General features: G+C 41.4%; 2 protein-coding genes across 6 annotated transcripts; one reads left to right on the forward strand and one right to left on the reverse strand.

Annotated features, from left to right (window-relative positions):
• The first annotated feature begins 6579 nt into the window (after nt 1–6579).
• Nucleotides 6580–35281, forward strand: LOC140122287 (cysteinyl leukotriene receptor 2-like). 5 transcript variants are annotated; one of them, XM_072142982.1, is made up of 3 exons: nt 6580–6659; nt 23886–23955; nt 34137–35281. In XM_072142982.1, the coding sequence occupies exon 3, from the start codon at nt 34137–34139 to the stop codon at nt 35145–35147; it is 1011 nt and encodes a 336-aa protein (XP_071999083.1). In that variant the 5' UTR covers nt 6580–6659; nt 23886–23955; the 3' UTR covers nt 35148–35281. The 5 variants fall into 5 exon arrangements, with proteins under 5 accessions (XP_071999083.1, XP_071999086.1, XP_071999085.1 ...); XM_072142981.1 differs by lacking the exon at nt 6580–6659 and adding an exon at nt 6686–6841; XM_072142985.1 differs by lacking the exon at nt 23886–23955 and having other exon boundaries at nt 6605–6659.
• Nucleotides 35282–38684: 3403 nt separating this feature from the next.
• Nucleotides 38685–59031, reverse strand: LOC140122288 (arylacetamide deacetylase-like). The gene is made up of 5 exons (XM_072142986.1): nt 58732–59031; nt 48077–48299; nt 45557–45626; nt 42959–43130; nt 38685–40748 (listed from the first exon to the last, which is right to left on the reverse strand). Exons 1-5 carry the CDS (start codon nt 58867–58869, stop codon nt 40143–40145), a joined length of 1209 nt encoding a protein of 402 aa, XP_071999087.1. The 5' UTR covers nt 58870–59031; the 3' UTR covers nt 38685–40142.
• Between the last annotated feature and the right edge of the window lie 13058 nt (nt 59032–72089).

Consider the following 72089-nt stretch of genomic DNA (forward strand, 5'->3'; position numbering starts at 1 on the left):
GTTAACAATTGGATTTATAGTTAGCTAAGTCATTAATTTAAACTCTAAGTTAGAAGTTGATAAATTTTAATTGACACAGAAGGTTGATTTAAATATTATAATGATATGAAGTATGTTTTGAATATTGTAATCTCAGCTTCTTCGTCACTATCAATTTTTTTCGCAGGAGCCCCATTGATGATCATGACTTGAGATACCCAAAGATTTATATGGTAACATTCCTTTAAATTGGAATAAATGGAACCTGATAATTGAACAGTAATAATAAATAAGTGACATTGTAACTGTTCTTTCTTGCTTAGTTATTAGATTTCTCACCCCTATGTTTCCTTCCTTCCTTATTAACAACAGACACGCTTTGTGTCTCAACACTTCCCCCACAGATGTTTCAACATAGTGGATTTTAGATTTTTTTCCTACTTCAAGGTCAGTTTAACAGGGTAGTTTACTGCTCAGTATTTTACAGAATTTGCCATCTAAAATCAGGAGTGGACTATGGAGAAGGAAAAAGTATAAAAGCAAAATCTTTTACAAAAAGTTTTTATACTTAGTTTGATGCATTACTGCATTTTATTTACGTTGAACCCCTATAATATATAAGAATAATTATTGGACTGGTGCTGGTCTCGGTTTATAGTATGCCCTGTAGTACAGCCCACAACTGGGAAAAATCACATTTTTTTCAATATAACTGAGATCACTTTCATATCTTCCCCGTTTACAGTGCAATATGAGGGGGGGGGTTTATCAGCAGAATAAATAGTCAGTAATTAATGTTCCTTGCCATAAACTGGAAAGGTGGAAAAAAATTCAGTATGTGAAGAATATAACAAAGGGAGGGGGGGGGGGTTTGTCAAATGTAAAATTATACAAGCTGTTTAACTAAGGGTGTTTGACTTGAAAGGCTGATTTCCGCACATTGGACAGATGACCTAGAGCCAGGTTCCCTAAGAAACACATGGCCAAAGCTTCCAAGGAAATCTTTGGGACATAATCGACAAGGGAGTTGTGAGGTTATAGTGCATTCTAGCTGGATCATAAGTGCATTTCTGGAATCTAGTCCCTTCTAGATCCCTGTATGAAGAGATACATTAAACTCTCAATGGTAGCATAGTAGAAGGGGCTTGTATGGTCTCCAAATTTACTGAAGGTCCATATGGATCTCATGGCACCCATACATTTCCTCTCTAATCCTCCACTTAAAGGTTATGATTTATCCAAGGTTTTGGATCTCCAGTGATTTAACCCAGGTGGGAGGAGCTCTAGTACCTCCCTGGAGCTGACTGGGCAAGTCTAACTTAGACATTAAAACACCTGGAGCAATTTATGGTAATTAACTATCTAAATTTAACCGGGGTTGTTTTTGATCTCAGTCTATAAATCTACTCGTTTATGTTTTAGTCTAATATGTACGCTACTTGTACTGGCTTCTGGTCCGATATAATCCCATTACGGACCAGGCTTATACGTAACAGGAGCTGGTGGCAGTCTACCCGCTCACTGAGCTTTGTTTCACTGAGGCAAGTGAAAATGATCTCTCAGCTTTTCAGGATTGTGACCAATTGTTGCGCCCAGCCAGGTCACATAGGCCACACTCACTTCCTGTGCCTCCATGAGCCTGTGTGTCCAGGCAGTGTCTGTAAAAACAATAGTTAACTGACCTTGTGTACCCTTGGGGAGTGTGGAGCATCACACAGTACAATTGACAAAAAAACACAGTTGTGCCAATTTTTTGCAGTCTTAGCTTTTATGGCTTTAACTTTGAGTTCTTATCTTTGGGTAAGTACGAACATAGAGATGCCAAATTTGAATAAACTTTCATTTTCGCCTTATTCTAACACCCAGAACTGTGTATGTGTGACTTATTGTGGGACCAGCTGATGTTTTAATTGATACCATTTCAATGATTTTACAAGCTTTTGAATAATTCTCAGTTTGTGGGGAAATGCCTTAAAAGTGGTGATTTGGACATTTGGGGTTTGTTTTCTTTACATGGATGATTATCAACAAAGTTCCTACCATTACACTTTATTTCTATTTCTGCAGATACTTATTTCCAAAATATATATAAAAATGTTCCTCAATGCTTCCCATAGCACATCCCTACCCCTTTTACAGGATATCAAGTGGGAAAAAAAAACATTAAATAATGTTTCCCTTTTTTTCTCCATTCACTCTCTTAACTTCTCAGTTCTGTCCTTGAGTCTCCCCAGCAATAGTAATTTACATAATTACCCTTCGGTTGTAGACAATTACAGTCCCATAATGGATCCATAACTCGCAGAGACATATCAAAAGGGAAGTTCAATCCAAGCTTCAGCTCAATTATTTCAAATAACTCCTGTCAAAATTCTACTACCATATATACTCGAGTATAAGCCAATCCAGGTTTAAGCCGAGGCCCCTAATTTTACCACCAAAACCTAGGAAAACCTATTAACTTGAGTATGGTAAATGCATTGGTCACAGCCTCCCAGTATATAGCCAGCCCCAGTAGTTTATAGCCAGCCAGTCCCCTGTAGTATACAGCCAGCTCCCTTTAGTATATAGCCAGCCAACTCCCTTTAGTATACAGCCATCCCCCTGTAGTATACATCCAGCCCCCAGTAGTATAGAGCAAGCCCCCTTAAGTATACAGCCATCCTACTGTAGTATACAGCCAACCAGCACCCTTTAGTAGCCAGCCAGCCACCTTTATTAGCCAGCCAGCACCCTTTAGTATACAGACATCCCCCTGTAGTATACAACCAGCCAGCACCCTTTAGAAGCCAGGAGCCCCCTTTAGTATCCAGCCAGCCAGCCACATTTATTAGCCAGCCACCCCCCTTTAGTATAAAGCCAGTGCTCTTTAGTATACTGCCAGCCCCCAGTTTAAAAAAAATAACATACTCACCTTTGGGTGGTTCCGATGCTTGTCGCAACTCCGGTCACCGTGACTCCTCTCCTGTCTTCTGTAACAGCCGGCAGGCTGGCGCACACCGTGATGCGGCTGATGATGATGTCATAGTATGTACCGGCCGGGGACCGGAGCATCGTGGAGAAGACAGAAGAGGAGCTGCACCAAGCATCGGGGAACCATGCCAAGTACTGGGGGATCCAGAAGGTGAGTATGTAACTTTATTTTTTTTAATTGACTCGTGTATAAGCCTAGGTGAAGTTTTTTAGCACATTTTTTGTGCTGGAAAACTCGGCCTATACACGAGTATATATGTGTATGTGTGAGCAAAACCATATCAATTATGCAATACTTACTGCATCCTATTGACAATGTCCATCCTTGAATAACAGATCAGGTGAATAATAGGTTCTATACAGAATATTTAATTGTATTAACCTAAATTATTATTTTCAGATACAAGCCTAACACAACTGTAAATGTTGTCCAAGTATTTCTCATCTTAGCCCTCTATACAGTGGGTACGGAAAGTATTCAGACCCCTTTAAATTTTTCACTCTTTGTTTTATGACAACCAATTAGTAAAATCAAAAAAGGTATTGTTTGCTCATTAATGTACACTCTGCATCCCATCTTGACAGAAAAAAACAGAAATATAGATATTTTTGCTAATTAATTAAAAAAGAGAAACTGAAATATCACATGGCCATAAGTATTCAGACTCCCTGCTCAGAAAGTAGAAGCACCTACTGAGCTTGTACAGTCATGAGTCTTCCTGGTAATGATGCAACAAGTTTTTCACACCTGGATTTGGGGATTCTCTGCCATTCTTCCTTGAAGATCTGCTCCAGCTTCTTCAGGTTGGATGTGAACGTTATTGGGCGCCATTTTGAAGTTTCTCCAAAGATGCTAAATTGGGTTTAGGTCAGAGCTCTGGATGGGCCAGCCAGGAATAGTCACAGAGTTGGTCTGAAGCCACTGCTTTGTTATTGTATCTGTGTTTAGGGTCATTGTGTTGTTGGAAGGTGAACCTTCGACCCAGCCTGAGGTCCAGAGCACTCTGGAAGAGGTTTTCATCCAGGATCTCCGTACTTGACCGCATTCATCATTTCTTCAATTGTAACCTGTCATCCTGCCCCTGCAGCTAAAAACTCCCCCATAGCATGATGCTGCCACCACCATGTGTCCCTGCTGGGATTGTATTTGGCAAATGATTCCTGCATCAAAGTGCAAAACACAGAGGCCCAAATTTATCAAAACTAGTGCAGCCTTGTGACTGTGCAGGGTGCACCAGATTATTGAATACTGGCGTGCGGTCTCGAATAATCTGGCGCACCCTGCACTGCTTGGGAAGTGTGCATCATTTTTCTTTTTGGTACACTGTTTTCATGCTTCAGGATTGTGGTGCAGACACTATGTGCAGAAAACAGGCACAGCCAGAATAATAGATCTGGGCCAGAGACAAAGTCAAGACTGCATTAACACAAAAGAATAGTCTCCAGGGCTGGATCACAACAAGGCAGTTCAGAATCGCAAGGCAGAAACGTAGTCTATATACATGCAGAAAGTCAAAACACCAGAATACTAGAGAAACACAGGATCACTAATCTATAGTCAGCACTGAACTTGTTGTGAGCAGATGATTTATTTGAAGCCAGCAATAAATCTCCTCCACAAAAATGATTGGAGAAGAGCTCAGTCACAGCAAATTAACTATTTATGAACTGGAGCAAAGCTGCTGTAGATGAAGGTTGTAGTGCAATAAAATCCAAACAGCCAGCAAGCCTAAGCACGTGTTCACACTGCACTGAAAACGTACTGAGACATATCACAGTCAGGATGATACTGACACAGATGTTACACATTAAATATTTTTTCTGAATTCTATTTGTAATACCCCCCACAAGATTTCCATATCATCCCAATATTGATTTCCTCATTCACATATGCTTTCATGACAAATACAGAAAGAAACAAGTTCTGAGTGACTAAGATGTATTAGGTGTGGTACTGCAACAGAAATAGACTGCATAGAAAGAGCGGTGTGAACACATCTTCCTCGAGTGGAAGAAGAGTTGATCTCTACAATGTATATCATTTTGCAGCAGGACTAAGCTTATGGAGTTCTAAATGTATTTTAACTTGAGAAGTTTTTATGAAGGTTCTTCTTTTTGTCTCTGCCAACTGTGTGGTTTCTACTACCTTGGCTCAGCCGAGTTTCTGGGCTTAAATTTAGTGTTCAGACCTTTGTTCTATCTACAGAGATCCAGCTGTCTAAGGATCTTTTTGGTAGTTGCTGAACTGCACAGGATGTCCATGATTCCTCCCCAATGGATGGCTGTAACAGGTACTGCATATGCATCTAAAGAGCCTATGGAAAGCATGAATCTCACAGAAATCAACTAGACCAATGGGCAACTACCACCATAGAACCTTCTTCATTCATCATTATAAACCAGGGACACTTACTTATAGATCCAGCACTGTGACTGCAGTAATCTTCTTAAATTTGTTATTCATCGCCTCTTTCCTTCTAAAATCAACTTTTTGATAATTATGCTAATGAGCCAGAAAAGCTCTGGGGGTGTAACCAGAGCACCTCAGTGCTGCAGATTCACAGGCTGTAACAAGGAGCACTTCTTCTTCCCTCTGTGTGCTGAAACATCCTCGGCTGTAGTGAGATTGCATCAGGGAGAAGGAGGGGGAAGTGCTGTAGAGATATTGTAAAAACCTGTGAATCTGCAGCACGGAGGGAATCCAGTATCATTTCCAGAACTCTGCAGGCTCATTAGCATCATTGTAAAAGTTGATTTTAGAAGAGAGGAGACCATGGATAACACATATACGAAAATTACGACAGTGATGGTGCCTGGATCTATGAGTAAGTGCCACTGGTTTATCATGATGGGTTTTGATGATAGATTTCCTTTGAAGAGAATCAGTCACCCTTAAATACGGCACTAGGAGCTGCTTACTAAATTTAGCTGCTCCTAGTGCTACAACAGTCCCAGTGTTACACTGCTAACGTTATCGGAAATCTCTGCCGCGATGTACACTAGAAACGCTGGACTGCTCTCAAAGTGGTCTGGCGTATTCATGAGGGGGCAGGATTAGGGGTGGTGACTGCTGCATGACGCGCGGAAGTCACCGCAGGCCTATGGAGTGGGCGGGGCAGTACGTGGAAGAGGCAGCATCTCGGACCGCCCCCTCACGAATACACCTAGTTTACATTGTGGCAGTGTCTGCTAGTGTTATTGGAGGTTTACTTTCGTAAGCAGCTCTTGGTTCTCTTTAAGTTATGTTAACCAGCGCTACATCTGGATTCCAGTGTCATATTCACCCTCAGTGTGTAGTTCCCAGCCAACAAACACGACAGTGTTGCAAGTGCTTCTAAGCACACTATTACCAGATGACTAGATATGCTTGTCATTTGATATCGCCACATTATTATCTTAAGGTCTAGTCTTTGCTAAAATGTGAGTTTGAGAGAAGGCACATCAGACATTCCCCAAATATCTACACTGCTGAGAGAAAAACCGAGTACTCGTCTTTCCTGTAGTTTTCACAGCAGTGAAGGCTTACCCATCCTATAAATAGTGTTTTCATTGCTGGAATTCATCATTTCCTTTTTGGAAATACTTTATGGGAGGGGAATGGTGGCCCTCTTAATGTATAGAATCTGCTTAGTTTTTATCTTTCCACTTCTCACAGCGTCTAGAAGAGTTATCTCACTTACAGGGTCTGTTCTGCTTCTTGGGCTTGAGTAAGTAACTCTGACAAAAACACAGAGAACTTCCCCTTTTGTTTCTGCTTTTGTTTTCTCTTGAGTATTACTGACGTCAAAACTCTTGGTAAGTTTATTTCTGTATTCGGGTGGAAAGTTTTCTGTATAAACACGGATGGTTTAAAGGGGGCATTGACATTTGTAAGAGGACACATTAGCAAGTAAGTCACTTTTTACTTTTCCCAGCAATTATTAGTTGAAGTTATTACCTTTAGTAGCACATGTATTACTAATACTAACACTTTTAGTACTAATGAATGGCTTACATAAATTTGCATCATCAACATTTTGTCAGCTCACTCTGTGCTGGAGAAATCCTTACACTATGTAATACAATATTTTTCTAAAATAACGTAATAATATACTTGGATATATTCTAAGTATGTACAATGTTTGTAAGGCGGATCTTTCAACATCTGCTTCGATGTAAACTCTTTGCATTCAGAAATAGATCAATCCGCTGATTCCAGTGCAGTTGTCATATTTCTCTAGTCTCATCCTCAGCAATATTTAGCCACAGACTTTTATGAATGAAACCTATTCACATCCTCCATTGTTCTACAGAGGTATCATTTTTCAAATCTATAAACACAAATGTGATCCTACCACTTTCTTTTTGTCTCATATGTAGAGAAGTCTGTGTCAAATCAAAGGGGTTTCTACTTGCAGCAAACAATTGATATTGTTTTTATAATGCAAAGTTTTTCAGTTTTCCAATATTCGTTCTGTATCAATTCCTTACAGTTTTCCATATCTCTACTTGCTGTCCTCATATAGAAAGCTTTTATGTTTACTTCCAGTGAATAGAAATCTTCCCATGGTCTTGTGATGGACAGGCAGGTGCACAAGCCATTAATATCACACTGCTCTCATTACTCCCTGTGATAGTAACAGCCCATGCACCTGTGCGTCCATCACAAGATCATGGGAAGATTTCTATCCACTGGAAGTAAACTGGAAGCTTTATATAGAATGACAGCAAGCAGACATCTAGAAAACTGTGAGGAGTTGATACAGAAACTATATGGAAAATATTATCACTTTTCCTTACACAAACAATATCAATTATTTGCTGAAAGTGGGCAACTCCTTTAACCCCTTTCCACACCGTGACATAACTCTACGTCATAGGATGCAGGTAGTTCCAGCACCTTGTAGAGTTCCGTCATGGTGATCGCCCAGGCTCAGCTGTTTAACCCTATAGACAACATGGTTATAGTGACCGTGGCTTCTATAGGGCATTACTGGCACCCTCACTTTTTCATGTCCTACCCTGGGACAAAATAAAATAGTCAAATAAAGTTTAAACAAAAATGCAAATTAAAAAAAATATTAAAACAAAGAATAAGAATTCCCCTGATGCCCCATCCCATATAAAAATCAAATACAACATAAAAAAGTGAAAATCGCCAATAAAAACAATACATATTCGGGCACATTTACTCACTAAGGTCGTGCGTCCGAGTTCCTGCAGATGTCGCTGCTGCGCCGAGGTCCGCCGGAGTTCAACTTCTTCTTCCTGATCTTGGCTACACAATTCGTTTTTTAAATTCCGCGGTTTTCCCAAATCCCTCGGGTTGTCCGACGGCAACGCACCTAGATTTCTGTTGCGTGAAAGCCGGCGCCGATACACCAAAATCCGATTGCGTGCACCAAAACCCCGGGGCAATTCGGCGCAAAACGGAAATATTCAGGAAACCCAACGAAAGTGCGATGTTCGGACCCTTAGTAAATGAGCCCCAATGTGTATCACCACATCCGTAACAACCCGTACAATAAAATATAAATGAGGTTTTGCTATAATAGTGATGGACCATAGAATAAAGATAACACATTATTTTTATGATACAGTGAATGGCAAGGTGGCTATGAAATAAATTTTGTGTCCCTTGATGAGCCTAAATTAAGGAGTAACATGGCATATCAGGACATGCTCCACCTACTCTCCTGAGATTTCATCATGTACCTTCCTGGATCTATTAGTAAGTGCCCCTGGTTTATCATGATGGATTAAGATGGTAAAATTCCCTTAATGTAGGTGTTTCAGTCTATTATTCTGCCCATGTAGATGCAGGGTCAGACTGCTCTTTGTGCTATTTTGCTACTAGAAGTTACTAAAATACATCAAACCCATTGTAGCAGTATTCAATAGCAGTGCACTATGTTGGTCAAAAAATCAATGTAAATTAACTAGAGATGAGCGAACATGCTCGTCCGAGCTTGATGCTCGGTCGAGCATTAGGGTACTCGAAACTGCTCGTTACTCGGACGAATACTTCGCCCGCTCGAGAAAATGGCAGCTCCCGCCGTTTTGCTTTTTGGCGGCCAGAAACAGAGCCAATCACAAGCCAGGAGACTCTGCACTCCACCCAGCATGACGTGGTACCCTTACACGTCGATAGCAGTGGTTGGCTGGCCAGATCAGGTGACCCTGGGATAGACTAGCCGCTGGCCGCGCTGCTCGGATCATTCTGTCTCTGGATGCCGCTAGGGAGAGAGCTGCTGCTGGTCAGGGAAAGCGTTAGGGTGTTCTATTAGCTTACTGTTAGGCAGGAGTGATTCTCAAAGAACCCAACAGCCCTTCTTAGGGCTACAATAACGTTCTACTTTTTTTATTTTAATTTGCATCTTTTACCATTTTGTGAGGAATTAGCAGGGGGACTTGCTACCGTTGTGTTTAGCTCTTAGTGGCACACATATCCATAGCAAAGACCGAAGTGGGAAAATTCAGTAGGGGTTGGATTTCTATTAGGCAATAACTCAGTGTCATCTCATCTGGCATAGTAGTGTGCTTCCTTTGATACTTGGCTAGAAAATAGCCATAGGAGAATACAAACAGCTTCTTGAAGCCTACAGTAGCGTTCTATATATTTGATTTCTGGTTGATCTGCTGGTGGCTGTAGTTTCTGCAGTGCATGTACTTGCCAATTCTGAGCAATTTGTAGTGAGACTTGCGACCGCTGTGTTCTGCGCTTAGTGGCGCACATATCCATAGCAAAGGCCGAAGTGGCAAAATTCAGTAGGGGTTGGATTTCTATTAGGCAATAACTCAGTGTCATCTCATCTGGCATAGTAGTGTGCTTCCTTTGATACTTGGCTAGAAAATAGCCATAGGAGAATACAAACAGCTTCTTGAAGCCTACAGTAGCGTTCTATATATTTGATTTCTGGTTGATCTGCTGGTGGCTGTAGTTTCTGCAGTGCATGTACTTGCCAATTCTGAGCAATTTGTAGTGAGACTTGCGACCGCTGTGTTCTGCGCTTAGTGGCGCACATATCCATAGCAAAGGCCGAAGTGGCAAAATTCAGTAGGGGTTGGATTTCTATTAGGCAATAACTCAGTGTCATCTCATCTGGCATAGTAGTGTGCTTCCTTTGATACTTGGCTAGAAAATAGCCATAGGAGAATACAAACAGCTTCTTGAAGCCTACAGTAGCGTTCTATATATTTGATTTCTGGTTGATCTGCTGGTGGCTGTAGTTTCTGCAGTGCATGTACTTGCCAATTCTGAGCAATTTGTAGTGAGACTTGCGACCGCTGTGTTCTGCGCTTAGTGGCGCACATATCCATAGCAAAGGCCGAAGTGGCAAAATTCAGTAGGGGTTGGATTTCTATTAGGCAATAACTCAGTGTCATCTCATCTGGCATAGTAGTGTGCTTCCTTTGATACTTGGCTAGAAAATAGCCATAGGAGAATACAAACAGCTTCTTGAAGCCTACAGTAGCGTTCTATATATTTGATTTCTGGTTGATCTGCTGGTGGCTGTAGTTTCTGCAGTGCATGTACTTGCCAATTCTGAGCAATTTGTAGTGAGACTTGCGACCGCTGTGTTCTGCGCTTAGTGGCGCACATATCCATAGCAAAGGCCGAAGTGGCAAAATTCAGTAGGGGTTGGATTTCTATTAGGCAATAACTCAGTGTCATCTCATCTGGCATAGTAGTGTGCTTCCTTTGATACTTGGCTAGAAAATAGCCATAGGAGAATACAAACAGCTTTTTGAAGCCTACAGTAGCGTTCTATATATTTGATTTCTGGTTGATCTGCTGGTGGCTGTAGTTTCTGCAGTGCATGTACTTGCCAATTCTGAGCAATTTGTAGTGAGACTTGCGACCGCTGTGTTCTGCGCTTAGTGGCGCACATATCCATAGCAAAGGCCGAAGTGGCAAAATTCAGTAGGGGTTGGATTTCTATTAGGCAATAACTCAGTGTCATCTCATCTGGCATAGTAGTGTGCTTCCTTTGATACTTGGCTAGAAAATAGCCATAGGAGAATACAAACAGCTTCTTGAAGCCTACAGTAGCGTTCTATATATTTGATTTCTGGTTGATCTGCTGGTGGCTGTAGTTTCTGCAGTGCATGTACTTGCCAATTCTGAGCAATTTGTAGTGAGACTTGCGACCGCTGTGTTCTGCGCTTAGTGGCGCACATATCCATAGCAAAGGCCGAAGTGGCAAAATTCAGTAGGGGTTGGATTTCTATTAGGCAATAACTCAGTGTCATCTCATCTGGCATAGTAGTGTGCTTCCTTTGATACTTGGCTAGAAAATAGCCATAGGAGAATACAAACAGCTTCTTGAAGCCTACAGTAGCGTTCTATATATTTGATTTCTGGTTGATCTGCTGGTGGCTGTAGTTTCTGCAGTGCATGTACTTGCCAATTCTGAGCAATTTGTAGTGAGACTTGCGACCGCTGTGTTCTGCGCTTAGTGGCGCACATATCCATAGCAAAGGCCGAAGTGGCAAAATTCAGTAGGGGTTGGATTTCTATTAGGCAATAACTCAGTGTCATCTCATCTGGCATAGTAGTGTGCTTCCTTTGATACTTGGCTAGAAAATAGCCATAGGAGAATACAAACAGCTTCTTGAAGCCTACAGTAGCGTTCTATATATTTGATTTCTGGTTGATCTGCTGGTGGCTGTAGTTTCTGCAGTGCATGTACTTGCCAATTCTGAGCAATTTGTAGTGAGACTTGCGACCGCTGTGTTCTGCGCTTAGTGGCGCACATATCCATAGCAAAGGCCGAAGTGGCAAAATTCAGTAGGGGTTGGATTTCTATTAGGCAATAACTCAGTGTCATCTCATCTGGCATAGTAGTGTGCTTCCTTTGATACTTGGCTAGAAAATAGCCAGAGGAGAATACAAACAGCTTCTTGAAGCCTACAGTAGCGTTCTATATATTTGATTTCTGGTTGATCTGCTGGTGGCTGTAGTTTCTGCAGTGCATGTACTTGCCAATTCTGAGCAATTTGTAGTGAGACTTGCGACCGCTGTGTTCTGCGCTTAGTGGCGCACATATCCATAGCAAAGGCCGAAGTGGCAAAATTCAGTAGGGGTTGGATTTCTATTAGGCAATAACTCAGTGTCATCTCATCTGGCATAGTAGTGTGCTTCCTTTGATACTTGGCTAGAAAATAGCCATAGCAATAGGATAGGATTGTTTGGTTTTAAAAACTCAAAAAAAAACAAAAAACACAAAAAAAAAAAAAAAAACACAAAAAAACACCAAAAAAAACAAAAAGAAGTAAAAAAAAAAAAAAAGTTATAACTCTCATTTTAAAAATGTTTAACCCGAGGGCTAGGGGTAGAGGACGAGGGCGGGGACGTGGGCGTCCAACTACTGCAGGGGTCAGAGGCCGTGGTCCTGGGCGGGGTGAGACACCACCTGCTGATGAGGGAGCAGGGGAACGCCGCAGAGCTACACTCCCTAGGTTCATGTCTGAAGTTACTGGGACTCGTGGTAGAGCACTGTTGAGGCCAGAACAGTGCGAACAGGTGATGTCGTGGATTGCTGACAATGCTTCGAGCAATTTGTCCACCACCAGTCAGTCTTCCACGCAGTCCACCCATGTCACCGAAATCCCCACTCCTCCAGCTCCTGCACCTCAGCCTCCTCCCCCCCAGTCTGCCCCCTCCCAGGAAAATTTGGCATTTGAACCGGCATACTCTGAGGAACTGTTTTCTGGACCCTTCCCACAGTCACAAACCACTTGTCCGGTTGCTGCTGAGCAATTTTCCGATGCCCAGGTTTTCCACCAGTCACAGTCTGTGGGTGATGATGACCTTCTTGACGTAGTGGAAGTGTGTAAAGAGGTGTCCGACGATGAGGAGACACGGTTGTCAGACAGTGGGGAAGTTGTTGTCAGGGCAGGAAGTCCGAGGGGGGAGCAGACTGAGGGATCGGAGGATGATGAGGTGACAGACCCAAGCTGGGTTGAGAGGCCGGGTGAACACAGTGCTTCTGAGACGGAGGAGAGTCCTCGACCTGAACAGGTTGGAAGAGGCAGTGGTGGGGCCAGACGGAGAGGCAGGGCCAGAGCTGGTGCATCAGCGCCACTGTCAACTAGTGAAGCTCCCGTGGTGAGGGCTCTTGTGGCGAGGGCTAGATCTTCAGAAGTGTGGAGGTTCTTTAAGGAAACACCGGATGACCGACGGACTGTGGTGTGCAACATTTGCCAAACCAGGCTCAGCAGGGGTTCCACCACTACTAGCTTAACTACCACCAGTATGCGCAGGCATATGAATGCTAAGCACCCCACTCAGTGGCAACAAGCCCGTTCACCTCCGGCCGTGCACACCACTGCTCCTTCCCCTGTGTCAGCTGCTAGTCAGCCCCCTGCCCAGGACCCTGGCACAAAAACCCCATCGTCGCCTCCACGATCCTCCACAGCATCCACCAGCGTTCAGCTCTCCATACCCCAGACGCTGGAGCGGAAACGCAAATATAGTGCAACCCACCCGCACGCCCAAGCCCTTAATGTGCACATCTCCAGATTGCTTAGCCTGGAGATGCTGCCCTATAGGCTAGTAGAGACCGAGGCCTTTCGCAACCTCATGGCGGCGGCCGCCCCTCGGTATTCGGTCCCCAGCCGCCACTACTTTTCCCGATGTGCCGTCCCAGCCCTGCACCAGCACGTGTCAGACAACATCATCCGTGCCCTGACCAACGCCGTTTCTGACAAGGTCCACCTGACCACGGACACGTGGACGAGTGCTGCCGGGCAGGGCCACTATATATCGCTGACGGCACATTGGGTTAACTTGGTGGAGGCTGGGACCGAGTCTGACCCTGGGGCTGCTCATATACTGCCGACGCCGAGGATTGCGGGGCCTACCTCGGTCCAGGTGTTTCAGGCCTACTATGCCTCCTCCTCCTCCCACCCCTCCTCCACCTCCTCCTCCGAACTACCATCCGTGGGCACGGCGCCATCAGTCGGTAGCTCTAGGCACAGCAGCAGTGCCGTCGCTAAGCGACAGCAGGCGGTGCTCAAACTGCTGAGCCTAGGCGACAAAAGGCACACCGCCCAAGAGCTATTACAGGGCATCACGGCGCAGACTGATCTGTGGCTGGCACCGCTGAACCTCAAGCCGGGAATGGTTGTGTGTGACAACGGCCGTAACCTGGTGGCGGCTCTGCAACTCGGCAGACTGACACATGTGCCATGCCTGGCCCATGTGTTAAATCTGATAGTGCAGCGTTTCCTCAAGACATACCCCAATCTGTCTGATTTGCTCACGAAGGTGCGCCGCATCTGTGCGCATTTCAGGAAGTCCAGCCCAGATGCTGCCACTCTCAGGGCAGCGCAGCGCCGCCTCCAACTGCCCGCTCACCGACTGTTGTGCGACGTGCCCACGAGGTGGAATTCAACACTGACCATGTTATCCAGAGTTTACCAGCAGCGCAGAGCGATTGTAGACTGCCAGATGTCAACTTCCACCAGAACTGGTAGTCAGGTCAGTCAGCTTCCTCAAGTCTACAATGAGGAGTGGACGTGGATGTCTGATATCTGTCAGGTGCTGAGTAACTTTGAGGAGTCAACACAGATGGTCAGTGGCGATGCCGCCATCATCAGCCTCACCATCCCGCTGCTTGGCCTGTTGAAAAACTCTCTGGTCAGCATGAAGTCGGAAGCTTTGCGCTCGTCACAAGAGACGGGGGAAGAATATTCCCTTGTTGATAGCCAAAGCACCCTGAGGTCTGTTTCTCAGCGCATATCGGAGGAGGTGGAGGTGGAGGAGGATGAGGAGGAAGAGGAGGAGAATGTTGGCGAGACACAAGAGGGGACCATTGTTGAGTCCTTCACTGTTCAGCGTGTATGGGCAGAAGAAGAGGAGTTGGAGGAGTTGGAGGAGGAGGAAATGGACAGTCAGGCCAGTGAGGGGAGTGAATTCTTACGCGTTGGTACTCTGGCGCATATGGCAGATTTCATGCTAGGCTGCCTATCCCGTGACCCTCGCGTTCAAAGAATTTATTCCAGCACCGATTACTGGGTGTTCACTCTCCTGGACCCACGGTACAAGCAAAATCTTCCCACTCTCATCCCTGGAGAGGAAAGGAGTGTGAGAATGCATGAATACCAGCAGGCCCTGGTGCACAAGCTGAAACAGTATTTCCCTTCTGACAGCGCTAGCGGCAGAGTGCGTAGTTCTGCGGGACAAGTAGCGAGGGAGAGTAGGCGAGCAGGCAGCTTGTCCAGCACTGGCAAGGGTACGCTTTACAAGGCTTTTGCCAGCTTTATGTCACCCCAGCAAGACACTGTCACCTGTCCCCAGTCTCGGCAGAGTAGGGCTGATCTTTACAGAAAGATGGTGAGGGAGTACGTAGCTGACCATACCATCGTCCTAAATGATCACACAGCTCCCTACAACTACTGGGTTTCAAAGCTGGACATGTGGCACGAACTGGCGCTGTACGCCTTGGAGGTTCTTGCCTGCCCTGCCGCTAGCGTCTTGTCCGAGCGGGTTTTCAGTGCAGCTGGTGGCATCATCACCGATAAGCGTACACGCCTGTCGACTGACAGCGCTGACAGGCTGACGCTTATTAAAATGAATAAAGGCTGGATTTCTCAGAATTTCCAATCTCCACCAGGTGAAGGAAGCTCAACCTGAATAATTGATCCACTCCTCCTCCTCCTCCTCATTTTCCTCCTTCTCCTCCTCTTTGTACAGTAAAGCAGAGGAAAATGGCTATTTTTTGACAGGGCCCACTGGCTCTTGCTATAGTACTTCATGCATTTAATTTTTCTGGAGGGCCACCTACCCGGTCCTCTGTTTGAAACAATTTTTGTGAGTGCCACATACAGGCACTCAATCTATTCCATTTTTCTGGAGGGCCACCTACCCGGTCCTCTGTTTTAAAAAATTTTTGGGACTGCCACATACAGGCACTCAATCTATTCCATTTTACTGCAGGGCCACCTACCTGCTCCTCTGGTTTGAACAATTTTTGGGACTGCCACATACAGGCACTCAATCTATTCCATTTTACTGGAGGGCCACCTACCTGCTCCTCTGGTTTGAAACATTTTTGGGACTGCCACATACAGGCACTCAATCTATTCCATTTTACTGCAGGGCCACCTACCTGCTCCTCTGGTTTGAACAATTTTTGGGACTGCCACATACAGGCACTCAATCTATTCCATTTTACTGCAGGGCCACCTACCTGCTCCTCTGGTTTGAACAATTTTTGGGACTGCCACATACAGGCACTCAATCTATTCCATTTTACTGGAGGGCCACCTACCTGCTCCTCTGGTTTGAAACATTTTTGGGACTGCCACATACAGGCACTCAATCTATCCCATTTTACTGGAGGGCCACCTACCTGCTCCTCTGGTTTGAAAAATGTTTGGGACTGCCACATACAGGCACTATCCAAATTAAATTGTCTCCATAGCAGCCTCCACACGTTGTCTCCATTGCTACCTCCAAAAGTCGTCCATATAGCTGCCTCCATACATCGTCCCTTTATCAAACGAGGTGTGTCAGGCAGAAATTTGGGTTGTTTTCATGGATTCCACATCAAAGTTGTTAACTTTGTCGCCACCCTGCTGTGTTATCCACAAAATATACTGGCAAACTTTTACCATTTAGGGATATTATTTCAGCGCTTCTTGCGCATCTGTTTACATTCCCCTCACCCGGCATATCCTAAACTTATAAGAACGCTACTACACTTGATCTTATACAAAAGGTTCTTAGAAGTGCTGTTTGGGGAGTAGCCTAGAGACAGGGGCTTGGATTGGCGAAAGCTCGCCTGGCAGCGGAACGCCAGCTCCATGCGCATCATGCGCTTCTTGCGCATCTGTTTACATTCCCCTCACCCGCCATATCCTAAACTTATAAGAACGCTACTACACTTGATCTTATACAAAAGGTTCTTAGAAGTGCTGTTTGGGGAGTAGCCTATAGACAGGGGCTTGGATTGGCGAAAGCTCGCCTGGCAGCGGAGCGCCAGCTCCATGCCAAGATCCAACTAACATAGTTTTAACTGCAGCACCTTTAATCTACTACTAGTTCACTGCCTCCATACATGGTCCCCTTATCAAACGAGCTGTGTCAGGCAGAATTTTGGGTTGTTTTCATGGCTTCCATGTTAACTTTGTCGCCACCCTACTGTGTAATCCACAAAATATACTGGCAAACTTTTATCATGTACCGATATTATTTGAGCGCTTCTTGCTCACCTCCTTTGGTTCCTCTCTGCCACCCATTGGTTTGAAGCCTGAGTCCATTTAGGGTATGTCGCCATGACACTCTCTAGCCTGCTGCCGCTGCCTCTGCATGCCGTCCCCTATAGTGTCAGGGTCAATTATTGGATGTTTTAGATGCTATCTAGCTTCATTCTGTCACTCTGTCATGGCCATGCTGTTGCCCATAATTTTGGCATAATGGTGCGATTATGCAGCCTCAGAGGCATCCATGCATGCTGCCCCTGCTGTTTCCTGTCCATTTCCGTGGTGTTTCCATCCTTTTCTGAGGTTCCCAGGTGTTTGGCCAAGCTTCCCTGTGCAGAGCCTTGGTCCCCTTGAAAAATGCTCGAGTCTCCCATTGACTTCAATGGGGTTCGTTATTCGAGACGAGCACTCGAGCATCGGGAAAAGTTCGTCTCGAATAACGAGTACCCGAGCATTTTAGTGTTCGCTCATCTCTAAAATTAACCAATTAAATTCAATACTATATGATAACTGGACCTTTCCAGGAAAGAAAACAGGTAAAGAAGGATACCTCTGTTTTAGAACATACCCAGTGGCCTGTGTATATCTATTAGGTCATCATATTAATCGTAATTCATTTCAAGGGGTTTTCCCATTTTAGCAAATTAAAGTTTATTCATTTTTAATGAGAAGTTCAACTTCCTATTAACATTTCGTGGACAGTTATTTTAAAAAACGCAATAAAGAACAGGCAGCAGCCGATAGAACCCAGACAGATTGTCCCACATTCATCAAAAACAGTGCTGACTGTACTAGGTGCAGTTTGCCTGTGTATAGTGCAGAGGGTGCTAGATTCATGAATTGTGGCACACGTTCTTCAGAAATCTAGCTATTAAAACTTCTGGGATCATGTTATAGAGAAAGAGGAGCTCAGCGGATGAATATATTTTGTTTTGTTAGGGAAGATTCATTATGACTATGTATAATGATTCCAATGTATACTCTATCTATAGTCAGGAGTTCAGTGGGTTGTCCTATTCAGTGGCTGAGAACTAATCACCCATCGGACAGCTAAGACCAGAATGATCAGTGATCTCAACACATCAACACATTTATATATATTATACATAATTGCATATAATAATAAAACTATATAAGAACATTACTCTATTCAACCTCTCCTGTTCTATAATGTCCTTCTGGAAGCTCGGGCTCTGGGGCACATTTACTTACCCGGTCCTTGTGCGATCCTTGATCTGGACTGTCCGACTAGGATGAACTCTGCCGCGATTCATGAAGATCGTGCGCCTGATACCCTGCATGTGTCGCTTCTGCAATCAGGTGCGCCGGAGTTCACCTTCTTCCTCCCGGTGCATGTAAGTGCATTTGATGCAACATAAATTTAAATGTTAAATCCCGCGTGTAGTCTGAATCTGTCGGATCGTCCATCGGCCCGCCCCCCCCCGATTTGTGACGTGTGAAAGCCAGCGCAATTCGGACACAATCCGATCGCATGTGACACAATCCCCAGCGCGTTCCCTGAAAAGTCTGGAAACCCGACGAAAATGCGCCCGAGGGACCTTTAGTAAATAAGCCCCTCTATGTCCATCTTGATAAAATACTTTCTAAATTTTCAGATTTTTTTCTCAACCAACTCTTCGTGATTTCATTTTACCGTCAGTGACATTTCATGATTTAGGCCTGTAAAAATGAACAAGAATTACCGGCAGCTATTAAAAAGGATAAACAAAAACTGTAAGAATATTCCTATTTTTTTTTTACTATACAATGATTGTATATCATCCCTTGTGTTTTAAAGTGGTTGTGTCGAGCCTGATTGTTATCGCCTATCCACCGGAAAGTGGATTATAATCTGATTAGTGGGGGTCTGACTGCCAGGACCGTCATCACTCATGAAAATAGGGATCCGATTTCCATTAGTGGCTAGAGCCTCTGGTCGAGCATCCGTCTTGTGGCTCCATTGGATTTTATGGGAATGTCGGAAATAGCTGAACATAGCGCTCGTCTATCTCTGCAATCTCATAGACCGTGAATTCCTATTCTTTATCAATCTTTTTTGTAGTACAACCAGCTACATTGACATGAGGATTAGAAAAAGAAGAAGTATCCAAATATATCCATTCATAGAAGTAGGAAGCACTTGTGGATGTTGCAATTATTGTGCAACAATTATTATAACCTAGGAACTAATATATAGAAAAATAAACCCGCCCTAGATACAGCGCTTTGAATGCTTCTTGACATGGAGGATAAGACTTTTCTGCTCTCTGTACACTTTACCGATATTGTAAGATTCTGTAAGTCACAAGATTGGACATCTGCTGGGAGTGGTTATCCAGGGCATCTGTGCAAAGTGGAAGGGAGTTGTGTCTGTTCTTTATAGATTATACAGGGCATTACTAGGAAACAGGCACTCCCATAAACCGCAGTGAGATGAATTACAAAACTGAAGTTCACTGCCTAAATTACAGATCAGCTGTCACTGCCCACATGTCTAAATAAATGTGACTTTACTGTACCTGACTGCTTATACAATTTAATTGTAAATTTACAAAAAAATCCACCAAAAGTTTTTTCACCTAATAGGTAAGTTAAAGGAAATTTACCATCAGAATGAAGCATGATAAACCAGGGATGCTTACTCCGTGGCACCGTGACCGTGGTAATATTCTTCAATCTGGCCTCTATCCTTCTAAAATCAACTTTTAAAATTATGCTAATGATCCAGATGGGCCCTGGAGGTGTTAAAAGAGCACGTCCATACTGCAGCTTTGCAGGATATTACACTGTGCAAGAACACTCCAACTATGTGCTGAAACCTCCTCTGCTGCAAAATGACATCCGGGAGAGAGGAAGTGCTGAACTGACAGGGGGAAGGGGAGACATTGGCTCTGTTAACACCCCTTGAGCCCTTCTGGCTCATTACTGATTAATTACTTAATTAACAAATAATTGTTAAGAAGGCCATGGATAACAATAATAAGATGATTACCACAGTTGTGGTGTCTTGATCTATGAGTAAGTGCCCCTGGTTTATCATGATGGGTTTTGATGTAAGATTTCCTCTGCATTACTTTTGTTGCATCATAAATGCCCAAAATAGAAATTTGTGGCCTTTTTTGACTTATTACCATTATGAAAAGTGAATGCAAAGGTCAACATGTTTTCAAAGGCAACAAAAATTGTTACAATCTCAATCTAGAAGGGTCAAGAAGCAATATTTCCCTATCCCATCCTAAAAAACATATTTGCATATTTCCCAGAATCCTCCACTGAAGCAGCAATGGGTGTAAGTCTCCACACACCTGCAGAGGAGGCCTTTAATAACTCCTTTAATGACTCCAGAGGGTGCTGCCACACGTCGCATTCTTGGACCACTTTTGAACTGTTTTTAAACGGACTGAAAACAGGCAGGTTTTTGTAACCTTACCATGGATGGTTTGGCTGGTGTTAATCTGTTTCACAGGTGCCTACACTGCTAGAAATGAAGATAAACTGGTTCAAAGCAGCCAAACGCATGGTAAACATTCAAAACAGACATAAACGGACTGAAAACGCTTGCTTTAAAACGGTCCAAGAACGTGACGGGTGGAGTCTTCTTACATCCCCGGCCTAGAAGTGGGTGGCTCAGATAACTAATTTTTCAGTGTGCGACAGTTGATAAATTTGGCACAGAATGTTGCATAACAAACCCTTATCCAAAATAACAGTTAATGTCCTACTAAAAACTTTTCAATATTCTCAACAAAAAAGTATAGGGATTTATTTCAAGAAGTCTTGAAATAATGGTCTAAACCAGGAGTCGGGAACCTATGGCTCGGGAGCCAGATATGGCTCTTTTGATGGCCGCATATGGCTCGCAGACAGGGCTCCTATCCAGGGGCAGACTGGCAATAGCTGACTAGTCAGGGGCTGGTCTGGGACTGGTGGGGTCAGTGAAAAAATTAAAAACCATGTACTCACCTTTCCGACGCTCCCCCGCAGCTCCACTACTTGATGCAGTCCAGCCGGCAAGCGGCTGACGTCAAAGACTGTAAAGCGCCGGTGAACACGGAGCTATCCCCACCGACCGGACTGCTTCAAGTAGCAGAGCTGCGGGAGAGTGTCGGAAAGGTGAGTACATGTTTTATATTTGTATGTACTGGGGTGGAGGACTGGCTGGCTGGATGTATACAGGGGGGGGGTGGCTCTATACAAAGGAGGGGCTGGCTGTATACTGGGGGGGGGGGGCAGAATGGCTGTATACAGGGGAGGTGTTGGCTGGCTGTATACGGGGGGATGGCTGGATGTATACGGGGGAGGCTGGCTGGCTGTATACAGGGGGCTGGCTGGCTATATACTGAGGGGCACTCTGGCTATATACTGGGGGGCTGGTTATATACTAGGTAGGGGCTGTCCGGCTATATACTAGGGAGGGGCTGTTTGGCTACATGCTGGAGGGCTGTCTGGCTACATATAGGGGGCCTGTCTACATGCTGAGTGGTCTGGCTTGCAATATAATGGGGAGGGGCATACAGTCTATAAACCGGGGGGCTGGCTATACACTTTTACTGGTGGGCTGACTCGCTATATACTGTATAAATATATTGTACGGCTCTTGCAGAATTATATTTTAAAATGTGACGCTTATGAGTCTCTCAGCCAAAAAGGTTCCTGACCCCTGGTCTAAACTAAACTAACAGTTGGCTTAAAAAGAGGAAATTGTCTAATTTATGGCAAGATGTGCCTAATCTATCACACAGCTGGGGCTACTGGTGTGAATCTGACGCCTATTGTGTTGAATCTAATTGATGCACAGCATTGGTAGATGTGGTGTAAGTCAATGTTCTCACAGATTAACTTCCCTTTTTGTGTTTATGTCTGCTTGACCCCGTAACAAAAAAGATCCATATGATGAAATATTCCCCGACAGGATGGTGTAATAGCCTGCAGAGCCTGCACAGCTAACTCCACTCATACTGTACATGCTGCATACTCCACTCATACTGTACATGCTGCATACTCCACTCATACTGTACATGCTGCATACTCCACTCATACTGTATATGCTGTATACTCCACTCATACTGTACATGCTGTATACTCCACTCATGCTGTATATGTTGTATACTCCACTCATACTGTACATGCTGCACACTCCACTCATACTGTACATGCTGCATACTCCACTCATACTGTACATGCTGTATACTCCACTCATGCTGTACATGCTGTATACTCTACTCATACTGTACATGCTGTATTTTCCACTCATACTGTATATACTGTATACTCCACTTATGCTGTACTTGCTGTATACTCCACTCATACTGTACATGTTGTATCCTCCACTCATACTGTACATGCTGTATACTCCACTCATACTGTGCATGCTATATACTCCACTCATACTGTACATGCTGTGTACTCCACTCATGCTGTACATGCTGTAACCTCCACTCATACTGTACATGTTGTATACTCCGCTCATACTGTACATGCTGTATACTCCACTCATACTGTACATGCTGTATACTCTGCTCATACTGTACATTCTGTATACTCCACTCTTACTGTACATGCTGTATACTCTGCTCATACTGTACATGCTGTATACTCCACTTATGCTGTACATGCTGTAACCTCCACTCATACTGTATATACTGTATCCTCCACTCATACTGTACATGCTGTATACTCCACTCATACTGTACATGCTGTATACTCCACTTATGCTGTACTTGCTGTATACTCCACTCATACTGTACATGCTGTATACTCCACTCATACTGTACATGCTGTAAACTCCACTCATACTGTACATGCTGTATACTCCACTTATGCTGTACATGCTGTATCCTCCACTCATACTGTACATGCTGTATACTCCACTCATACTGTACATGCTGTATACTCTTGCTCATACTGTACAGGCTGTATACTCCACTCATACTGTACATGCTGTATACTCCACTTATGCTGTACATGCTGTATCCTCCACTCATACTGTACATGCTGTATACTCCACTCATACTGTACATGCTGTATACTCTGCTCATACTGTACAGGCTGTATACTCCACTCATACTGTACATGCTGTATACTCCACTTATGCTGTACATGCTGTATCCTCCACTCATACTGTATATACTGTATACTCGACTCATACTGTACATGTTGTATACTCCACTCATACTGTACATGCTGTATACTCCACTCATACTGTACATGCTGTATACTCCACTTATGCTGTACTTGCTGTATACTCCACTCATACTGTACATGCTGTATACTCCACTTATGCTGTACTTGCTGTATACTCCACTCATACTGTACATGCTGTATACTCCACTCATGTTGTACATGCTGTATACTCTACTCATACTGTACATGCTGTATTTTCCACTCATACTGTATATACTGTATACTCCACTTATGCTGTACTTGCTGTATACTCCACTCATACTGTACATGCTGTATACTCCACTCATACAGTAAATGCTGTATACTCCACTAATGCTGTATATGCTGTATACTCCACTCCTGCTGGGCTTGCTGTATTTAACAACTCTCTTTATTACAGCCCTTTATAGGGTATTTTTTTACATGTTAAAAATTTGCTGTTTCTGCCCCTTGCACCATGTGCCATGTATTATAACTCTACATGTGCCATATGTAATGTATCTCTATGGTGTCCCTATATTCTAAACTAGGAGGGATTATTATTTGCAGTATACCTCATCTTTAAACTTCACTGTTTCCAGTTATATTTTCTCAGAGAAGAAATTTAAAGTATAAAGCAAAAGGAGAATTCCAAGGGAAAAGTACAAGAATGTAAGTATAAAAATGTCAGCATCATGTGAAAAGACTTGTGATGGATTTCTGTGAACAAATACGTCGGATTAGATAACTAAGGAAACATCTCTTTAATGATAACAATCGGCCCATTTTTCTCTCTGCTATCCCATCTCCCGTGGTACTGACTGATCATTCCCACTATGATGCTTCCTACATAGATTTCAGAATAATTAAAGGGACACTATCATCACCTGCTGCACCTCAACTAACAGCTTCATCAAGTTGGGGATGTTAAAATTTACCTTTTTCACTGTCATTCATCTGCGAAGATTCACTTTTTGTCAGAGATGAGTCACTTTTAGAGGCTGAAAGAGGATTGTCTCCCCAGATACCTTGGGCTCTATAGTACTTAGGACAGTAAAAATAAGATTGTTATTAGAGATGAGCAAACATACTCGTCCGAGCTTGATGCTCGTACGAGCATTAGCGTACTCGAAACTGCTCGTTGCTCGGACGAATACTTCGCCCGCTCGAGAAAATGGCATCTCCCGCCGTTTTGCTTTTTGGCGGCCAGAAACAGAGCCAATCACAAGCCAGGAGACTCTGCACTCCACCCAGCATGACGTGGTACCCTTACACGTCGATAGCAGTGGTTGGCTGGCCAGATCAGGTGACCCTGGGATAGACTAGCCGCTGCCTGCGCTGCTCGGATCATTCTGTGTCTGGATGCCGCTAGGGAGAGAGCTGCTGCTGGTCAGGGAAAGCGTTAGGGTGTTCTATTAGAATAGTGTTAGGCAGGAGTGATTCTAAAAGAACCCAACAGCCCTTCTTAGGGCTACAATAACGTTATACTTTTTTTTTTTTATTTGCAGCTAGTACCATATTGTGAGGAATTTGCAGGGGGACATGCTACCGTTGTGTTTAGCTCTTAGTGACACACATATCCACCTCAAACACCAAAGTGGGACAACTTATTAGGGGTTTGATTTCAATTAGGCACAGTCTGCCATTTATTTTTATTTTACGTTTATTTTTTCATAACTCAGCGTCATCTCATCTGGCATAGCAGTGTGCTTTCATACTTGGCTAGAAAATAGCCATAGGAGAATCCAAACGGCTTACTTACGCCTACAATAGCGTTATATATTTTATTTCTGGTTGAGCTGCTGGTGGCTGGCCTTGCTGTAGTGCATCTACTACCATATTGTGAGGAATTTGCAGGGAGACTTGCGACCGTTGTGTTTAGCGCTTAGTGACGCACATATCCATCGCAAAGACCGAAGTGGGACAATTTATTAGGGGTTGGATTTCAATTAGGCACAGTCTGCCATTTACTTTTTATTTTACGTTTATTTTTTCATAACTCAGCGTCATCTCATCTGGCATAGCAGGGTGCTTTCATAGTTGGCTAGAAAATAGCCATAGCAATAGGATAGCATCGTTTGGTTTTAAAAACTAAAAAACACAAAAAAAAAAAAAATTAAAGTTATAACTTTCATTTTCAAAATGTTTAACCCGAGGGCTAGGGGTAGAGGACGAGGGCGGGGACGAGGGCGGGGATGTGGGCGTCCAACTACTGCACAGGTCAGAGGCCGTGGTCCTGGGCGGGGTGAGACACCACCTGCTGATGAGGGAGCAGGGGAACGCCGCAGAGCTACACTCCCTAGGTTCATGTCTGAAGTTACTGGGACTCGTGGTAGAGCACTGTTGAGGCCAGAACAGTGCGAACAGGTGATGTCGTGGATTGCCGACAATGCTTCGAGCAATTTGTCCACCAGTCAGTCTTCCACGCAGTCCACCCATGTCACCGAAATCGGCACTCCTCCAGCTCCTGCACCTCAGCCTCTTCCCCCCCAGTCTGCCCCCTCCCAGGAAAATTTGGCATTTGAACCGGCATACTCTGAGGAACTGTTTTCTGGACCCTTCCCACAGTCACAAACCACTTGTCCGGTTGCTGCTGAGCAATTTTCCGATGCCCAGGTTTTCCACCAGTCGCAGTCTGTGGGTGATGATGACCTTCTTGACGTAGTGGAAGAAGTGTGTAAAGAGGTGTCCGACGATGAGGAGACACAGTTGTCAGACAGTGGTGAAGTTGTTGTCAGGGCAGGAACTTATAAGAACGCTACTACACTTAACTTGGTGGAGGCTGGGACCGAGTCTGACCCTGGGGCTGGTCATATACTGCCGACGCCGAGGATTGCGGGGCCTACCTCGGTCCAGGTCTCAAAGGCCTACTATACCTCCTCCTCCTCCCACCCCTCCTCCACCTCCTCCTCCTCCGAATTACCATCCGTGGGCATGGCGCCATCAGTCGGTAGCTCTAGGCACAGCAGCAGTGCCGTCGCTAAGCGACAGCAGGCGGTGCTCAAACTGCTGGGCCTAGGCGATAAAAGGCACACCGCCCAAGAGCTATTACAGGGCATTCCACATCAAACTTGTTAACTTTGTCGCCACCCTGCTGTGTAATCCACAAAATATACTGGCAAACTTTTATCATTTACCGATATTATTTCAGCGCTTCTTGCGCATCTGTTTACATTCCCCTCACCCGCCATATCCCAAACTTATAAGAACGCTACTACACTTGATCTTATACAAAAGGTTCTTAGAAGTGCTGTTTGGGGAGTAGCCTAGAGACAGGGGCTTGGATTGGCGAAAGCTCGCCTGGCAGCGGAGCGCCAGCTCCATCCCAAGATCCAACTAACATAGTTTTAACTGCAGCACCTTTAATCTACTACTAGTTCACTGCCTCCATACATGGTCCCCTTATCAAACGAGCTGTGTCAGGCAGAATTTTCAGGTGTTTCACCACATACATAGTGGAACTCGGCGCAATATAGATGCCCCATACTGTCGCTCTTAATCATGGAAGTCCTCTCCATGGCTGCCTCCAAATGTCGTCCCCTTATCAAACGAGCTGTGTCAGGCTCATTTTTGGGGTGTTTCACCACATACGTTATGGAACTTGGTCACTATGTCGCCACCATGCTGTGTTATCGACTAAATATACCGTCAACCTTTTGTTCACAGAGAAAATCATTTCAGCGCTTCTTGCTCACCTCCTTTGGTTCCTCTCTGCCACCCATTGGTTTGAAGCCTGAGTCCATTTAGGGTATGTCGCCATGACACTCTCTAGCCTGCCGCTGCTGCCGCTGCCTCTGCATGCCGTTCCCTATAGTGTCAGGGTCAATTATTGGATGTTTTAGATGCTATCTAGCTTCATTCTGTCACTCTGTCATGGCCATGCTGTTGCCCATAATTTTGGCATAATGGTGCGATTAAGCAGCCTCAGAGGCATCCATGCATGCTGCCCCTGCTGTTTCCTGTCCATTTCCGTGGTGTTTCCATCCTTTTCTGAGTTTTCCAGGTGTTTGGCCAAGCTTCCCTGTGCAGAGCCTTGGTCCCCTTGAAAAAAGCATCGGGAAAAGTTTGTCTCGAATAACGAGTACCCGAGCATTTTAGTGCTCGCTCATCTCTAATTGTTATCCCTCAAATTGTATCAGTCTCTATTTGCTCCTGAACTGGAGATGAAGGCAGTTAGAGACATACAGTGGGTAGGAAAGTATTTAGACCCATTTACATTTTTATTCATGTCCTTTGTTTCATTGCAGCCAGTTGTTATTTTTTTTGCTCATGAATGTACACTCTGCACCCCATCTAGAAGCACCTTTTGAGCTAGTACAGCCATGAGTCTTCTTGGGAATTACGCCATTTTCAAGTTTCCCCAGAGATGCTCAGTCGGGTTTAGTTCAGGGCTCTGGCTGGGCCCGTCAAGAATGGTCACAGACTTGTTCTAAAGCCACTGCTTTGTGATTTTAGCTGTTTGCTTGGGGTCATTGTTGGAAGGTGAACCTTCAGTCCAGAGAACTCTGGAAGAGGTGTTCATCCAGGATATCTCTGTACTTGGCCACATTCATCTTTCTTTCAATTGCAATCATTCATCTTGTCTCAGCATGGAGCTGCCACCACCATGTATCACTGATGAGATTGTATTTGGCAGGTGATGAGCAGGGCCTGGTTTTGTCCACACATACAACTTCGTATAAACACCACAAAATGTAATCTTTGTCCCATCAAACCAGAGAATCTAATTTCTCACAGTGTCATTTGTGTTTTGCAAACTGCATACGGCTTCTTGTATTAAGGCAAGGCCTCCATCTGTCTGTCCATCTCTGTCTTTCTGTTTGTTTGTCTCTCTGTCGGTCTCTCTCTTTCTGTCTGCCGCTCTCTGTCCCTATTTGTATCCATTTTAGCTTACACATAAGTGTCTTAAACTCAGTGCCTATAGTAACCAATCACAGCTCAGAGCTGATATAACAGTGACCTGTGGCAAAATAGAAACTGAGCTGTGATTGGTTGCTAACTGCCACAGCAGCAGACAATGGCTGCTGTATATGGTTGTTAATAGGTGGATTTTGGAAAGCGCAGGGTGAAAATTTAGACTCAAAAACTAGTCTATGATGTTCCCGGGTCACAGAGAGCAGCTGTGTAAAATTTGATTTTATGAATGTATTATACATAACCCGGGGACTGCTTGTACTAGATATGATTACCAAACTTTTATATAATATAGAGTCTAGGATATGTCTGAAGTGACGCTCCCCCTTAAGCCTCTAAAAGTTACTCATCATAGGTATAAAGGGACTCTTCTCACTGTATTTGCATGTGATTTTGGAGTACATTTCTCATAGGGCAAGTTTTAACATAATGGGGCATTGTTAGAAAGGATTTGTCACCTGTGGGAGCTGTTAGTTTAGTGATATAAAACCTGGTGCCTCTTCTATGCCAGGTTTTAATTGTATTATAACAAGTATTCACAGGAAACAACACTGACAAACTACTATGTCAAATAAAACAAATGTTCTTCTGTGTATGTTTATAATAAAGCCTGTTTTCTCATTATTCTCCTAGAGGGTCTTTGAAAGGTTTGTCTCCTTCTATAGGTCATATACTGTATAGGACATATAGACATCATCCAGGTGTCCCAGGGCTTGAAATTCATATAAGATCCAATCAGTGCAAAATGAATGATCATTCCTTTGTATAGAAGGTTGGAACTACTTTAAAAAGTGAATAATTTAAATAGGTTTTCTAAAACCTCAGCCCTTAAAGAGGACCTGTCACCTTTAAAAACTGCACAGATGCAGCAGTGTTAACCTCCGATAACGCTAATTAAAACTGCTGCGCTCTACACTACAAACGCCGGACCGCTCTCAAAGCGGTGTATTCATGAGGGGCGCTGCAGTCTGCAGTCACCCGCGGCAGTTTCCGATAACGCTAACAATGTAACACTGCTGCCTCTGTTTTAGCACTAGTGCAGTTTTTGAGGGTGACAGGTCCTCTTTAAAGGGGTGTTCCCATTTCAGCAAATAAATGTTATTGTTTGTATAATGAAAAGTTATACAATTTTCCAATATTTTCTGTAGCAATTCCTTTCGGTTTTCAGGTTGCTGTCATTCTATAGAAAGCTTAGTTAGTTTATATTCAGTGGACAGAAATCTGACCATGGTCACACAGGTGCACAGCTCATTATAACCCACAGCTCTGATTACTCTCTGTGACAGTGATGGCAAACCTTTTAGAGACTGAGCGCCCAAACTACAACCTAAAGCGACATATTTTTCACAAAGTGCCAAATGCCAATTTAAAATAACTTATTGCTCCCAGCTCTGTCACAGATTCGAACATATTGGTGTCCTGAAGACACCAATACAGTACAAAGATGGAGCAATGCGGATTATTATTGTAGCTTCCCTCTAAGGTCCCTCTAACAGGACGAATCACAGGCCCTGAGAAGGGGATTCAATGATAATCCAGCGCTGTCCCCTCCTCCTGTACGTCAAGTCACTTTAAAATAGTGCTGAACATGGCAAGTTCTGGGCTCCCTGTGACTGCAGGAGGAGGAGTCCTGAATGGTGACCTTTGTGCTGGGTGATGGCCTGGGTGCCCACAGAGAGGGCTCAGAGTGCCACCTCTGCCACCCGTGCCATAGGTTCGCCACCACTGCTCTATGATACTAATGAGCTCTGCACCTGTGTGACCATGGTCAGATTTCTGTCCACTGGAAATAAACCTACTAAGCTTTCTATCACAATGTTCCTTCTATAGATTTACTCTATGTAACCATTTTATATTGTATTATGTTTCATTATCTGTATGTAGACAAACATTAGACAGTTAATAGTTTATTTGCAGTATTTGTTTAAAATTGATTAAACCTATCTTTTCCATTTCTTTTCTGAATACATTTTGTGGAATACCATGCCTTCAACCTCCACTAGGGGGAGTTGTTTTCCTTACCATATGATGTTATATTATTGCGCTCATTTACTGTAAGAATAAGCTGTAACCTCCTCCTGGTGGTGGCTGCAGGAATCCATTTACCTTTCTGTACTAGAGATGTGAAAATGCAGTTTCAGAAGAGTAGATCTCTGCCTCCTACGAATATATATTAGAAAATTAGCTATTTTAAGACCTACTGTATAGTATTTAGCTATAAAAGGCTAAAAAGGGTGGCCGAGAAGGAATATATTTCATGAAACTCAAGTTTTAGGGTGCAAAATACTTTTATAGTTACTTTTACAGAAACTTTAATTTTAGATTTGTCTGAAGAGTGTACAGAAAGGAGAAGAGAAAAGAAATATTTAGCTAGGAACTTACCAAAAACATACTCTATTTTGCACTGGGAACAGTGCAAAATAGAGGTATAAGAAAAAAGTTTCCAGAATTGTTATATCACAGTAGACAATGGAGCACATTTACTAAGGGCCGTGCGTCAGTTCTCTGTCGGACTTTGCACGGACTTTGTACGTTAAAGGTGCATCACAAAAAAGTTGGTGAACTCAGGGCAGTGCAGGGGGTGCCGGATTCATTATTTCTGGCGCCCGTTCTTCATGACTCTGGCCCACCCTGAATTATACACAAAAAAACCACATTTAGTGCAGATCGCACCTCTAATAGTAAATGTGCCCCAATCAGTATTACTGACGTGTAAGGAAAGGTGACGGCTCCCCTAAAGAACAAGTGTCGTTTTAGGTTTGTCATTTACAGTTAAACGTATTAAGAGCAGCCAATAGATTTGTCCTCCAAATTCTCATTATGAGACTAGTATTGGCTCTGCTTCTGTGTAATACTATGAGCAAACACTGGAGAGAAAATGACATTCCTTTGTAAAGGCATATTATCTTACCATGCTTTTATAAGTAAAAAGACATTCATCAAATATTTCTCAACTCCTCTCTATCATCCACACCCATTCTTTAATATAATGCCAAATTATAGTTTTACTTGTTATGGTAATGATAATAGAACCTTAGTAACAGAAATACGTATTTTCCATAGACTTGGGGGGAAGTTGTTTATGCCTGGTGCACACAGTACAGATATGTTTGATGAATCAATATAAGACATTGGGGCTTATTTACTAAGGTCCCGCGGTCAAAATACCTGGTACTAGGAGCCTGTATCAGAAAAGCAAAGGACTAGTGAAAAAAACAACTTGTGACGTCGTTTTTTTTAAGCAGAGGCAAACAGCTGTGCTTTTAATGCATTAAAAGCGCAGCTGTTTTAATGCATCAGTCCCCATACCTGCTACTTTAGGAGCCCATACAACTGATCTGTTAAAAATTATGCCATGTTGTTTTCCAATCATTTGTAAGCCCAAATATATTATTGTGTCTGTACCAGTTTTTTGTCCAAGTGTGCATGAAAAAAGGTGTCTTGCACATGATTTTATGATGTGTTTGCGCTACAATTGTGTCCCTTTATAAAACTGTGCACCTGAAGGGGTGTGGTAGTGCTTATTCATAGTTTATAGCTAGAATCTGACACATTTGTGTCGCACAGAGTAGATTGAAAGTGCAGCAAAGAAAGAAAGGCGCTTCTGTGTGCACTTTTTCCCAAGCAGCCCCTTTTGCGCCATATAATTTAACAGCATGCGCAACAATTCATTGATACGGTGAAAAGTGCACATTAGTGAGGTGATCTAGTTTGCACTATTTTTTATATATCTGAGCCATAGACTATAGTTTGAGGATTATTGAAAAAACAGATGCCAGACTGAGGCAAATCGACTGTGAAAAACTGAAGAAAGCATCTGTTACTTTTGCTAAGCGCATGTGTAGACATCCCTAGTCCTCTACAAAAACAAGGGAGAGATTTATCAGAAGTGTCTGAGAGAAGAACTATTCTAGTTTCCCATCGCAACTTATTAGAGCTCAGCTTTCATTTCCCCACAGCTTTATATAAAATGAAAGCTGAGCTCTGATTGGTTGCTATGAGCAACTAGAACAGTTCTGCTCTCAGACACTTCTGATCAATCTCCCCCAATAGTGTTTGTTTGCTGCCATCACTAGAGGAAACTTGCTCAATATTTTTAAATATTCATCATGTTAAGAAGTCACAACAACTGATTTTGCTAGTTTATTCAGCCGTATGTTCCCTTTGCAGATAAATGGTCTTCCATGTAATCTCATGGGGACATCTCTGAGGCAATTGTATACCATAACAGAACAGGGCTTGTCCTCATGAGATATGGAACTGCTATTTACTGGTGGATCATGGTACAGTACGCAGGATGTTTCCGCATATTTGAAGTCCTACCCATAAATTTTGTTCCTTGATATGGCTTGAAGAAAAAAACAAATTGCTTCCAGACATGGAAAAAATTGTACAATATTTTGCAATAGCAAGTAAATCTACTGTGTATTGTTAGAATTAAGAATAGATTGATCGTAATAGAATCCACAAATGATCAAAAAGAATCACATATGGACCTTTCCACTTATATGTTTCGGACGGAAGGGTCCATACTAAGGAGTCAGGACACTGCTGACCAACACATGTAGGTGGAAAGGTTGCTGGACTTACATCCATTTTATTATCCCTTCACTCTTACCTGCACCAGGTTTTCCTTTCTCCAATCCCAGGAATAGTTGCACTATGATTATTTTTAATTTTTTTCATGTATTGTGGGACTGAGATGTTTATTTGCATGTATTTTTTTAATTAAGTTTAGTACTTTATGTTTGTGTGTTATGAGTCATGTTATATTTAACTTGTAAACATATATCACATTATATAAAGTTTGAAAAACTTGAATTCATCCTGCCATGATATTGGGCTGAGGATGTAGCTGGTACTCGTCTCTCCCCCTTGATTTGTGATCTTGTGCTCTGTGTATGTTCACAATGAACTATTCATTGCTATTTCTGAGCTAGGCTCTGCATATGACTATGTGTACCCACAGCCTCATTGATTTGAATAGAGCGCATAGAAAGGGAATAACACAAATCTGCCGAATTTCCTAATATGTAAGCATGCAGAGTACACTGAGAATAACATACATGTACACAGGGGCATAACTAGGAGAGACAAGACCCTATAGCAGGCTAAATAGGGCCCTCTTCCCTATGTACATTTTTGCATACTCACACATGCAAGTTACAATTACACATTTATACACTTGTGCACACACATAATGAGCATTCACACACACACACACACACACACACACAATGCCATATACAATCGTACAACATATGTACATATATACAGGATAATACAATATATATATATATATATATATATATATATATATATATACACACATCATACACTGTATACACATACAGGATATATACACCACAGATATAGCATATATACATCAAATATTTGTTATATACACATAATGTATATAATGGTGCACATCCTCCACTCTTTAGTGTGCCAGACCAGATGAGTGGGCCCCCTCACACTGTGGGCCCCATAGCAGCTGCTATGGATTCTACTGCTGTATTAAGCCCCTGCATGTACTGTATAGTCTAGTTATTTTGCAAATGTCTCTAGCATTCACTTCTAGGCTAAAACCACACCAAGTGCACTATGGCAACCAATCGGAGCTCTGCTTTCATTTATCCACAGCCCTAATTGGTTTCCATGTACAACTAGAACAGTTTTACTTCTGAAACTTCTGCTAAATCTCCCCCTGTTATAGTACTTATTAATCAGCAGTGTACAGTATATGAAGGGACTGTTTTGTCCCTGGAGTAAACAATAACTAATATGGCCATTGACCATGCTTAGGAATTTTTCCATAATTTGTATAGTTGAGTAGGTAGTTAGGTTTCTCAAACCAAAAAAGCTTCTGACCACTGTTCTCTTTTACGATTATATATGGAAGTAATATATTTATAATGGCCTTTTGTCTGTCTTTCTAGATGAACAACAGTGAAGACACCATCCACCCTTGCCCCATAGAAGATGATTACAAATATCCGGTGTATACAGCTGTCTATATTATTGTGTTTCTCAGCGGGTTGCTCTTTAACGGAGCTGCTGTGTATGTTTTTTGCAAGGTTCGGAAAAAGAAAAGTTTATCTACTATATGCCTCCTTAACCTTGCAGTAGCTGATCTTCTGTTTCTAATTTTCCTGCCTCTGAGGATAGCCTACTACCACAAGGATGGGAACTGGATCTTTGGAGACTTCCTCTGCCGCGTTACGACATTCTCCTTTTTTTTCAGCATGTACTCCAGCATCTTTTTCTTGGCTTGTATGAACATATTCCGCTATATGTCAGTGGTACACCCGAATACAGTCAAAGTGAAGACAGCCATTATAGTTTGTGCAGTTGTCTGGGTTTTTACAGGTCTAAGTACAATACCTTTCCTACTATCTGGTATCAGTGTCCGGGAAAATGTGACAAGGTGCTTTGAACCTGTGGTAATATCAGCCTGGAAGAGGGTAATGTATATGAACTACTTCGCTTTGGTTATTGGATTTCTACTTCCTTTACTGGCCATTGTGGTGTGTACTGCGTTGCTCATCAGACATATTGTGACTATGCCTATGGAGAAGAAAACCATTAGAAAGCATGTTACTATGATATCCTTGACTCTTCTGGTCTGCTGTGTCTGCTTTTTGCCATACCATATTCAAAGGACAGTTCATCTTCATTACTTGGTTCATCATCCAGACATTTGCACCTTGCACAGTGTTCTTCAGAAGACTGTGGTTGCCACATTGTGCTTAGCTGTTCTGAATACTTGCTTGGATCCTCTCTTATATGCATTTATAGGTCATGGTTACAAATCATGGCTTCTTTTACTATGTACATCCAAAAAGTCTATACGTATGATAACACCATCTACTGACTTAAGTGGTATCGAGGAGGAAAAAGTAGAGGAAGTACCAATGAATGAAAATAGTGAGCGGTATATTGTGCAGTAGCACTTATGTGCTATAACCTATTGTATCTATACTCGTGTTTTGGTGGAGCTTTGCATTTTGTAATATTTCTATTGTTTCTTTTTTGATTAAATAAACAAATGATTCCCAAGCGTTAAAATAAAATATATATTTTCCTTTGCCTTCCCGCTTCCTTCGTTTGAGTGTTTATGCTCAGCATTGGCCATAATAGCATATGGGGGACAGATGCAAAGTATTGCATCCATCCCCCGCTTCTGTTGATGGTATGCTCATGGAGTTTCCCAGTGATGTAACTTTCCATATACAAGACGCGTCGGGAATCTGCAAGACATATCCTTAAAACGGAGGGCTAAAACATGGTGAGAATGTAACATATGTAGCATATGCCAAGCCTGATGTGTTGCAGTATGGACATCATTGTGCTGCCTATACTACAAGGGGAGCTTCAGTAATGTGTGGGAGCCCCCAGGCATTTTTACTGTGCCATACACAACTTAGGGGACTAATAACATGGGACAAAAAGCTGTTAATTAGCACAATGAAGAGCCCTCTTACAATGAACCTAAATGTGTTACTTTTTAGGAAACCAAGACATTTTTACTATTCATATTTAAAGGTATTTTTCTATAATAAAAATTTGGGATTTTTTGCTCTTCCTACCAGGAATGTTATGAAAAATTTGATGGTCTTGACAAGTCAGATAGTCTGATATAACAAGTCTAGGATAACCTTCCAGCCCTTATTGTTACTTTTATCGAAAAGATATTGGGGCACATTTACTAAAATTCTTGCGACAGTTTACTGTTGGACTTTGCACATTCTCTGCACCAGAAAGTGTGCCAGAAATCCTGAAAATGTCGTACTGTGAACTATTTTTCTCAGCTTTGTGGTCGTTTTTGGGATTTGCACCGCTGTGACAGGTATTTAGCTGGGGATTGTGTAGCATGCAATCGGATTGTGGTGTGGCTGTGCTGGATTTCGTGCGACAGAAATCAGGGGGACGGGTAAGGAAATTGCACTGTTTTTAGTAAATTTGGGCCAGAATCTCCACTATCAATCTCCATTCATTCATTATCCAGATCATTCTCCAGTAGTGGGACAGTAAAAGGAACTTTATTCATGAACAGAACTCACAGTTATCAGCATACAGGATAACATGTATGTACTGCTATCAGTCCATCTGCTGCAAGGTAGGAAAAAATGTCTGTGCTGTCTCTTCCTGTCTCAGATACAATACATGCAAAAATAGTTGTTACATATAGATAGTAATGACTATTATTCCAACAGTCGTCCAGGCTGGTATTGTGACAAGAAGATAATGGCCCAGATATAATGACAAAAATATAATGGCCCAGATATATAAAAAGTGGTGGAGTCTGCCTTAGTGTAGTTTTCCTCACTAATGTGAACTTTGTGCAGGCTCTTAGTTAATCTGCTCAGCTTTCAGGATGTAACATAGTTGCACCTCTTTTTTCTTGGTGCACTTTTATTCTACATAGTGCAACACAATTGTGGAAATAAATGTGTCTTAATTTACAAATAAGCACTACCACGCCCTCTATAGGTGCACAGTTTTCAAAAGTGTCGGAAAAGTACAACCGTGACAATTATGGCACAAACACATAATAACATGAGCAAGCTCCATAGATGATCCATGCAAACAGACAAAAAAAACGGTGCAGACACCATTATGTATATACTGGTGGTCCCCAACGGATGTTGGGAATTTACTGTACTTTAGTCCCATGCTACAATGATCAGCTTTAGGAGTTATCAAAGGAGTCTGCAATTAAGATTTATTGTTAAACGTGGTTTAACAACTCAAGAGTTTCAAAATCCAATTGTCACAGAGACCAAAAAATTTTTAGGTGGGGTTACAATTATTAAATATACTGTTCTGACAAAAAAAACGTGCTGAAAACTCCCCACTCAGCTTATACTCGAGTCAATGAAAATAATACTCTGTACTCACCTGTCCGACACCCCTGCAGGTCCTCTTCTGTCTTCAGCTCTGGCTCCATTTTCAGCTCCCTGTGCGGTCCAGTCACTTAAACCATGACGTCAGCTGCTTGCCAACATCATAGTTTGTGGGCAGTCATCAGGATACACTGTGATGTCAGCATGCGGCTATGGTGAGTGCGAAGGGATCACGCGGGGATCCCTAGATGGAGTTGGAGCTGAAGACAGAAGAGGACGCGCGAATGGTGTCGGGAAGGTGAGTTCAGCGTGTTTTGGGTTTTTTTAGGCTGTGCAGGGGTGTGCTGGCTATAAATTAAGGGGCAGGAGGCTGGCTATATGCTAGGGGGCTTCTGGCTATATATTGTGAGGCAGGCACTGACTACATACTGTGTGGCAGGCACTGGCTATAAACTGTGGGGCAGGCACTGGCTATAAACTGTGTGGCAGGCACTGGCTATATTCTGGGGGTGGTGGGCACTGGCTTTATACTGGGGGCATGCACTGGCTATATACTGGGAGCACTGGCTAGCTATATACAAGGAGGCAGGGGACTTCTGGCTATATACTAGGGGCAAGCACTGGCTATATACCAGGGACAGGCACTGGATATATACCAGCATACAGTTTTAAGTAGAAAGTTAGAAGAAAACATTGTCCAGAATAGTTTTTTTTATTTTTATTAACTGAAAGGCACAGCTCAGGAAAGGTGACAGGTTTTCTTTAACGCATTTAGGATTTGATGTAATTGTCAGTACAGAGAGAATGCAGCGGTCATGCTTTAGAGATTACATTTTAATCTTCACCACACTAATTAAGATTTTTTTGGGGTTGCCCAAGTCATTTCACTTGAATTGACATGCACTCTTATGGAGAGCAACTTTAACTCCATTTTTAAGACTTAAAAAGTTTATCCCGAGGTTTAAAAACATGGCTGCTTTCTTCCCAAAACAGCTCCTCCTGACTATGGGTAGTGTGTGGTATACTAAAGCCAAGCTCTCTCTTCCTCAGAATGCCCTCATCGCTGTAATTGATGGTCCTATATGCAAAGACATCACTAACCAGATCTCCTGAAGTCCAATGCACAATTTCAATCACAGAAGAGGAGGGGTTCAGAGATCCCCCAGCTTGACTTGACCTTGACTTGAGTGTTGAGCTGTATGAAATACAGACTGTTCCCAAAATGCTCTTGTATGTTGCATTTTTCAATTTGTCTGTTTTAGAAATATTCCCCTTACAGTATGTCCAGATAACTTTATGACAACAGACATTCTGAGGAGCAGGTACAGAAATTTACTACAATATAAAAAAACACTTGGCACTCCATTTGATGATGCAAAGACACAGAATTTTAATGGGTTACAAAGTATGACAATCCAAATTCATGTAACGTTTCAGTCTTTACTCTAGACCTTCTTCCGACATGGATTTCTGGGTGTGGAAGAGGATGATGATGAGCCTCTATTGCCTCATCATCATCCTCTTCCACACCTTGCAATCTGTGTCAGAAGAAGGTCTATAGTAAAGACCAAAACGTTACATGAATTTGGATTGTCATACTTTGTACACCAGTAAAATTCAGTGTTTTTGCATCATCAAACGGAGTGCCAAGTGTTTTATTATTATTATACATAGCGGACTGGTATCCAACTTGAGCACCCTCTTGCACACCCAGTGGAGTGACATGCAGTCCTTTACTACAGAAATGTACTACTACTTCTTTGTATGGAAAAGACAAGTTTATTTGTAAAAACAAAAGCTTCAATAAAAAAAAAGATTTGTAAAATAAAAGTAGAGAATATCATATCTTCATCTGTCTGCAAACAGGGATACAGTGGAAATAAGAGTAACTTCTGGTCACAAATATTACATGAATAGAATACAGAATAATGTTCATTTTAACAGCCACATAAATGTACCTCATAAAGGGCATAAAGAGTACAGTTTTCAGGATAGACACACACATTCTGGAAAAGTGTTAATGTTAGTAATATTCACAGCTGTCCGCTATGCAAGAATTTTGAGAAACATGAAGAGACACTAGGATAGGAGACATCGAAGAGGTTCCCCAGGAAAGACCATGAATAGCCTATTCGCAGGGCTGTCACATATCAACATGGTGGACTACAATTAGCCCAGTGTAAACTTGGACTAAATTGCAAATTTGTGCAGGAGGTGTTGGCCCTCACAGATTAGGCACATGGGACAAATTTATTAAAGGTTTTGTATCCGTTTTTTTTTGTTGGGCAATTCCAGGTTTTTTTCCATTGCCCCTGCAATGTTTTCTGAAACTGATAATTTTTTTGTTGTTGCTCAATTTGGGCACAGCTTTTGAATCCCAAAACTTTTCCTGCACTTTTAGTTTCCCAACACTTTTTTGGGCACGTAATCAGGCCAACAAAAAGTCTACCAACCTCTAAACCTCTTCAAGAATGTGTCACTTCTGCCACACATTTGTTCTTCTTACAGTACACCCCAATATAAAGTTGCAGTTCACAAAACACTAAAGTCAGGTACCAAAATTACCAAAAAACAGACATTACGCCACATTTATAAATTCCCCTCACAGTTTATGAGAAATGGTTCAATAAAAATTAATTCCTTCTAATTTCACGTACAGTGTCAGCCATCTTTGTATTGTGCTTACAGAGATAGCACCCATATGAGTCTAGAGAATGAATAAGAATTATAATGAATCTTTTCCCACAAAACTATTTATATCATTCTGCTTAGATTTTCCTAACATGTCTCCCACATGGACTGCAGAAACCAGAGTGAACTTAGTCTTTGTCATACATGGAAAGCTTCCAAAGGTTCCTAAACTGGAATTTGTATGTATTCTAGTAGTCTTCAAATGTAGTTGGATGACCATAACCCTGTTACAAGTCCCAAAAAATCTTATGATTATTTTAATTTCAAGTAGGTACCATATGTCAAATATAATCTATGGCAATTGAATGAATTGTCCTTATTCAGAAGACACATGGACACATGGAGAGAAAAGAGAGTCATCAGATTACAGCAGGTAAGGAAATTAATATCCTAAAAAATGTATTTCTATCACAGATTATTATCAAGCCACTTTAAGTATTTGTCCACTATATGATCTGCTATAGAAAAATTGAATGGCCAGTTGGTCATCAGAAGTATACCATGGAATGTGTCATAGTGTTCATGTACTACCTTTACCCCAGCGTTTCTAAGCCTTGACACATACATAACACCGTCATCTCTAAGTACATCATACATGCATGTGATCACATATGTCAATGGCAGGCCAACTAACTTTTCATCTTCTGCCAGCAGAGGAGATGCTCTCACATCCAGAAGCCCTGGGTATTTTTTCAAAAACATGGTATTCTGGCTGTCAGGTAAAGAGTGGACGTGATTCTTCTTGAGATCTTCAGGCAATAAGCTACTCCAGTTTACATTTTTGAATAAATGAGCATCTTGAGAAGGTATATGTTTGTTGGACATCATTGCTTCAAACAGTGAGCGGTCTGTGGTGAAATACTCACTCCAAAATCGGACCATTAGTGTCCTGGACAGTAGAGGCATGAAGGCATTGTCTTGATAAGATGGAGTACTGAGATCAAGAGCTTGGAGAACTGGATATATTAGCATTTCAATCTTGAATTTCACCTTGACTTCTGGGTCATGAAGCAGCTGTGAAAATCAAATGCATTTTAACAAACAAATTAAAAGCTAAATAGGAGTCAGCAACTATTTCATGACATGTGGAGTCAACATGTTTATATTTGCTTAGAACATTGCGATACTTCTCACAGCTTTAGATTTCATTGAAACGTTACAAGAGCATGGACTAGGCGCAAAGCAAAACAAAAGGCAATTGTGCTCCTATTCCGAATGTTTCCAATGTTTTTGCAAACATTGTTTGATAACTTTTTATTCAGGAATGACAAATATGAAAAAATATTTTCTTGAAATTGTAGCAGAATGCATTGTGACAATATACTTGTACCAGAATGAAGAAGCAAACTATGAGCAGCTTCCCGTGGGAAGTAGGCTAGAAGACAAAGGTGTTACATGGTGTATTCCCCTAATAGAAGTCCATTTCAAGATTATTGTAAAGCCAATCACAAGTAATCTTCCATATTATGCATTTTAATCAGCTCCAGCTTCATCTGGCAGTCCCAAGGAAGCCCAATCCCTTACCGCCACTCAATATCTTCTTCAATTATTGTACAATTGTTCCCAAAAATTACAATAAATCATACCGCCAAACAGTCACAGTCCTCTCACAATCAGGTCTTTGAACAGATGTCCACTATAAATTATGCTTTTATATCATAAGTTTAATATAATAAAAATTCAATAAAATATGTAAAATATTGCAGGGAAAACAGAAGAGGAGCCACACCGAGCATCGGGGCTGCCAGAGGGTGAGTATATAAGTTTATTATTTTTATTGAGTCTTTTTTTATTGGGGCTTTTTTTTGCAGGATGAGATGTATTTTTCAGTGATACTGTTTTGGGGTGGCTATTCCCTATTGCTGAAAATTGATTAGTTTTTTGAGGAGGAGGTTTTGTAGAAAAAAACATCAATTCTGTCATTGATTTTTTCTTTTTCTTTTTTTGGTGTTCACCCTATACCCTAAGTAACATTTTCTATTTATTCTATGGGTCAGTTTACAATTACGGCAATACCAAATTTCATTTGTGTAAGTTTTATTAATGTTGTAGAATAAAACCTACAGTGGGGGGGGGGGGGAATCTATACCCCAGTTTCCAAGTGGCTTAACTTCTAATTTAGAGTAGGTTGATAGCTTGTTTTTTGTGATTTATGTATTTGTGCCTTTTATGTATTGATATGTTTTTTGATCAGTTTTTATTGCATTTTATGTGGAACGAGCTAGGTAAAAATGGGTGTGGGTTTAAAGGGAATCTCCACCTCCTTGACTTTATACAACCGACTTGCATTTCACTTCAAAGTTGATTTTCTGGATGATGCCACCACACTGGACCATATAAGAAACATTCTGGAAGGTATTCAGCTGCTTGACAACATATTGGTAGTGGTTTATTAGATCCATTTCTGTTCACAAGTTCCCTTTAATAACAATTTAGTTTTATTTTACAGTTCCTTACAAACATGGCAATACTATATATGTGGAGTTTGGTGATTTTCACTTTTTTATGTTATATGTAGATTTTTTATCTTTTTTAATTATCCCACTATGGGACATAAACAAGCAATCATTTAGTTTCTTGTTCATTAAAATACCCTGCAATACTGAGGTATTCCAGGGTATTAGAGTTGTCAGCCTAAGCTGATGCATAGGCCTACACACTGCCTGTAGGGTCCTGTCACAGGCAGGACTTTACAGGCATATACTATGGACATCCCTGGGTTGCCATAGCAAAGATCGGTACCCCCTGAGAACTCTTCGGGAGCAGGGAATCTCCTTGCAGGCATGTAAATGCCACGGTCTCGTTGACTGTGGGAGGTACGCAGGGATGTCAGCGGTAGATTAACAATGTGCAAGGCATCAGCTCCATGTCATACTATTACTGCATAGAGCACTAACTTATAGTGCTTCATTCAGTAATAGTACGTCAAGAGGTTAACTAACTAAGAGTTTAAGGCCCTTTTCACAGAGCCACAACATAAGCTATTGCACATGGTAACGTTGTAGGGAGCACATTTTGTCTCACCACACTGTGACCAAGCTGGTCCACTTGTTTTTCATTGGAGAGAGGAGGGGTGAGGAGTTTTAGCTTCTCCACTCAACCCTGCGCTTGCCCAGCACATCTGAATAAGGCCTAGGCTGTAGGCATCCTTACAATAAAGACCTGTAATATGGTGTATGAGTATAACAATGGGAATATAAAATAAAATACATCTACAATCCTACCATTTGGGCCACAGCAGCAGCTAAATTTCCTCCAGCGCTGTCTCCAGATACAGCTATCCGTTTCGGATCTACAGAATACTTTTCTAGAACTTTTTCTTGCATAAAAAATTTTACAACTTTGTACACATCATCATACTGGATTGGAAAATGAAATTTTGGTGCAAGCCGGTAGCTGCATAGAAATAAAAAAAATTATATTATATTCAAGAAATAAAAAGCATTTCAAAAACAGCAAGAAAAATCAAGAGATCTATAGAATAATGCAACTGTTGGTGTCATCAGTAAATGTTCCAGTGATATACAATAAATGACAATGATGCCACATGTAATTTATATTCATTATCTATAGTTATACTTTAATTTACTGCCACTGTGTGTTGATATGGATTTTTTTCAATGGGATTATCTAGTTCAATTTAAAATGTATTGTAGTAATCCTCAATAAACAGCTAGATTCTGATATTAATCATAATTATTCTGCAATCAAAAGCCAAAGTGGAACATGTAATAGTCTGAAGGTTCCTGGGTGGTTAAAAATGACTTCCTCTTTGCAGCAAATCACAGAATCAGAGGCAACACTGGTCACTGACAAAAAAGGCTCTTACACACTGGCCTTGTTTTTCTCATCTGTGATTTCCCTGTATACTGTACTTAAGGCCTCATGCAGAGGGCCCTGTGTTCACCCAAGTGTTCCTCACCCCTCCCCTCTCCATAGAAAGTCAAGTGGCTACCACCATATTACCGCAAAACATAGGACAAAACAAGTCCCACCTGTAGGCCACACTGTGTGCTCACCGCACTACGACCGCACTAGACCCCTATGGGGGCTGTGCTCTGGTCCTAAATTTTGCAGCCAGATCACAGCCTTCATAACGGTGGTGTGCATGAGCACTAACTGCAGCAGTTGACACATTTTTGCATATACATATTGCATCTCATCCCTATTCCCCTTCTTTAATCAATCCTTGTCTGAGGAAGGCTCCTGCAACCAAAATGTTACACCCACTACACAAGTTTGGGTTGCATTACTTGTATGATAGATTTTCACATGCAACTATAAAAGTGATGCACAAGGACCTCTTATAGATAATCAAAGTAGTGATTTCCTATTTGTACATCCAAAAACTTATCTGATATGATGTGTACTACTTGCAAAATTAAAATAAATTCGGTATCCTAGCTTCAAAGCCATACAAGATTACTGCAAACTCAACTTCCAGAACTGAATAATAGCTACTCTTCATCTATAGAGAAGTAGAGTATTTGTTTTCTCAGTGATCACTCTGACCAATTTAATACCCAAAAGTGTCCAATTTGTAAAGGCATCAATTAGAGTAACAAAGAAACATATTTAGTAATAGCAAATTATGTAACTACTTGACTAAGAAACTAAATCATTGAAAATGAAAACACAGTTTTGCAGTTTTATATACTCATGTACCGTATATACTCGAGTATAAGCCGAGTTTTTCAGCACAAAAAATTTGCTTAAAAACCTCACCTCAGCTTATACTCGAGTCATGAGAAAAAACAAACACTGTATTAAGGCCCCCCTGAAAGGTCCTCTTCTGTACCGCGATGGTCCGGCATCGGCTCCGTGTCCCTGCGCTGTCCGGCACAAGGATCGTGACGTCGGCCGCTCTGCGCACACTGTGACAGCTGACATCACGATACCTGCGATGGACTGTGTGGTGACACAGGGACATGGAGCCGATGTCAGAGAGGACCAGCCGGGGGGGAAGGGGGGTTCGGAAGGTGAGTACACTGTTTGTTTTCAGGAATTATATTGTAGGCACGGGCTGGGCAGGCTGTATACTACAGGGGACTGGGCAGGCTGTATACTACAGGGGACTGGGCAGGCTGTATACTACAGGGAGCTGGGCAGGCTGTATACTACAGGGGACTGGGCAGGCTGTATACTACAGGGGGCTGGGAAGGCTGTATACTACAGGGGACTAGGCAGGCTGTATACTATTGGGGACTGTCTGGCTGTATACTATAGGGGACTGGTCAGGCTGTATACTACAGGGGGCTGGGAAGTCTATATACATTTCCCACCCTCTGCTTATACTTGAGTCAAAAGGTTTTTCCAGTTTTTTGTGTTAAAATTAGGGGTCTCGGCTTATACTCGGGTCGGCTTATACCCGAGTATATACGGTATATGGTAATGCATAGTAATACATGCAAAATCAACAATATCCAGGCTGAAAACAAATACCTGGAGCTAAATAAAACATACTATCCTGAGGACATATAAACAAACTCAAACTTCTGCACAGACTCTTCTATCCAGTATTTATCTACTATTCAAAGTGTGTGTTTTAATAAATGAAATAGATTAATTGAATATTAGGTTTTCCTGTAAAAATGTTTAATAGCTTTAGAGAAAAATCTTCATTGCTACTAGATACTGTAGACTATCCCCATATGCCTTTAAGTTAATAATTAGTGATATTGTTTGTACTTCAGCATGACCGGGGATCAAAAGTTTAACGAAAAGTCTTCTGCACATATTTTGGCTTTCAGTGTGAAAGGTCATAGTCTGAAGCAAGGGACAAGAGAAACAATAGGAGCGTTTGATCAGCAGACAGTACCTACTTGATTGACACAACTACGGCATTCAACTTATGGGAAGATTGTTTTGATAGTTGGTCATATGGCTTCATGGCTGCAGGACAGTCACATAATAAACAAGAAGATTAATTCTTCATAAGAGAAAATTACACAGCATTCCAATATAGTTATGGGCATTATAACATGATTCTCAAAGCTATTCTGCAGATTAAGCTGAAATGTGATAGTCCTACAAGAGGTCTCCAACACTGCTGTTATAATTTGTGCTGCCTTTCTCCCTTTCTTCTCTCACAGCAGCGATCACAACATAAATCATTAGTGGATCATGGGCAATGGCAGTGATTCTGCATCAGATCCTTGTTCCTCAATTTTATATTATTGCTAGAAGCACAATCTGATATAAGTGGTTGATCAGATGAGATGTTTATGTTTTTCCTGACTCTTCCATGAGACAAAAAAGATTGCCAGATGACATTAGTTGCCAGCTGAGGAGCCTGATCAAAACTTTCTCTCCTCTCTTCAACTAAAATATATATAAAGTTGGTCAAGCATGTATTTGTATAGTGGGCAGGTTGGGATAGTTGTCCAGCTTAAAGTCGGGAAGTATGTAGATGTGTGGAGACTTATAGACATTGAATGTCCACTAAGGGATTCTGAAAAAAATTGCAAATAAGTTTTCCGGGATGGGATAAGAAAAATCACGCCTCTTTTAGCTACCTTGTAAGGCAGCTACCTTGACATCAAGAATGACCTTCAGGAAGCCTTATGACATGGTGCGGGATTAAAAACAAGCCAGTATATCTATTCCAGAAGGAACAGATTCCTAATTGTAGACAACAGTGTTTTGACCTGGTTGGGTCTCTTCAGTACAGCCAGGGAACTGGTTTGACTAAGTGAGAGGCTTTTGACTAGGGTCAAGGAGGCCTAAATTGTTAATCTCAGTAAGGATGCAGCCACACATTTTTCAGATGGCCATAAGCAGGTGTGGATCATAATGGGAGAGGACTTATCATTAATAAATGCTACTCCTACTCTATTTTCACCCTACTCCTGTTTTGCACCTGAAAAAAAACTTTTGGATGCACCATCAGGGGAACTCTTACTTCCCGACCCTAGTCAAAAGCATCTCACTCAGCCAAACCAATTACCTACACTTTACTGAGGAGACCCAACCAGTTCCTTCTGGTTTGTTTTTAATCCCCCATCATGTCATAAGGCTTTCTTAAGGTTATGATGGACGTCAAGGAAGCTTCATTACAAGTTAGCTAAAAGAGGTACAGTTTTTCTTATCCCATCCCGTAAAACTTATTTACATATTTATCCAGCTTAAAGAAAGTCTACCAGCAGTTTTGACCATTCAAAAATCCATATGTGGAATGAGAGATGAGATTCCTATCTTTTATAGAGACCAAAAGCACAGTTCTTGGTACTATAAAACTGAAGATAGGGGCGTATAAGTGACATTCCCCCTGGAGCCTCTAAACTGACCCCAGCCAAAATCTGACTTCTCTGCTCCTTTTTACATGACTTTGGAAGACTTTGTATATAGGTAAATGGGGGAGATTTTACATTGAGAGGGAATTCTAGAATTCTAGAATGGACAATGCATACCCTACCGGAGGGGACTAGCAGTTTAATGTGGTAAAATCTTGTTAGAGTCCCTTTAAAGAAAGTCTACCTGTTCCCTATAAATCAGTAAAACTTGTGCAGTGGTTCAAGAGTAGGTACATGCCCTTGAGTCTTTGACCTTTCCTATACCTCAAGCCTTGATAGGGTGGTTGCTTATAGTCTATCTCCTACTTTCATCTAATCACTCCCCTTTTTGAAAACCCTGTAGCCATTAGTTATTTCTGTTCATGTTGTTGTATTTCTGCCCTTGTGTGACCTTGAGACAGAAAAGCTTAATCAATTTTCTGTTTTATTATTAGTACAACTATAGAGCTGGAATTAAGAAATAGCCTGAGTTTACTTTTTCCTAAGTAAACAGCAGGATGAAGAAACAAATCTTTACATATTCCTAAAGTGGGCTGCAACACTTATTTTTGTACATTCTTAAGATAAGCAACGCTCTGCTCCCCCATATGACTGATTATTAATAGATGATATTGAGTTGTATTCCGATAGATGAGTGACACAAAGAAAGAGCACATGCAATATATATTATAACTTAGGTTTTTTTGACTTTGAGAGGATTTGATGGAGGGCAATGTATGATGATAAAACCTTGGGTCATCTTCAGTAAATTCAGACCGAGTAGTAGCTGAATCAGAGGATCGTGGATCATGGGACATCAGCGTTAGAGGGGAAGTGGGGGAGGGGGTAGGGGGGTGGATTCTGATCTTTGTATGTCATGTTAAAATGTATAATTATGCTCATGTATACTGGACTCAGTTTATGTTTGCTTGTTACTTATTTGAAAATGAAAGTTATCGGATTAAAAAGAAACATGAAATAACAATATTGGAGCTTCACTTTTAAAACTCAACATAGAGTAAGTAGTAAGGGAACCAAGCAGAACATAATACTCTGTACAGTAATACTTACTTGCACTTCCTAAGCACCATCCTCCACCATGAATGAACATAATTGCTCTCCTTAATGTACTTGATTGTCCTTTGGGTATATATAACCGGACTGGAACATCACTAAATGATGTGTCGGTGATAATAACGTTGCTATCAGATGCGGGCTCTGTGTGTTCGGCATATGTTAGAAGCATCATTACATCCATGTAATGTTTTATGCCAAACATCTCAGCCAATGTTGCCTGCAATGAAATAGAAATGAATGTGTGAGGCAGGTAGCTATGCCAGATCCTAAGAGGATTGAAGTGGGTAAAGAGAGTGGGGGGCATTCATTATTTTTGGGGTGACCGACGAAAAAATGGTGCGGAGCCAGTAATGAATGTCCCCTAGATTACATGGAGCAAGGCTAGTATGACTTGTGTATATGTGGTGTTCGATTTGACCTTTTAATGGCCGCCATATAGGCTTTTTACTTTGGCCATTCATGGTACTTCTTCTGATACAATGTCATTTTATGGTGCCTTGCATTATATAAGTGGTCAAATTATTTCAGTCAGTGTCCCCTTGTGGGGCAAAGTAAAATGAACATAAAAGGTTTTACATTCAAAAACAATAACAAAGTCTAAAAAAAAAGCCACACAAAAATTGCCCGCCCTTTAAAAAAATAATAAAATCACATCAATTTTGTACCTCCATACCTGTACCAACCGAAGCAACAAAATTATAATAGTATTTATCCCATACGGCAAAACACTTTTTCAAAAATAAATGAAAAATGATCACAAATTGAAATTTTTTAAACATCCATCACACAAAAAAATTATGTTAATCACAATCAACCTTTATGAACCCCAAGTGTGTACATATAAAATGTACATGTCTTTTCGCAAAACATGAGTCCTCACACAGCCAGATTGACAAAAAATGTGGCATTGCAATACGTTTTGTTCGTTGTGCAATGGAAAGTAATTTGTTTTTGTAAAAAAAAAAACCATATCACTGTTTACATATGCAATCGGTGCAGGCAAAGTTAAATCTTTAAATGGTGCTGGCAAATTACCAGCGGCATTAATTGGCTAAACCCCGTGTGTGTGCAATAGCATGCCAGTGGTGTAGGGCGCAGCCATTTTGGGAAGGATGGTCATTCATTGGAAGCATCAGTTATGATAGCGTGCAGCGCCGTCACCGTTTGTTTCTGTCACTGATGGGCAGTCCATGTTCGAGTAACAGGGTTTTAAAATTATGAAGGGTCCGTTCATCACTACTCACAATAACTGAATGAATTAACTGAAGACCTAATGCAGATGTGAGCTGGGCCTAAACCTAATAACTGATTTTGACAATAGAAGCCATGGCCGAACACAATTTTTACATCTCCCAAAACCCTTTAGGCTCACAGTATTTGGCACCCACTAAATTAGCTCCATTATCTTGTGACTTTTTACTATCCATGATACATTGTAATTCTTCCTAATGTAAGTATGAATCTTACCTAGGATCAGACTGACTAGGCATTGTACGAGTGGGACCAGGATATAAGACAGGATTTACAGTAGACAGCACTCTTTGAAGATGAAGCATTAGAGTGAATTATTATGAATAGTAGTCACAAAAAAATATGACCAAAAGTGTTTGCGGCAGATTTTGTCTGACTCTGCACTGAAAAGAACATGCAGACTACTTGCACATCTATTTGTGAAGTGTCTGCGCCAGTTTTGTGTTGCGCCTGCGCTGTGTACACCGCACAACAAAATTCAGCACCTAAAGGGGTGTTCGTCAACAGAATTGTGTCTCAAAAAAAGTTGGTGCACACTTCCCGAGCAGTGCAGGGAGCAGCATATTAATGAATCCATTACCCCCTGAGGAAGCGACGGCGAAACGCGCGTCGGGGTTGTCTGGTACAGCGCCACATCTCCTGTTCAATATGCAGCCTGGTTGGTATATATAGCTATTTTGCACGATGCACTTTATTTTGTCTTGTTTGGTTTATATGACCTCCTACCAGGTTCCATGTTACTTAGATTAGGTTTATGTTATAACCTCTCGTTTACACTTGTAATATATTATATTGATTGACTTGTGTGTTACATTGAAACCTTATGTTTACACTTGTAATGTATTGACTGACTGTGGTTTACAATGTGATTGTATAGGATTGGCGGTGTACTTTTAGTCCACCAGGGATTGATTTTATGGGTTGTTTTTATTGCAGTGATCATATGTGTATTATTATTTTGTTCAATAAAATTCTGTGTTTTCCATATTATGGTATTTATGCATATATTTTGTGTACTTTGTTGTACAAGGCCCGTATATAGGTACATATAGTTGGTGTTCATAGCAGTCCTTGCTTTCCACACATTTCCTGGATAATTGGTATTGATTGAGCATATTAATGAAGACCGTGCACTTTTGATTAGTCTGGAGAACCCTGCACACTCGACACCTGTGTGCTGTGGTTTGCACTACTTTTGATATATGTGGCCCGATGTTTTAGACTCAAAAATTTAGAACATTGATGTAAAAGATCAGAACACCCCCTTAACTACACCATATCATACTTTATGTGAGCAAAGCACTGGAATCTTAGACCTTATCACAGAACATGTTTTTGTTATAGTAACGTTATCCCATTTTTGGTATTTGGTTAGAATTATTCTTTAGAAGATGTTGTGCCAACATTCTGTACGTGCGAGGGAGCAGCCCTACTTTTCAGTTTTCCGCATACTAATGTTGAAGGAGATAGATGCAACTTTGATTTACGAGTCAAAGAGAATCGCGTGCCAAGGAGCTTGTGAAAGACAAAGCTCTGCAGTTGGGACTAAGCTTTTTATTGTTTAACTTTTGAAAGATTTTATTATATTGACCTGGCACAGGACACATTGCCATAGCAAAGTGTTTCTGTTTTATAGGATCCACCCTCATTAAACATTTGTATTTGTTAAGTGCTTATAAAAATCTATATGTCTTGAAAGGAAATTTTATATCTACTGTAAATGAGGAGGCTGGATGTATGGGCTGAAAGTATCACATTCACAATGTAAATCCTGTCACACGGGGCAGCATTCTCGTCAATATATTGCATCAGTATTGTGGAGCCAAAATCAGAAATGGATCCAAAACCCCAAGGATTTCCAATTTTTTTCCATTGTACATTTTTGGTTTACAAATACAACAAATGGAGTTGTACAAGAGACTGCAGTAATGGCGAGGACCAGTCAAATACTATAGATGCAGAAGAGAAACAGTTTAGAAGCAAAATTCAGGAATGTGAACAGAGAACAAACCAAACGTCAAAATATGGGAGTCAGTCATCTATAAGGCTTAGACCTTAGTAGGACACTAGCAGATTCAGAGCCCAAAGGATCAGGCGACTTCAGCTGGTGAAGGTACCTTTTATCATAACGGGTCACTAAGGATTATACATTGGACAGAAAGACAGCTCACCTATTTACTAAGAGGTGCAACGCCAATGCAGGCATTAACCCCTGCCATTACACTGGGTTTATAAGAACGTATACATTAAACAGTGGCCTTTCATGAATTTCATACATTGTAATTTTTCAGCCTTGGGTAAGTCCACGAGATGAAGAAAAGTATATTTTGTCTGGATTTTTACTGGATACAGCAGCATTGTATAGAACAGCAGATTTTAATATTAAAACATATGCTTCTCTGCAGTAAACTAATACAAAGTATTACAATACAAAACAGTTCGGGTTTGACATTTGGACAAATTGCCGGATTAGTGGCCTAACAGCCAATCCAGTAAATTCACATGCCTTACTATTAGCCATCACCAGGATTGTCCACCTGGCCAATCATAGCCATGGCTATTAGCAAGGGGAGTCAATTTGCTGGGATGCCTGTTCCTGGTAATGCGGTGGAACTGCTAATCCGTAACACTTACTCTAGCATATACAGGATGTTTCTTTTTTTCACATTGTACATATGGTTTTATCGGATAGCGGCATTTCAGTTCATAAATTTCTAATGGACTTTTGGACTTGGAAGGCAAAAATAATATTTAATTTTAGACTTTTCTTCAATGTTTAAGTGTAGAAAATGAATCACAATTCTGCAAGAAAAACACATTAAGGGCTAAAACACATGACTGCGGGCGGTCCATGATGGTTATATATGATAACAGAGTCCCTTTCTCCCCGCCAAACAAGGGCTCTGAATTGTAATTGTGAAAAGAAAAATGGCAGAAAATGTCTTGGCACAAAGTTAAATAGGAATTGTCAATTCTTTTCTGCTTCCATATTGTATTAATACTGGTCTCAGTGATATGTGACTTGTGTATACCATGGAATAGTTTTAGAGAATCCATTGTATATATAAAAATGTCGAGTTATTTGCCAGCACCAACTGAGTTGAGGTCGTTGATGGACATGCTCCCCCTTTATTCCCCTGACACTTGCAGATTGACAGTGTTTTCCCTATGCAGGAGCAAGGCATGAATATTACTGATATCATCTCTAACACTGTTGACTTTGCTTTGGAGGTATACAATAGTTTTGTAAAAGTACTTCACATAACTAAAAAAAATTCTGAAATCAATCTTCCTTCACACTCCGTTGACTGCCCACACTATGTTTTTACATTGAGTCTTGTCCAAAGTTCTTTGGTTTTTATCATATCACATCTACAATTAAGTGTTTAAAGTAGATTATATTCTATTTACAATGTGATGACTGAGTTGAAAGGAGTTTGTCTTGCAGAATTGTAGATCTGTGACTTGATCACCACCAGATCAGCAGTGATTATTATCTCCTAAAATCACTGCTGGCAGGGTTCGAATGACGTGAAGAACTGATGCAGAGAATAGACTGGAAAATCATATGACTATATTCAACAATGAAGAAGTAAACATATGTGTCCAGACAAGGCAAGTCGTTAAAGGGGGGTATAAAAAAAACTCCCCCAAAAAAAAGTTCCAGATCTCGTCCAGAATGGACCTTGGGGTCATGGGCTATGATTTGTAAAGTGCTACGGAACTTGATGGCGCTTTATAAATAAAGATTATTATTATTATCCTCATTTTTGCAAGGCAGCAAGGGTTTCTCTTCCACCGTGTTATGTGTAACGCACTTGAGAAGATTGGGAGACTGCAACAACAAGAATCACAGAAAAACCTGCTAACAAGGCTATATCCTTATCACTGTCGGGAACCATCAAAAGTAGATTTCACACAGGGCACTATCCAATCTAAAGGTTGGCAAGTCTAAAATATATGACAGTAAGAAAGCAGAATCAAATATCCAGTTACAAACACTACAGGCAGTCCTGCTCTACCTGGTTATAGCTGTTATGTGCAAGACCTACATAGCATCATTGCACCACGACCAGTGGTGACAGCAGAAAAGTTATGTTATATTATTGAATGGTAAGAATTCACCCTTAGACCAAAAAGTTCACATGTTCTTGTATTTCAACAGATGAGTTTGTTTATCTGGACTTTTAAAAGGGTTAAGGGGTTAGTTAAATTTTACCACTTTATTCCACTGTTAGCAGCACTGTTGTTTATGGGCTGGAATTAGAGTTTATGGGTCTAATGCTGAAAAAATTGTGATATTGTGATGTTCATTCTTGCGCTGCGAACAAAAGACCTGTGGCCAGATTTTAGGAGACTTTGTGTCACTGACATATGAAGTACAATGATACACCAGTGACCATGGACTGGCACCCCATGGACTGTCAAAGCCACAAAGGCAGGGATAGGAGTTTTGTGGCTCATGTTGTTATATAAGGGGCGGTGGAAACCATGGCCTTGTGGGAGCCCATTATAATGCATTTGACCGTGTGCTATCTGTTGAATTAATGGATGGCACACGGCCATCAAACAATGTCTAATGCTTTTTAAATCCTTGACCAACAAGATGGCAATGATTTTAGGGAGGGGCAATAGAAACAGAGCAACATTATTAGGCAGAAATAGTTGTGCAGTTATATTTAGCAGTGGTACGTGACAAGAAGACACAGCCTACGGCAAGGCAACAGGAGGAGCACCAATTCAATAGAGTATATGCCAACAAATAGATGGCATTAAGTTCCACTAGACAGACTAAACATATACAGAGTAATCATCCAGCACTCTGATAAATCTGGTGCATGTCAAACCTGTCAAGCCTAAGTTTACAGTTTAACTAAATGAATCTACCTAATAGTATGTACATAAGAGCCGCTGATCACTGTGTTTGGAGAGGTGCTCCTTCTAGACGTACTGTCAGATTCAGAAAATATTCTGAAATTGAGTCCTTCTATCAGTCCTCTCTGCCGCAGGAGGTTGTTATGGCGGACTCTATGTACATGTTCAAGGTCTGGATGCCTTTCTGGTGAGAAGAAATATCACGGGTTTGGGGATAAAACATTTATTTAATTCTTAAAGGTTGGACTTGATGAACTTGCGTCTTTTTCCTGCCTTAACAGGTGTAGTAAAGGAGGTCAGCACTGTGAGATATAACAAGGGATTCAATCCGTGTGGGTGCTAGCTGCGTTGGTCTGACCCAAGATCCAGTAGCATCAAAAACAGAAGAGAGGGCAGCCGCACTCCGTTGTCCTAATCCAAGATGTATTTATTCACATGTGGATACATGTGGATTTTTCCTGCCTTATATACTATGATACTATGATATTCAAATATATCAGAATATAGAAAATGTTGTAACAAATCTTATAACAGAAAATGCTTCTTTATTAACACAAAAGGTTTAATTTACCTTAACTCTTAAACCTCTGCTGAATCTTTGCAATTCTCCCAACCTATCAACGCCATAAAACTTATTCAAAATCTATATACTTAAATGTAAGTATATGGAAAAGTAATATAGAAGAGATGGACATAAAGAAGAACTATAAAAATATGTACACTAAGTGCAAACTGCACTAACTACAAATCTTTCATCTTACATCAAGTAAGATGGCGCACATTTATACAGTTCTTCAAAAATATCTTACATGTAACTTCTGCTGGTTCGGAGGGGGTATGAAAAAGTAAGGGAGCAGATTCCCCATGTTTTCTGGACAAACGTAAATTAAATAGAGTCTGCAGACTACAATTCATTAAATTATGGGATGGATTGCTATGTACATATGTAAGCTTCACCTGAAATGGTCAACTGACAATTTTACTCCTCTTTAAGCACAGTAATCCATGTTCTACATAATTCCTATGTAGGAAACAACTTTATGGAGCATTGAAGACTTTAGATTGTCCTTTGTCATTATTTATTAGTGTAAAGTGTATTTGTCCTAATCAGCCAATCCTCAGGTGGTAACATAATGGCCCAGATTTCTCAAACACTGTGCAGTCTGTACTATGTGCAGTTTGCCTCTGAATGTGCAGAGTGTGCCAGGTATTGAATACTGGCGCAAGGTCTTCACTTATCTGGAGCAGTATAACATGCTTTATTATACTTGTTAAATGCTAGTTATTTGTCTTTTGATGCCACCTGTTCTCCCAGTGTAAGCTGCTACTGCTGTGCAGGAGGTATTTGAAGTAGATTTCTGTCTTTAGATATAACGTTACAAAGTCCAATGCAAGCTCCACAAATCTAATGATTTTATGAGCTAAACAAGGAGCTGATTACATGTTTTCTCTCTGTGTAATCCCCTGAGGTAGTCCGTATACTACAGAGACGTGTACCTGGTATATAAAAAGCAATGTAAGCACAAGCAGAATTCATTCCATGTCAAATAAATCCATAGCAATGCTTCTGCACAAACAGACTGCACCCATCTGCATTGTTTTCAAGCTTCTATTCTGTATCGTATTATGCAAAATGTAATACCTTGCCACACCACATATACAATAAAGCTTGTAGACTCCATGCACCATGCTGTCAGTACAGTCAGTGTGGGTTTCCTTATATCTGCTACAGTGCCAGAGAGCAGAGATTATTCTGTTCCCAGGCATGTAACCCCCTTAGAGGGAGTGCTCAATAGTCCAAGAAAGGGGGCTTGTCCATTATCATCTGTTGCAATATATTGGGGCACATTTACTTACCCAGTCCCCCGGAGGTCACCAAAAGTGCACTGTCCGACGAAAATGCACTCTGCCGCAATTCACTATGATCATACGCCCGATATCTTGCATGTGTCGCTTCCCTGCTCAGGTATGCCGGAGTTCACCTTCTTCTTCCTGGTGGATATAAGTGCACTGTCTTGCGACTCAATTTGAAACTTAAATCCTGCGCTCAGTACAAATCGGTCGGATCGTCCAACGGCCACACCCCCGATTTCTGTCACATGAAAGCTGGCGCCGCAGTCCCAAAATCCAATTGCATGCGCCACAATCCCAGTGTTAAAAACCTGTCAAAGCTGCGTAAATCCCAAAAAACGTGAACAGTTCGACGAAAGTGTGATCTGCAACCCTTAGTAAATAAGCCCCATCATATAAGAGATATAAGGAATATTAAAAATATTAATTTCCTTCTCTCCACTTTAAAAATGGATCATGTAATAAAATAAAAGAAATAAAACACCCATTTACCGTAATAATATTGTGTATTAGGCAACCTATAATATCAAACAAATGTATTATTTATCAGGAATAGTGATAGCTGTGGGAAAAAAATAATGCCAGAATTGTAGTTTACCTTGCCTGCAAAAATAAAAAAAAGTGTTCAAAAGGTGTCATTTATCTCAGTAACTTGCCAATGGAAATTAATGTTCATACTGCAAAAAACAAAATCCTTCAACCAGCTCAACAAAAGGAAAAAGTATATAATTTATACATACGTTTATAAGATTTATTAGCCAGTGATACACATATAAAAATGTGTTTTAAATGTGTTTTGGAATGTGTAACATGACGTGACTTTAGGCAATGTGAGGGTCTTTGTGGACAGAAGAAGAGCTAAGCCATAAATGCCTACATTGCCCTTAATAAAGATTGTGGAGACAGACTGCATGTGATAACAATGAACTGTGCTATTTCACCTGGAGGGTCTAAGGCCATCATGACAAGAGACACTGAGGACAGCTGCATGTCATTGCCCCCTGGGGATTCTCCCAGATCTGGGGGAATCAAAGACTCAAATTACTTGTTCTGCAAGTTTGTGTGATAAGAAGATATGGAAGCAAGGAGGCCACCTATTGACTCCACATCATCATCAGATTGGTCAAGACAGTGGTGAAGGTGGTATGGGGATGGGCATATAAGATTGGATACAGATCTGTAGTTAGAGCACTTTCTCCCCTACCCTCTCTCTCTGTCCCTTAGTTAGTTTACCCTCTATGTATATTTCCCTGTATTGTACCCTTAATAAATCCCCTATAAAGATCCATTGAATACTGTTGTTAATTTAATATTAACTGGCACCCCAAAGCCAAGCAGATTTTACAATGTGCACATTTAGTAAAACATATAACTTTAAAGGGGCGTTCCCCTTACAGTAAACTAAAGTTATTGTTTTTTATTATAAAAAGTTATACAATTTTCAAATATACTTTCTGGATTGATTCCTCACTGTTTTCTACATTTCTGCCTGCTGTCAGTGGACAGAAATCTGACCATGGTCACACAGGTGCGTGGTTCGTTATAACCCACAGATCTGATTACTCTCTGATACTAGCGAGCTGTGCACCTGTGTGACTATAGTCAGATTTCTGTCCTCTGCCAGTAAACATAGACGCCCGCTATAGTAATACAGCAAGCAGAGATACAGAAAGTATATTGGAAAAATTGTATAATTTTTTTATCATAATAATAATCTTTATTTATATAGCGCCATCAAATTCTGTAGCTCTTTACAAATCAAATCATAAAAACAATAACATTAATAACAAAATTGTGCACCTACCTGGCATCACATTTATCAATTATTTGTTTGACAAGGTGACACGGTTCATTGTAAAATGGGAAGGGTTTAAGATAGTTTGGGCATTTATTTTGTTGAAAACTAATTGACAAATAAATTGTATAAGAGAGTCTAAAGATGCAAGAAATTCCAAAAGACAAATTATTACATAATATTAGTATAATCTGTCTTTGTATGTCCCAGAGATTGGAAGACTTTTCAGGCTGAAGTTCACCCCTTTTTTAAAAAAAATTGGGAGCAAGTATGCTTTATCCTACTGTAGTTTTATTAATATTCATTCTTTACATTCGTTTTACCTTGTGCACCATGAAATGATTATATTTACTACTGTGGAATCTACCAACATTCTACTTGTCATGTAAAATACAAAATAACATAGAAATAATAATAATAATATTAACTGTTCAATAAATTTTAGGTCTACTTTGTCTAAGTCATAACGGTGAATCATAATAGGTTTTGTAAAACTAACCATAAAGTATCTTCATTCTTTCACCCTTTTAGGTCAATATGTTTACATAAGGAGGAGAGTTGTTACAGTGTAATCTGATACTGTACACATAGATATGTATAGCAAAGATTATATTACAAAGCTATAATGCAGACTATATAAGACCTGGGATGCAAACACTGGAGTATCTGTAGGGATTGATAGGACATAATGTGACATGATAAACACATCTCTCTACACCAGCTCTATTATACCCATATGACAACTCTGCAGGATCTTCTCAATCCAGCTTACATGCAACATAATACTCTATTTAAAACCTATAGAACATACCAACCAGCTGCAGATCAGGAAACAATACTGTAAGAATAGACAATAATTTATGGATAATGAACTTACCAAGTGTCCGAGACTTCTGAATGTGGCGTCCAGCATCATAGTTTTCCATTTCTCCTCAATGTTGTCTGGCAGAGGTTTATAAATGTAATACGCCACCAGTGCAGACAGAAGCACAAAGCACAGGGATTTTGATGCCATGTCTAACTACAGTACCCACTTCTCTCTAGTGATTAAAGCTCCCTCACGCTGACTGTGTTACAAGTCAGCAGCAGACACTGATAGGGCAAAGTTAATCTGCTGGACCTGAGCCCATTTGTCATCTGATCTCCATAGACTGCACGTCTATAGAGACGTTGTAACAGGCTCTTACATTTGTGTATGTTTGTGTCTCGATGATGTGTATTTGGCTATTTTCTTTTTTTTTTCCTCTTTTCCAGATTGTGACTATAGTGAGAGGATACAAGAGTACAGAAGGAGAGAGAGCAGCCTTGTGCTGACAGCCCTCCTTTGGATATCACCTCTCCACAGCGCACATTGGAAGAGAGGTGGGTCCTTTCCAAACCCTATATGCTATAGAGAAACATTTTGTGCTCAGCATTTGTGTTACTGTATGTAAGCACTTAGGTTTCGCCACCTAAGGAAACGTAATCTGTGGATAGGGAATCAGTTACAGACCGGTCACAGACTGCTTATAACCAGAGCCATCATTCCATATACACAGAGGAACAAAGGCCATATCAATTAGGCTTTCACCCATCTACAACAGTTTACATGGTGTCATTCATCAAATCAAATAATGTGGTAGCAAAGAGTAGACAATAAACCATTGAACCAGATCAAAGGTGATTAAAAGGAGGACATTCCAGCATATTGTAATGACATGCAGACAAGGGTAAGATAATTTTTGCCAAATTTGTTGACAAAGACTTCATTGCTGGAGTCAGGTAACTAATTCACATAATCCCCACATTTATGTGCACCATTTTTTCTTTTGCACTTTTTTTTGTGCAAACAGTTTGCAGGTTCTTTTCAGTGCATAGTCAGACAAAAAACTGTTGAAAACGCTTTAATAAATGTGGGCCATAACAATTACATTACAGGAATTTGCCCAAAGTTGTTTCTTGTTTTAAATCAAGGTATAGAATGTTATTCGTTTCAAGTTAAAGTTTGATACATGTGTTTGATACAACACTAAAATAACGCACATAGTTATGTCAAAACAATGCACATAGTTCCGCCATAGTTATGCTACAACAGAGAAACAATCCAGGTAAATGTCATAATGTAAGTAAAATGTGTATAATGATGTCACATCACAGGAATAATGTACAAATTTATCTTATTATACAAGCTCACTGACAGGGTTGGCTCAAGGTTTCAACCTTGCAGTGAACCCACATGGCGGCATTAAAAATTCAGAAACTAAAACAGTCTCCTGTTCCCTAAAATATTCCCTCGCAACCTCAGGGTTATTTTAAATATAGCCACCTCATGGGTATTTTACATAAAGCCCCACTCGTCCCCTATGGTTTCATTACAGTCCCCCTTACCCCCATAGAATTTCTTATGTACAGTGTTATGTGCCCCCCCCCCCCCCCCAGCAGCTCTGGGCCCCAACACTTGCCCAGGTATGCCAAGTGCTGGTACAGGCCCTGCTCACTGAGGAGTCATATTACATAGCAGTTTATGGATAAGGGGAGGAGGGGAGCAGTGAGTTACAGCAGCTAGGTCTCTACCCATTAGCTAATTGTCTCATAAAATACAAAGTTAATTTGTCCCATCAATAGAAACTTTTTTTTCATAAAGCTAATAGCACAGAAACATACTGCAGTTTTATAAACTGTGTAGGTTAATTATGGTGGCCTATATGAGCTTACGTACCTTGTACACCAAGAAAATATTAGTGATCATTATAGTTATTATGTAATAAACCATAGCAATAAAGGAAATAATGAAATGCCCCTGTCCGTTGGGCTTGAGCTCAGCTGTTCCTCATTTTACCCTTAGTTCTCAATTATCATATCCTCCCTAAAATTTCATTAATAATGGATTGTAGTTTTTAGTGACAGATGTAAATGTAGCCCTATCGCTAGTTCTTCTTACTCATGATCTCTAACTAGCACACGTCACTACATATATACTGTATATATAGCAAAAACACACCTCTATATCTCACCCGTCCAGGTCAGGAAAAATATACATATGAAACCCTCGGAACCCGGTCTCCATGTAACTTGTATAAACTGTTGATACCGGCAAATCCTCAATGGAGGCGGGGCTCCAGGATACATGACAAGGTCACGTGAAACATAACTTGACCAAATTCAAAATCCCCATGGAAACCAGGACTGGTGTGAAATGGGGGGGGGGTCTATTTCAATGATGAGCACATAATATTCATGTAAAACAATGCCTACAATATGACAGATGTGCATACAAACATTATAAAACAGTTTAAAGATGTCATCCTTTCAAAATGAACCACAGGCTCTATAGAACGAGTCGCTTCTATAGGGGCCAAATCTCTGTGTTGTTTCTCAATACTCCTGTGAATACTATGCATCCCGTAAGAGGCACATTACATAAATCTTGAAGAATTAACCTCACATTACGTTGGGGAAATTTACACATTAACCAGACTCTGGATGGTTATAGATATATCTTGTGAATCTCAGAAAATCAACTCTGCATTTCATTTTGAAAACCTCCATAAGTGTGAGTAAAATTCAGGTTTATCTCATTACAGTTTGGGAAGGATGAGACAACAGATTCCGCTGCGCTGCACAGAGCTTGCCCCCTTTTATCAACTCCATGCCAAGTGGATGTGGTAAGGCGTGAAGGGGGTCATGCCTGGTGATGTTCCTGCCTCGAGCCAGGAACTGATAGTTCTCAGTCGTCGGGAGGGGCAGAGATTTATCAGACGCAGGTGCTCTATGTACCAGTTACGCAGGGGGTATATGTCTTACTACCATTGAGAAGCACTGGTCTACAAGATTCAAAAACTTTTACAACCTTAGTAGACTACATTTTATACAGAACCTCAATGTAATGTTCACTATGTCCAAAAGTCACAAAAGAGTGATGAATACAACTAATCTGAAACAATAAAGCTCTGTGAAGCTGAAAATTGGCAATAGAGACCATTTCATATGTGAATTATATTGCTATTTCAGTGTAATCTATCCCAATTGTTTTTCTTTTTGTCTTAAGAGAAACAGGTAGTAAACATTAGAAAATTCCCCTAACTCTCCATAAGTAGTGAACTCAATGGGGCATTCTGAAAACAGTTCTGGGACACTATGACATGAATTTTAGTTGCGCAGTGTGGAGAAGTGGTGCTCTGTGATTGGAAATGTGGCAGGTCGTATGTCTGGCCTTTTGGGATGGGTTGCAATGTGCTATTTTTTGTCCTACTATTTTGAATGTACATTCAGAAGCTTGAAATTGGGGAACGATTTCCAAGAAAACTATTGAATGTAATATCATGACATGTAAACAAAACCAATTAAAATATCTACGCACAGCACTACCACTGGGTTGCCTCATATAGCATAATACTTTGTGATTAAGTGCTGTAATGTAATATTCTACGGGAAATATATCAGACACATAGCAACGTGTTAGGTTTTGGTTCCTTGTGGATAAAGTAAAGGTTTGAGTATGATATTCAGTGGGGCTAATTCTTCATATGTGTCATACTGTATCCTCCACATGTTCACTTGGCTGAACTTTCTATTGTTCATTAAAAAAAAATCATAGGGCAGTGCCTGCAGATGTTTAGAGGCTTCATACGAGCCTAGCGTGGGAAGAACGTGCAGAAATCAGCTCCATTATGCAATCTTTCATCCAGGTGCAGCCTGGAAGTCAGCCATCCTTTATCTGCCCACATCATTCTACAATCAAATGTATTCTATTGGATCCAACAACCTGACACAGCATAGCCTTGGCTGGTAGAATATGAAATAATGGTGTGTGCAGATCAAGTAATATTCTACCTTCTATTTCAATATCTAGACCACAGCATGTTTCTATAAAATGGTTGTCATACTAAAATAAACCCATCCGATAGAATTCCCAATCTCTGAGTGGCTACATTTAGAAAGATATTGGATATTATTACCGACTATCAATAAATGATGTTGTCTTAAAAAGCTGCTCACCTTGTAGGGGAAGATACAGTGACATAACTATCACCGCAGCCGCAGGGTCTTTTTTTCTTTTTTTTCTTTTCCCCAGCATACCTGGCCAGGTGAGGGTTGGGGGGGGGGGATCTTATATAAGGTGATTGAACCAAGAAGTTTAGTCACTTTTATTTGACAAGTGTATTCGTGATGTACGGTGATTATGTATTTTGTATCACTTGTTGCTGTTATCATTTATAGAATAATAAAGTAAATTTAAAAAATTTAAAAAAAACTACCACTGCATTCACAGTGGGGCTTGCAATGTTAATGGACCCACCCAGGAACCACCCAGGAACATAAATTATGCTTAGAGGCACAGTTAAGTCATAATTTATTTATACTCCCTCTATGTCCCTGCTGTTGCCGCTGCCCTCTTACTCTGAGGCACCTGGTTTGTCCACCTCTGTGTCCATGTATCCAGGCCGTCCTTCCTCTTCCTGTTCATTTGACATCATACATATATATATCCCGATGTGATGCTGAGTGCTGAGTGGTGTTCCTTGGTGCCAATGGAGAGAGGAAACACCTTTTGGTAAGTGTGTAAATATATATATATATATATATATATATATATATATATATATATATGTGCATCTGTTGTATCTGTGTGTGGTTATGTGTTCATGTATGTGATGTATGAGTGTATATGGCAGAGATGGAATTTTATACAGTAACTTATTGCTCCCTGTTCCTCCAGGGCAAATTCAAACTATCATTGTAGCTTCTCTCCAGGGTCTCTCTGTACAGGAAGAATGGTGGGTCCAGCAGGAGGACCTCCAAAGATAATGCAGTTCTGTCATCACCTTCTTACTTTTCCCGCAGTTCCAAACAGTCAATAAAGTGTCACTTTAAAATAGCGCTGAGAGCAGCATCTCTTAAGTTGCCTGGGACTGTAGGAAGATTCAGTGTATGGTGAACTCTGATGGCCTCAGTGCCTGCAGAAAGGGCTCTGAGTGCCACCTCTTGCACTCGTGCTATAGGTTCGCCACCACTGGTATATGGTGTGTATGTGATGTATGGTGTGTGTGTATATAGCCTTTAACTTTCCCCTGTGTGTGTGTATATGATGTGTTTATACTGTACGTATGTATAAATGTATTGATGTGTACAAAATTTCCCACATTTATTAAAGTGTTTTGAATTCTGACTTTGTACTGAAAAGAACGTGCTTGCACATGTGGTTATGAAGTGTCTGCACCAGTATTGTGTTGCTGCACTATGTCCGCTGTGCCTCAATATTCTGCACCTAAAGGGGTTTTCCAGTGCCCATATAGCTTTGTGTTGCAGGCACTATGTTAAATGTGCACCGAAAAAAAGTTAGTGCATACATCCTGAGTAGTGGGGGTGCACCATATTAATAAAAAAACATGCTCCAGTATTCAATAATTTAGGACACTCAGCACACTGTATACACAATGGGTATTGAAAGTATTCAGACCCCTTGAAATCTTTCACTCTTTGTTTCATTGCAGCCAATTGGTAAGATCAAAAATGTTTTGTTTAATTAGACCGCTTGGACTTAATTATGAAGGGCACACACCTATCTACATAAGACCTCACAGCTCACAGTGCATGTTGGAGCACATGAGAATCGTGAGGTCTAAGGAACTGCCGAATCTGGCCAAGGTTACAAAATAATTTCTGCAGCAAGATTCCTAAGAGCACAGTGGCCTCCATTATACTTAAAGTGAACCTACCACCACATATCTACCTATAAAGGTAGATTGAATGGTAGGTACATCTATAGGATGTGAGGATAGCCCTTTTAAGGGCTAATCCTCGCGTCCCCACAACTTTTATTGGGCAAATATGTAAATTTTGTAAAGCCTCTTTGTTCCACCTACCAAAACTCTCCAATGCGTGGCTCCTCGTAGCTGCACTCCCTCGTCCGAGAATCCTGCTGTTCTGCGCCTGCGCCTTTAAATTGAAGAATTTTAGGATGACAACCACTCCTTGGCCAGGTCACCAGCCAAACTAAGCAATCACACGAGACAGAGGTGTGCAGAAAGAGGTGCAGGCAGAGGTGAAGGACAGAGGTAAAGGACTTCAAGACTATGAGAAATAGAATTCTTTGGTCTGATTAGATGAAGATTGAACTTTTGGTGTTAATTCTAAGCGGGATGTGTGGATAAATCCAGGCATTGCTCATCACCTGCTAAATTCAATCCCAACAGTGACACATGGTGATGGCAGCATCATGCTATGGGGGTGTTTTTCAGCTGCAGGTACAAGATAACTGGTTGCAATTTAAGGAAAGATGAATGCAGCCAAGTACAGAGATATCTTGGATGAAAACCTCTTCCAGAGTGCTCTGGACCTCAGGCTGGGCAGAGGGTTCACCTTCTAATACGACAATGACCCTAAGCACACAGATAAAATAACAAAGCAGAGGCTTCAGAGCAACTCTGTAACTATTCCTGACTGGTCCAGCCAGAGCCCTGACCTATACCTGATTGAGCATCTCTGGAGAGACTTCAAAATGGCGTCCACCAACGTTCACCATCCAACCTGAGGGAACTGGAGAGGATCTGTAAGGAAGAGGCAGGGGACCCCTAAATCCAGGTGTGAAAAACTTGTTGCATCTTTCCCGGAAGACTTATGGCTGTACTAGCTCAAAAGCTGCTTCTACTCAGTACTGAGCAAAGGGTAAAAAATTTAAAGGGGTTTGAATACTTTCTGTACCCACTGTAAATATCTGTATATTTGAGTGTATAAATGTGTGTGATTGTACAAATATGAATACATTTTTTTAAGATGAAGGAGGGCTCCATGCAGAAATGTGCTATGGGGCCCAACCTGTCCTTGTTACGCCCATGTACATTGGTATAACAGTACAGAGATAAAATAATATTATTAAGAAGCATAACTAGCTATCCCTATATTTTATAATACACAAAAAACTATTTCAGATTAATCATCCTATTTCAGTTGATGATGCACCAAGCACATGGAGGGCTCAAGTACCATATTGTTGGGTTTGGGTAATTCTGATACCCATACAGTTAAAAAGAAGTTGATCCCTCTCCACCTACAAAAGTACTGCAACATCCCCCACCGGGGCCTAGCCCTTGAGGTGAGGCCTAGAGACAGCCGGGGCCCGCGGTACCGGAGTGGCTGGCGGTTGCGGCCTAAGCACGCTATTGTCACGGTGCTTGGTACGGGGGGAACCGGAGGGCTGTCCTACAGCCTGGCAGGTCTCCAGCAGGGTGGTGTTGGCAAGAAATGATGAGGGAGAGGCTGCTATAGCGGATCTCCCTGGGGCAACCCCTTAATGTCCCGAGGGTGAGTCTCTGGGTGATGGACAGGGTGCCGGTGATGAAGGCAGCCGTATTAGCAGGGACCAGACGGAGACAGAAGTTGAAGAAAACAACTTACAGTTCTTTATTTGAACCGGCAGGAACCGCAGCAACGTGCCTTTAACAGGTGAATGGAGTGCTGAGATGCTTTTGGAGGGAGCCTCAGGAGATAGTTCACCAGCCTGGATGTAGAGGGCAGGCTGGGAGGCAGCTGTGTCCTGGTAGGAAGCTTCCGCTTGTCCTGTAGGGCTTCAGGTATCACCTTTAAAGGTAAGATGATACCCCTTTTCCTCACTATACTAACTCTAGTCTTATACTCCACTCTTCAGAGGCAGGGGCTAGGCTCTTCCTGCTCTGGTATGGGCTAGACTGAGGTTACTCACTCACTCACTGATCTCTAGGATTCTCCTACACTAGAATCTCTCTGAAAAGTTCTCTAGAACATTCCTGGCCAGGGGTTTTATTACTTCCCCTCTGGTCAGGTGGTGGCTGCTCCTCCAATCACATCTCAGCTTACAGAGGACAGGATGTAACACAGATCATTGGATGATAGAATCTTACATCATACAAAATTAACTTCTGCCTTGCCAGGCAGGATTCACCACTGCAATACCCCTATGTCCTATCAGGACCATGTAGTGTGATGTGATTACAATCGCAAACACTCCCTCGCCATTGCATCGGCGAGGGTGTTGCAGTACGATAGACTTAAACAACAAAATATGACTACCACAAAGAGCCTACAGTAAAAACCCTTTGAAAGCATCTCCACCCTTTCACCATCACAGCCAATGAGCAGGACAGAGTGCAGAGTCAGCCTTGATTACAGTACCGGAAAAGGAAACAAGTTTTTACTTAATCTCATGCAAATTCACTCTTGATGCAGTTATCAATTGTACACTATGAACACCAGGCCACTAGGAATTTAATGGTTCCTCATTGGCCAATTTTGTGGGCCCCCACTTGTACACATTAGTATATCCTATGCACATTAGTATATGCATGTGCATATGCTTAAAGGACATCTACCACCAGATTACTAGTGGTAGACTGTCCACACAATCATGCATCTAATTATGTAGTAACTACATTTGGAGAGCTTGATTAAATTAAAGGGGTTGGCCACTTTTCAATAAATTTGTTCCTTTAGATAGATCTCTGCATGTATACATGTACCTGTGTCTTTGCCTCCTGTGAGAGCTTCAGCCTTTTCCTGCTCTCCACATGCTGCACTTTGCATCTCTACACAACTTCATGTTTCTCACTACTTCAGTCAGCCCTAATGGCAGCCTCCAATGTGTTTTTTTTCTCTCAGTCCATCTTGCTGACTTACAATGGGAGGTGGAAGGGAGGAGCAGTAGGATAAGTCATGATCTCCTGCTGCAGGTCCCTCCTATTTATCAGTATTATGACATGTAAACATAAGTCCTATAGAGTGCACAGAGAGTCTGCCCACAGCAATAAAGGAAGCATCAGGGATGATGAATAAATTGGTGAACATTAAGGGATTATTATTAAGGCAGTGAAAGCAAATGGGCAATTTATGTAAAAGAGTGGCCAATCCCTTTAGTCTCCTCACTTCTGAAGATAGGTATTTTTCTTGTTGCTAGTGATGAGCAGACTTGAACCGCAAAGTCCCCCAGATCCGACCCTAAACTTCCTTATAATTTCAGTATCGGGTGTGGGCTTAGTGCAAAGCCCCCCACCCCCCCAATAACGAACCCAATTTTGTTGGGTCCACTCATCACTAAACACTACCTAAAAAATCTGAGAAGCCGTGTGTTATTGTCTGCTTCTACACATCTATACATATGTTCATGAAAACCGCCTGCAGAGTATACCTTCAAATGTGAGCAGTAAAATATCTACTTTGAAGTAGAATACTTTAATTAAATGTTTTCCTGTGTTTTCCTATAGCTGAGCAGCTGCAGACATCAATACCTCTGATATCCAGCTAGATCAGATAGGAAGCAACTGCTCCAGCTGTCTTCTACCTACTCGGAGCTTTTCAATCAGCCTTTGCTTGATGTCTTACTGATCATTGTAGCAGATCTGTAGCCATATACAGCACAAACGTTTCTATAACATGGGCATCAAGAGACTTGTTTGAGAAAACTGATATTTTTAATTTAGGATAATATGTTGTTCTTAGATAATGATAGAAATTAGAGGTCAAAGCTTTAACTTTCTGTTGCAGAGGTTTTAATAGACTTAGGCACCATTCACAGAACAGTTTTTGTAAGAAAAAGAATAACAAAATGTCAATGGCACTGTGCCTTTTCATACCTCAAGCAACAGCCCAGAATGCAAGGATGGCTGTCATAGTTCACGTCAGGAAGGGTAGAGTAACCAACTAAGAAATTTGCAAAAGGGGCATTTTTTTCTTTCTAATTACAATTTTGCCTTCATTTGTTTAAAAAAGACTGTAAACATTCCAAATACTGCATATGATGGAAGCCCAAATGTGGATTTCACTTAGAATAATTATGCAACATTTATCCTTTGGTTGCTCCACAGTCTAGTGCATGTTGAACTTCCAGTTTATTGCTGGAGGGGAAAGACACGCACAGGAGAAGATCACTTTCATCTGGAGTTGTTTTCCACCATCCTCCCTCCTGTGTCCCCCATATTCACAGATTTTGGGCATTGTTGTGACTGGCTCAACCCCAGCATTCTTCAGGACTTTCTGCCTGCCAGTGTTCTCACACTTAAGCCTGGCCTGGCTCCCTAGACTACTTGTGTGCTGTATCTGCCACCATCCTAGGTTAGCCTCTCGTGCCTTGAGGTAGGCTGAGACCAGAGCCACCAGCGTGTCCTAACACACATACAGCCTACTCAGCCTTCTAAAGCTTCAGCCTCATTTTGCAGCCGTCTTATGGATCCAACACTCTCCAAACAAGAACAGCTACCTGCCACCTGGCTGTTAAGTCCCATCCAGTTTCCTGATCCCCTATAGAAACCAAAAGGCATCCTAAGAAGGGCCACGATGTCTGATATCAGCCTCAAAAGGCCCTGTGCATCCTGTGCCTCAATTTATAGCAGTCCTTTATCCTGCACCTGCACTGCGCTGGATCAGCCCGGCATTGTCTAGGTGAAGCCCTGCATCTATCTTCTGCTCCCTAAGGCATCAATATTTGTGAGGGGCAGGTAACCCTGCAGCTGTACAAGTCACTGTCAACCCCTAAACTGCCCTGAACCCTTTCTTACTGTTTTGGGACCTATATCCTTGGTGATCCTCTGCCATACTCCTCTAGCCCTCTCGTAGAAGTCCCTGCAATCTCCAAGTACTCTTCCAGGCCATTCTAACATCAGGTCACAATGCGTGGTATCCCTTGCCCTCATGTGTGACTTTGATCTGTTAAGTTGGGAGGATTCCCAGGAGGCGATAACGGAAGAAGGCACTTTTTATTAGAGCTCATTAGTAGATGATAAAATACAGTGTCAAAAGGACTACTAGTTTCCAGAAAACCATTTTTAAAAAAATGTGATACATACTGTATATGGACCAATAATAAAGAATAGTATCGGTATATAGAGTGGTATATCGGTATATAATGACCATAATATATAGATAACTATTGAAAATCTCCCCAGATTGCCCACGGAAAAAGTTGTCCGCAGAAAGATGCCTATTAGGGAATGTAAACTGTATAGTGAGAGTAATGGCAGTGCTGGCACAGTGGTGAAGGACCCAAACTTACAATAGTGTGTTAGCTTATGTGTATGAGCGTGGGACCCGGCCGTCCTAGTAGAAATTTGCACGTGGAATGCATCAGCTTGACCAGATGTGTGTCCCTGGAATGCACATACCGGCATATCATGCTCAGTTGTAAGTAGGAGTAGAAGAAGAGAGGAAGTGCATCACTGTACCGCATCAGTGTGTCACTGAAATACAGGAGCTAAATAAACAGTGGTATATGGGCAAAGATCATAATATAACTGAAGGGAACAATACATGTGAACAGGGAATTCAATGTACATGGGTATATGAAAATATGAGAAAATGAGTGTGTGTATGAAAAAAGATATTAATTCAAATGTGTTGATAAGGGATATGCTGTTTAAATTTATATGGTAGCTATAGTGGAATAGATGGATAAAATAACAGTAGAATATGTATGGAGGAGTAGGATTAATATGAACATGGAACTTGAGAAGTAAAATGGAACTTGATGAATAATGTAGAATAATGCAACTTTTAGAGAACGGGGGTGGTTGTCAAACCTGTATGAGATGGACGATCTCATAAGAAAAGGAAATGATGAACAAAGAAGTCATTAACAAAGTTGATGAGAATTTTAATTGGACAATTCATTGCACCTGGAAGGTCAAAACATTGTTATCATGTTGTTACATTGGGTACTATTTAGAGATGAGCGAGCACTAAAATGCTCGGGTGCTCGTTATTCGAGACGAACTTTTCCCGATGCTCCAGTGCTCGTCTCGAATAACAAGCCCCATTGAAGTCAATGGGAGACTCGAGCATTTTTCAAAGGGACCATGGTTCGGGAATAAAATGTGTTATTTAATTGAAAAAGAATGTGTTCTGATAAGTTAGCAGATGTATGCAAACATCTGCAATCTATTCTTCACTGTTCCGCGCGCGTATATTATCTCCCGACAAGTTAGCAGATGTGAAGAACAGTGAAGAATAGAATAAAAACAGTGAACACAGTGAACACAGGATCATGTAAGTGAAAAACACAGTGAAAAACACAGTGAAGAATAGATTACAGATGTTCGGCACATCTGCTTACTTGTCGGGGTGATACGCTGTCCCGGGATCCGCTCCTCTTCTTCCACTGAAGTCTCCTTGATCTCTCTGCCCTTTCCGATGTCTCCGTGCCTGCCGCTCCCCCGCTGTCTCAGTGACTGCCGCTGCCCCGGTGTGTCCGTGCCTGCCGCTGCCTGTGCTGCTCCCCGGTGTCTCTGTGCTGCTCCCTGGTGTCTCTGTGCTGCTCCCTGGTGTCTCTGTCCTGCTCACCGTGTTCTTCAATGTGTTCTTCACATAGTATTTTGTTCGCACCGTTCCGCGCGTATCTTCCGACAAGTAAGCAGATGTGCCGAACATCTGTAATCTATTCTTCACTGTGTTCTTCACTTAAATGATCCTGTGTTCACTGTTTTTATTCTATTCTTCATTGTTCTTCACTGTGTTTTTTTTAATTAAATGTTCGATCTCGAGCAGGGGAAATACTCGTCCGAGCAACGAGCCGTTTCGAGTACCTTAATACTCGAACGAGCATCAAGCTCGGACGAGTATACTCGCTCATCTCTAGTACTATTGTATCATACAAAACTGTATTTTATAGTCGCTATTGAGGCCTAGGGGTCCAAAAAGCCCCTCGTAGTTTAAATTGTTGAATGCGATTGCTCCTCCTTCTAGATATCGATACCAATTCTAGGATTTCTAACTTCAATTGTGAAATGGCATGGTTAGCCTAACCAGAATGTATGGTATGGGTAGTTGCATCCTTTTACAACCTATATTAGAGTTATGTAGTACACAGAAGACTTCAGATACAATTCAACTACCTGCTATCTTCAGAAGTTCTCTGATGACTCATTACCGAAAAGGATGAGAGGGAGTACAGATAATTGATCTGGGGATTTGCGGATTTGTGCCAGCAAAACCACCTTAAGAGAAATGGTGGTCATCCAGGGGACGGACAGTGAGATACTGAAACCTATAAGAAATTGGGTGTCCTCCTCAGCAATTACCCGAGTATAAGCCAAGGTATGTAATTTTAACACAAAAATTTGTAAAACCTATTGACTTGAGTATAAGACTCGGATGGGAAATGCATTGGTGACAGTCTCCAGGCAGTATAAAGCTGACCAGCCCATTTTCTCCAGTATATAGCCTGCCAGCCCCTGATCCCCAGTTCATAGTCTGCCAGCCCCTGCCCCCACAGTATGTAGCCTGCCAGCCTCTGCC

This window comes from Engystomops pustulosus, chromosome 3 (assembly GCF_040894005.1).
Source record: "Engystomops pustulosus chromosome 3, aEngPut4.maternal, whole genome shotgun sequence".
Lineage (NCBI taxonomy): Eukaryota > Metazoa > Chordata > Amphibia > Anura > Leptodactylidae > Engystomops > Engystomops pustulosus.

What these genes read in the sequence shown, in the direction of transcription:
- LOC140122287 (XM_072142982.1), top strand. Translation starts at nt 34,137, where the DNA reads ATGAACAACAGTGAAGACACCATCCACCCTTGCCCCATAGAAGATGAT.
- LOC140122288 (XM_072142986.1), bottom strand. Translation starts at nt 58,869, where the DNA reads ATGGCATCAAAATCCCTGTGCTTTGTGCTTCTGTCTGCACTGGTGGCG. An exon ending in ATGGTGCTTAGGAAGTGCAA is followed by an intron (nt 45,627 to 48,076) that starts GTAAGTATTACT and finishes ACTGTCCTGCAG; the next exon opens with CCATGAAGCCATATGACCAA. An exon ending in CTGCTGCTGTGGCCCAAATG is followed by an intron (nt 40,749 to 42,958) that starts GTAGGATTGTAG and finishes TGATTTTCACAG; the next exon opens with CTGCTTCATGACCCAGAAGT.